Source organism: Mytilus galloprovincialis, chromosome 11 (assembly GCF_965363235.1).
Source record: "Mytilus galloprovincialis chromosome 11, xbMytGall1.hap1.1, whole genome shotgun sequence".
NCBI classification, from domain to species: domain Eukaryota; kingdom Metazoa; phylum Mollusca; class Bivalvia; order Mytilida; family Mytilidae; genus Mytilus; species Mytilus galloprovincialis.
Window position 1 is genome coordinate 77225544 of NC_134848.1, and position 62217 is coordinate 77287760.

General features: G+C 30.2%; 1 protein-coding gene and 1 long non-coding RNA gene across 2 annotated transcripts; both read left to right on the top strand.

Moving 5' to 3' along the window:
- Positions 1 to 15213: 15213 nt before the first annotated feature.
- LOC143050912 (transcription intermediary factor 1-beta-like) lies at positions 15214 to 54479 on the top strand. Its single transcript, XM_076224016.1, has 4 exons — positions 15214 to 16028; positions 52105 to 52161; positions 53841 to 53906; positions 54458 to 54479. Exons 1-4 carry the CDS (start codon positions 15262 to 15264, stop codon positions 54477 to 54479), a joined length of 912 nt encoding a protein of 303 aa, XP_076080131.1. The 5' UTR covers positions 15214 to 15261.
- On the top strand, positions 36943 to 39177 carry LOC143051403 (uncharacterized). Its single transcript, XR_012970750.1, has 2 exons — positions 36943 to 37465; positions 38838 to 39177. It is a non-coding gene; the product is annotated as an uncharacterized LOC143051403 (long non-coding RNA).
- Positions 54480 to 62217: the final 7738 nt, after the last annotated feature.

Genomic DNA, 62217 nt, shown 5'->3' on the forward strand with positions numbered 1-62217 from the left:
ATAAGAGGAAAACTACGACACACCAGAAACACAACACTTGATTGTAACACACACAGAAACGAACTATTATATAACAATGGGCATTTTCCTGACTTGGTACAGGACATTTCAAGAAAAAAATGGTGGGTTGAACCTGGTAACCAAACCTCGCACTTGTATGGCAATGTTAAATGAAATACTAAAATGACACCATTACATGACAGGACTACGGTACAAATAAATGCACGAACATTCAGGACAAAGAAAAACACAAATACACATTACAATAGGACATTTCGACATAATAATAGTTATCAATGGTACAAGGCTTATACTTTAAGACACCATACATGCGTTTCGTCTTCATACGCCTTACCAGTGACGCTCAGATCAATGAAATAAAGAAAGCCAAATAAGTGCAAGATTATCTGTGTCTGGGATAAAAAAAAATCCTTAGTATTCCGAATAATTCTTAGTGAAAATAGGACATCATAAAATTATCCCTATCACATTTGTATGGATAGAAAAATAAACGATACAAGTTATTACAGAATTAATGATTTATTAAACATTATACGTTTTGCTGTATACATATATATCCGAGCAAAAAAACAAATCAAACTAAATGTGTTTGAAAATTTGAAAAAGGAATTTCCTTAAAATCATGCGATATTGATAAATAAAGAAGGCAGATATGAAAACTTCCATAATCTGGTTGCAGCAAAAAATAAATTATTTCTTGAACTAGAAGTTATAATACATCATGTTGTCTGATTTTTATTCAGTTGCATATATCATGTACATGTCTTCAGCTAAAATATTATATATATATTGTGCACTAACAAGTACTCAATCTATCACTGCTGTGCTATATACTAACACAAACGAGGCCGGCATAAGGTACCGGTACTTTATGTGTCTCTAATAAATGTAAAATTCAAACAAAATAATGTACTATTTAAAAAAAAGGACTGCTTGTCCAACTGCTAATTGTTGTCGATAGTGTTTGAGGTTATCATGTTCGGCTACAACACGGAGATCAGATTTTGAGGAAACTGCAGCATCCAATATAAACCTTGTCAATACATTCAGACTATGCTTTTTCCTTATATTATGAAATATATGTGATCTTCACGAGAACTCAATAACGGTTAATTTTCAAGGTTATATCAAACCGTAAATCCATTGACATTGAAACATATTTTGAGTCGATACGGTTTAATCAGAATCTAGAACAGTTTCATTTAAATCTATATTTTGATTATGCATATTGTAATGAAAACAACAGGTTTAAAATAAAACCACTGCTATGAAAAGTATTTTTATGAAATAAATCTTTTTATGATTGGGTACACACCTGACTTACAGTATAATATTTCCCACAGTGTGATTAGTATATCTGTACATACTGATGTTATTATTAGTACAATATTATACTTGTTATTGTTTATTTAATTTTTGTTTAAATTAGTTGGTCGGAAATTCAGGTCAATGACCAATTTCATTATTAAAGCCGTACAATAGTCCATAATACAGTAGTCACACAATGAAGTCTTTATATAAAATATTCAAACGATATCTTAATTATAACTTACAAGGGTTATATTTAAATAAACGATATACATATATAACCGATATTGATTTAAATACAGAACATTGGTTATATACCTTACCTGTGTATTACACATTCAAGATGATAAGCGACAAAATGGCACAGGTTTTTTCTAAAAGCAGTTGTTGGCATGATATTTGTTTAATATGTTTTTCTCCTATGTTTTATGATGGTTTGATACTAAATCCCTAACGGGAGGTATTTGCATTAGATAGAGACATACTCTTTTAATTAGTTTAATTTAGGTCTGGAGCTGGCATGCTTGTCAGTAACTGCTATTAGTGTTTGCTGATTGATGCATCATTGCCATTTTGCTTAGGTTTGTTTAGTTACCTTTTCTGACATCAGACTTTTTTAAACTGAGTTAAACGCGAGGTTCAGCTAGATATTAAACTAGATTCAACCAACCAATTGTTCTCAAAATGTCCTGTATCAAGTCAGGAATATGGCAATGGTTATCAAATTGTTCGTTTCTATGTATGTTGCATTGCACTTTGTTTTTATTACACTTCAGTGTTTATGTTGTTCCATTGTTACACTCTTATAATTGGTGTGTTTCCCTTAGTTTAATTTTGTAACCCGGATTTGCTTTCTCTCAATCAATTTATGACTTTGAACTGCGATATACTAATGTTGTCGTTATTGGTACTGTGTGGATAACTGCGTGTTTGTTCCGTTGACATTGGTTAGCGGTTTGCACCAGTCCACATTCAGGAGCCTCTGACAGTTGTTCGTCTTTTTTGTCAGTTAATTTATGTGTTTTCGAGATTAATATGATGTCAATGGAACTGAGTTAGTACACATTTTTTGTTAAGAGGCCAGTTAACGCCTGGGCACAGAAATATCTCGCTGTGTTACGACCAATAGGTCTCCTTCGATCTTTCTCTGCTCTTTGGTCGAGTTGTTGTCTCTTTGACATATTCATATTTCCATTCTCAATTTTTACTTGGAAATCAATCTTTGACGGAAACATATATGGTGTCAGGACAATTGTCGAAAGGTCTTACAAAAGCCTACTCATTGGTACAATATTGCAGTTTAGTTGGGTTGAAAGGAGTAAGTCCGGTAAGACCTCTTTTTGGCCCCAAATTATAGCAGTTTTACAAAATTGTTAAAATGTAAACTTTCAGTTATTTATTGGAAAGAATACTTCTGCTACATAATATGGGCTGTTTTTGACAATACAATGTCCACATATCGGGTACTAGCATCATTATGGCATGCTTAATTAATGAAATCTTCACAATTTTGGCCTTTAAGCGAAATTTTAGACGGTTTCCGTCTTAAATAAAAGTGGTCGCATTGGTGTTCATCCAATTCTTAATATTGAAAGGTTAGTTGTATTTCATAATAATACATAAGATAGATAAAGGTTGAGGATGAACACTGATGCGGCCACATTCGTTTCTGACTAAAAACCATCTAAATGGGACAATTTTTGGCATATTTGATAGATTTTTCATATTTAAGCTTGAATCGGAGCGTTATTATCGAGTAAATCAGTTAAAATATTTCACCTAAACTAATAAAATCAACTGAAATAGACACTTAAGTGTTTAAAAAGTGTCCAAAGTCTTTCGTCAGATGAACCTGAAATTTGAGACCAAAATCGGCCCTTAACGGACCGGACCTACTCCTTTCCAGAAGAACAAGAACAGCTTAACCAAAATCCTCAATTATGAACGTCAAAGAATATTTGTACATTGAATGTATTTTAAACTTTTCGACGGTTATGTTTCAGATAATTTAAAAGCTAAAAAGGAATAATGTACTTGACGTAAAGCTCTAAATGTAGCAAATATTTATGGATTTAGACAATTTACGTTTGTATTAAATTTGAGATACTCATATTTGCTGAGTCAATCATCTTTTTTGAGACATTATTTGTTTGATGGATAAAAGTGTATGCCGCCAATGTTATCATAATAATGTTATATTCATACATAACGATTTTAAATAGTTATCTCACAATTCAATTCAACAATAGGTGATAAAATGAAGTAAACAAAACTAATTGTAACAATTTGTATTGCTTTGGAAATGTAATCTGGGTAAACGGCAGCACATCTATCACTATTTTTGTTTAGAATGTATAACTGACACCGTTGATCTATTTCAACTTTCAGAACGGAAAGCAGATCTGATTTGTAACTATTGTCTTTTGTAATTGACAAATATTCAAAACAGTCATCTACTACAGACACGGTTCACACATATACATGACATATGTCAGTCAATCGTTCGAGCAATATACACCTGGTATAAACAGATTACATATTTAAGACTCACCGTTATATTCTAATAATTCAATACAAAAACAAGAGCTTTATGATATCAGCTGGACATGGTTTGACATTGCCATGCTTACGATTTATTCGGGTCTTACAATTTAATGGTTGATGTTTTTTACTAGGTTTGTTAGTTTTCATATCCTTTGTTTTCTTATTTCAAGCAGGTAACTAATAACTTTTTTGCGAATTGCTGATAGAACAGAAAACATGGCAAACAGATGCATATTGTATGGCTTCCCCTTAAATGAGTTTTTGAACGTCATCAGTAACCGACCACGAGAGGGCTTTAAACACTTTCAGTAGTGGCCATTTGAAATATTTTAATTACTTTAAATTATGGATATGTTCTATTTGTCAGTACAACAATTGGTCTTATCTCACTACAGAATAAACGTACAGCACGCGTACGACGGAGGATGCTAGGTCTAAGTGTTCTATGTATTTTTATTAAAGTGTTGTTCGGCATTTTGTTTTATTTTCATTTTTTTGACTATGGTGTTGTATGTTTTTGTTGTGTTTCATGATTTACGAAATGCCCATTGTATTTTGTTTAAAATATTTTTTCAAGAAAATAAACATTTAAAACTCTATTATACTGGAATAGAAAAAAAGGTCACATTTTAACCTCTTGTATCTGCTTTTATGCTCACACGTGCATACTGTTGTCAATTTAATGGAATTATATGCCACTGTTAAACGGTTGAGAGGTTTAAGTAGTTATAACACAAAGTTTGATAAAAAAAAAATCAAATCAACATGTCCTTGTACCTACCAAATTTCACTGTTACCAGTTTCATCAAATATAGATTTTACATAATTAATCCACTTAAAAGAATTATTTCAGTTTTCACAGAAATTAAACATAAACTTGTAGAGTTTTCCAGACAGTTATCAACATTTTTAACAAGCTTATACCAGAAACAAATAATTTTCATCTTGATACTAATTTCGATAGGAAATCGGCCAAGTTCACCAATATTTAATATTTATCTTGTTTTCATATCCCCAGATTTCGGAGGAATAAGTCAAAATTGGGGTTACCAATGAATCAAATAGTTTTATCTGTAAATCTAAAGGGATACTTATATTATCAATTCTTTGGTACAGACTGTATAAAGCTTTTTGAGCTTGATCAACTAATTTGTTTCTGACTTTACAAAAATTACCATTTGAATTAAATAACAAGCCAAGATATGTATATGTAACTTGGATTTCAATTTCATCATTACATAGATTAAATTTGAATTTCTTGTTACAGTTACGTAAAGAAAAAAATACAATTTTTGTCTTTGAGACGTTGACAGTAAGTTTCCAAGTATTACAATATTGTTTAAAGATATTTAAAGAATTTTGTTAAGTCTGAAAATGTTCTACTGTTACTGCAATACTTATTCAATTAATTTCATTGTCGTTTTTATAATTCATAGCTGAACAGTTTGCTGTATTCTATGATTATTTATTTTGCTTTTTTTTCAGAATGTATGGGTAAGTCTCAAATAGCAAACAGATACGTATAGCTAACAGTTGTATATGTAGTCTATTATACTGATATTTATAACAAGGTGTAAAGTGAAACAATAAGCATGCCATGAATATGATGTAAGATAGACGTGTGTTATGTCTACAAAAGAGGCGAAAGATAACACCCGGATATTCAAACTCATAGGTCAAATGTTAACTGACAACGCCGTGGCAAAAACCCTATTAAAAAATAAAGACAAACGGTATACAAACTACCTTATGTGATTTCATGTGCTGTTTTGTTTTTAGATTTGCCTTTATTCGAAATGCCAAAAGCAGAAACTGTTTAAGTATATGTACATAGAGAAAATACATCAATATGATGTTAACGACCTAACATTACTTTATTGATGATGATAAAACCACATTTTTTTTACAAATTCTAAATGAATAAAGCGCCAAATCACACATATCACATTTAGATATTTGATATCATTTCTGGCTATACGTTTCAATACTCTGAAATAAAAAACACTAATCTTAAAATGTTTTACTATCACATAACTACTTATTCAATGAATTCCACATGTTCCATTGACGTTGTTTTAATTCATTGCTAAATGGTATGCTGTATTCTATGATTACTTGTGTGATTATTTCAGCTGGTAAGTGTCACGTGGCATACATATAAGTATCACGTACATTTACACAATATGCACATCATAATGTAATAATATGTATATAATGGTGTTAGTAGAGTTCCAAAGTTAAACAATAAACATACCATTTTAAGAGAGAAATATTTTAAGTAAAGGCAAAAGTAGTTTACTGCTGTTCGAAAGTCATCGATCAAATGAGAAAGAAAATAATCAACTCCAAGAGGAAAACAATCATACAACAAAAACACTGAAGTGCAACAAAAAACCAAACGACAATGCAACACACACACAAACGAACTATAATACCAACTGCTATTTTCCGGACTTGGTACAGGTACATTTTAAGAACAAATGGTTAGTTAAACATTGTTGTTTGGCCAGCCAAACCTCGCACTTTAATGGACATGTTAAAGATAACATTAACATGACAATAGCTTTGAACCTTTGTTGTTATAGGAAATATATGACAAACGGCAGTATTTGAATAAGAATATTACGATGTGGTGCATTTGCATTTTGCAATGTTGAAAATTTATTTCAAAATGTAGAACAATGTAACTGTTGATTACGTGGATATTTTAATCAGATTAATTACGCCTTAATTACTAATCCATAATCAAGAAAAACGAAAGTACAAAACATAAGATGTGACTAGAAATTGCTAATGAGACATATATCAAGAGGAAACATAATGGCATTAATGGTAGTAACAAAAGGCCATCGTACGACTTTCAATAATTATCATTATAAGTTGAAGGGATCCCTACACGACAGTTTTTGAAATAATTTAAACGTGAAAACTTTCACAGATAAGTTCGATGTGTATGTCCGAGAGACTTATTTTTTAAATAATTGATATCTTTTCATTTAAGCTGTTTGTGTGGAGGGTGAGTACTACAGATAAAACTTAAAAACCATATTTTTCTTCTATGTTTTAGCAGTACATTGATATAGGAAGATGTGGTGTGAGAGCCAATGAGACAACTTTCCTTCCAAATAACAATTTATAAAAGTAAACCATTATAGGTCAATGTACGGCCTTCAACACGGAGCCTTGGTTCACACCGAACAAAAAGCTTTAAAGGGCCCCAAAATTACTAGTGTAAAACCATTCAAATGGGAAGACTAACGGTCTTATGTATGAATAAGTCATACAAAAACGTAAATATTGTAATCTGAAAAGTATTAGTATCACAACTAAATAGGATACGACATGCTTATTTATGTATAGGTAAATTGTTATACCAGACACAAATTCATCAATGCAAAGTATTTTAAAACATACAGGGAATATATTAGATATATACAAAATAAGGAATTGTCATGTACTGATCAAATAGTGTCTTTAATACCAATTGAACTACGAAAATACATTTCTTGTTTAAAATGTTGCACATCGGCTTTGACTTGTACAGTGTCATATCACCGCTTGCCCGTGAAAATCGAAAGTCAACATCAACACCCAATATGTATCGAGTCATAGCATAGCCAAAGATAAGATCAGATAAATCAACAGACACTAGTCCCAATTGATTGCTCACACACAAACCACTAACGAACTATTACCGAACTCGGAATATATGAAAGATGAACCAATTGCATTCAAAAACATAGATTACACATACAAACAACTGTATATGTTAATTTTAAAATTAAAATATGCATGATAATGAAAGTTTTATGCATCACTAAATATTCATCTGATTCCCTTTTTTCTCAGTCGGTGAAATCTAATCAGTCAATAGTTAAGAAGCTGCCTGTACTAGTCGCTAGAAGCAGAAATAACCACGAATTCTGTTTTTTTTTTTCTGAACTGAATAATAGAACACAATTCGAAGCTGATGTATGCTTGCATGTTAATTTTGTTCATATGTATATACATGTTTATGATTTTGGTTACGTATAAAACGTTATTAAGCTTTATTGATGTATTAACTACATAGGAATGAAGAGTTACATGTAACATCACTTAAATTATTCAAACCTTATATTATTGTAACTCTGTCTACGCTTACTAGAAATTTGACTTCACCACCTCATACAACAGAGCTTTTTTTTTTATAAAACTGGGAATCTAGATATATATTTCTTGTTCTAGGTCGTTATTCTTCTTTTGTGATGAACCTCACCAATTCTATCAGAAAATACAGTAAAGATGATATTATCAAAATGCTGGACTGTTTTATATTTATTGCTTAGTCCCTATCTGTATATGTTGTGTCATGTGTACTATTATTTGTCTGTTTATCTTTTCTTCTTTTTTAACCATGTGCCTGTCAGTTAATTTTCGATCTATGAGTTTGAATGCCCCTCTGGTATATTGTGTTACTATATTTCATACTATGCTGACTTTGTAAACAGGAGTGTATTCTTTATGCAGAGACTGCCCCAGCAGAGTTATGAGGGTGAAAAGATTTAAAATGACATCCCGTAAGTTGTATGTACACCATCACAAAATGGTTGATCTACACAAAGTGTCTATGTCTAAACTAACTAATTACATTTTTACTACATCTTAGATTGTGATTTAACATGTTTGCCGTCTGTCTGCTTAGTACCGATAATGACCTTTTCCCAAATACGCCATATACCCACATAGTAAATCAGCCATATTTTTTATGGCAGGATTGAATGTATAATAAAATTGACAGCAATATTGCAATACAATAACAACAAATTTTTGTTCCTATAAATTGAAGGTGCCAGGATGTCCTCCTTTTATTCAAAATATTGATACGTAGCAAAATTTCTGTAGTTTTGATACCGCATGCTGACTTGTACAGCAAAATTATTTGACCGCATCAACCAAAGCTGACCATATGTGCACTTTAATTTGTTAATCTATATAACTGAATAGTAAATAAGCCATATTTTTTTATGTCAGGATTCAATGTATAATACAATGGACAGTAATATATTGCAATATATAATAACAACACATTTTTGTTCGCATTAATTTAGGATGCCAGCATATCCTCCTTTTATTCAAAATATTGATACGTAACAAAATTTCAGTAGTTTTGATACCTCATGCTGACTTGTACAACAAAATGATTTGACAACATAGACCAAAACTGACCATATGTGCACTTTTATTTGTAAATCTATATACCCACATAGTAAATCAGCCATATTTTTTAAGTCAGGATTCAATGTATAATAAAATGGACAGCGATATTGCAATACAATAACAACAAATTTTTGTTCCCATAAATTAAGGGTGCGAGGATGTCCTCCTTTTATTCAAAATATTGATACGTAGCAAAATTTCAGTAGTTTTGATACCTCATGCCGACTTGTACAGCAAAATTATTTGACCGCATCAATCAAAACTGACCATATGTGCACTTTAATTTGTAAATCTATATACCTGAATAGTAAATCAGCCATATTTTCAATGTCAGGATTGAATGTATAATACAATGGACAGCAATATTGCAATTGAATAACAACAAATTTTTGATTAGCATAAATTTAGGGTGCCAGCATGTCCTCCTTTTATTCAAAATATTGATGCGTTACAAAATTCAGTGGTTTTGATACCTCATGCTGACTTGTACAACAATACTATTTGACAGCATAGACCAAAACTGACTATATGTGAACTTTAATTTGTAAATCTTCATCCACATAGTAAATCAGCCATATTTTTTATGTCAGGATTCAATGTATAATACAATGAACAGCAATATTGCAATACAATAACAACAAATTTTTGTTCGCATTAATTTAGGGTGTCAGCAGGTCCTCCTTTTATTCAAAATATTGATATGTAACAAAATTGTCAATAGTTTTGATACCTCATACTGACTTGTAAAAAAAAATTATTTGACTGCATTGACCAAAACTGACCATATGTGCACTTTAATTTGTAAATCTATATACCTGTATAGTAAATAAGCCATATATTTTATGTCAGGATTCAATGTAAAATACAATGGACAGTAATATATTGCAATATGATAACAACAAATTGTTGTTCGCATTCATTTAGGTTGCAAGCATGTCCTCCTTTTATTCAAAATATTGATACGTAACAAAATTTAAGCAGATTTGATACCTCATGCTGACTTATACAACAAAATTATTTGACCGCATCGACCAAAAACTGACCTGCATATGTGCACTTTAATTAAAAAATCTATATATATCGGCATAGTAAATCAGCCATATTTTTGATGTCTGAATTCAAGGTATAAGATAAATGACTACTGTTGGGATGGCGCCTTTATGTCTTCTCCTTGGACTACTGTTAACATGTTAGTAGGACGGCAAATGTAAGCAATAAGGAAAACAATTAATGCACATTTTTTTCCGCATCAATTGAGAATGTCAGCGTTTCATCTCTGTATTCATAATATTGAACAGTCACTAGGGTGTGTTAAACAAAACTATTAGGCCACATCGTCCAAGTACATGTACCAACATTGACATGTCTGAATGAATTAATTTGTGCTTTTTAATAAAAACATGTATATGAGGTTCTCTTTTGGGAATAGTATACTGTTAACCTATTATGTCGGTTGATTGATTTTTTTTTGTAGTTAAATGTCAAGTTACAACTATTTCATTCAAGTGCACAAATCTCTCGACACATCTGACGGATTTGAAGAAATTGTTGTAGTTTTACCACATCGTACATATCCGGAAACTGTACAACTGTACAATTTTCGTTAGAATATTCTGCGGAAAAAGAATAGTAAATCCAATCCAAACAAGTAGAATAACAATGAAATATATATCCATGCATGTATAATGCATAAAGTAAAAATTAGGAAAAGGCAGGTAAAAAACGGGAAACGAAGTAACGTCGACAAAGATGTTGATATCCCATGATATAAGAATGTTGTTCCGATGCGTTGGATAACCTTTCTATCCGCCTTCTAATTAAAAACATATAATAGCTCTATGTATATGACTAATGTATATAAGAATATATAAAATAAAAAAAAGAATTGTGTTGTTATAAATAATGTCTAGTAGAGTATAGCGAGTAAAGAAATTTGCTATCAGAGGCCTTCTTGGGAAGAACAATACGAATGTTGTTTATACATATTTTAATAAAGCTCAAGTCTGATATGAAAAGTCGCAAAAACGATAACATTTCATAAGCAGACATGTCCCCAGGTCTGGTCAATAGCAGACCTGTCCACATGTCTGGTCTGGGGCAGACCACCTGTCCTCAGGACTGGTCAAAAACAGACTTGTCCACAGGTCTGGTCTGGAGCAGACCCGTCGGGAGGTCTGCAGCAGTCATAAAAAAAAGCGAACCGTAGGTCTGGTCCACCGTAGACAAAGTTAACTTGCTGGTCTGCTTAAAAATTCTCAAGTTAACTTAAAAAGCAGACAACAAGTTAACTCTAAGTTAACTTTTGTCAAGGTAAGGACCGCACCCATCTGTAAAGACGCGGGAAATATACGATGCGACTGTCATACAAGTGAGAGGTTTAGCTAGCTATAAAACCAGGTTCAATCCACCATTTTCTACATTAGAAAATGCCTGTACCAAGTCAGGAATATGACAGTTGTTATCCATTCGTTTGATGTGTTTGGACTTTTGATTTTGCCTTTTGATTTTTGATTTTCCTTTTTGAATTTTCCTCGGAGTTCAGTATTTTTGTGTTTTTACTTTATACTTTTGCTATCACTGGCTATCGCACGTTAGTACAGTTTCCATAGTTTTTAGGGATAAAACCTAAGATTATATTTCTATCTGGCTATACTTAAGATATTGTTTGCTTTGATCAGATCTTCAAATTTTATTTTTTATGGACGTCTCATTTTAATTCAATTTTGTGATTAAATGTGTTTCTTAAAAAAATCCAAAACGTGTTAACAGCAATATACGAATACATTGAGTTAAATTTAAAGTGGTGTTGTCCATTGAAAATTGCCATCTGACCGACAACGTGTATATTCTGTAGACCGATTATCCGGCTAACTGATCTAAAAAATAATATTTCATATTTTGAAAATTTCCTTCACGGGCCGTAATATTTCATATTTTTTTTGTATAAAATTGAGAATGGAAATGGGGAATGTGCCAAAGAGACAACAACCCGACCATAGAGCAGACAACAGCAGAAGGTCACCAACAGGTCTTAAATGCAACGAGAAATTCTTGCACCCGGAGGCGTCCTTCAGCTGGCCCCTAAACAAATATATACTCGTTCAGTGATGATGAACCCCATGCTAAACTCCAAATACTACACAAGAAACTAAAAGTTAAAATAATACAAGACTAACAAAGGCCAGAGGCTCCTGACTTGGTATGCTTGGGACAGGCACAAAAAATTACTATTTACCATAATTGTACAACTCAATTCAGAACAGCTGGTGAAAATTATGCTGAACAAATACTTTACCTGTGTTTTGTGTGTTTGAATGTTTGTCCTTGTTATTTTAGAAAGTCCCAAAATGCATTTTTTTTACCTGGACTAGTTTTGAGAAAACATGGAGGATATCCGTTTCATTTTGCTATTCTACGGGGACTGTTGAAGTTGATATGTGTTTATTTATTTTTCCCTCATTCATATGGAAAGAGAGGACATGCATATATCTTCAAATGTAGTCTGTAATGTGAGAGTCACATTTTCATATAGAGCAGGATCTGTTTACCCTTCCGAGGCACAAATTTTTGGGTTCGTGGTTTTTAGTCTTTAGTATTGTATGTTGTGTCTTCTGCATTATTTTTCTGTTTGTCTTCTTCTTTTTTAGCCATGGCGTGGTCAGTTTATTTTTTGTTCTATGAGTCTCTCGTTTGTAAAGTAGCAAAGGTATTTATATGTAACAAAAAAATACGTTGGACGTTGCTTAGTCTTTTTTTTTCTTTTTTTTTTGTGTGTCTTGTGTGCTGTTATTTGTCTGGTTGTCATTTTCTTTTTTAGCCATGGCGTTGTCAGTTTATTCTCAATTTATGATTTTGACTGTACGTTTGGTATCTTTCGTCCCTCTTTGTCGTAGATAGTTGAGTTTGTACTCCTGAGAAATTCAAAGTTGGTATTCGGAAAGTTGAAATCATAAAGTTTGTCATAGAGCAGTACTTTAATTTACTATCGAATTCAACTTCATAACAGATCCTTTAAATTTGGTTAATTTAGTCCACTACTTAAACATCAATCAAAAATGATATTGTAACGTTTTTAACGAAGTAAAACTATTAGGTTGCATGTCATTTCATTCTATTAAATATGGTCTACATTCAGAAAAGTTAACTGGTTCAATTGACAAAATACAACCGAGCCGACTCTATATCTTCTGCTGTGGTTAACATTTTGAATTTACCTATGGTTGCATGTTATATACATGTTACCACTGTAAAAAAAAAACCAGGACGTGCAACTTTTGAAACCTTGGATATTATATAGCGGTTTAGATTTTTTTTAATCTTTTAAATAATTTCAATAGCTGCTTCCGTCATCAGTGACATTCATTTGGTGCACATCATGTTTTTTTTTGTTATATCATGAATGACTGGATGGTCTATTATTAATTCATATCTTCAGTGAAAATATATTATTAATAAATAGTTGTAATATCATAACAATAACACCACTTTTTAAAATAATGGAATGGAATGAATCAATATCTTTAATTTTAAACATTAAAGGGATATACGCAACAAGTTATTTCTGATTATTGCAAGCATAATTGGTAAACATCAAATTGTGTATTTTTTTTAAATCAGTTGATTTAAAAATAAAACAATAATAATTTTTATTCAACAACAGTATTGCTCGCTGTTAACAATTACTTCACTGACACAGCTATCTCAGTGAAGGTCCCTGTTTTATTAGTACCAGAAGTTCAGGGATTCTTCAGGTAGATACACTGCATATTGTTATTTGTTTACAAAATATTATAAATATTACATCAATAGATAAATTATTAAATATATTAGTAATTTTGTAACTATATCTGTCATTTAAAGAATGCCAGGTATAACTACAGGTAGTAGTGACAATTACCCAATAATGTAAGCGTGATATTTCAATTTACTGTTGATGCTATCTCAGTGAAGGTCCCTGTTTCATTAGTACCAGAAGTTTAGGGATTCTAAATAATTAAATATATTAGTAATATATTAGTAATTTTGTAACTATATCTGTCATTTAAAGAATGCCAGGTATTACCACAGGTAGTAGTGACTATTACCGATAATGTGAGTATGGTATTTAAATTTACTGGTGTACTTGATAGAATTGATATGTGTATCAACACATGAATCATATTATGTGTAAAACCATTATTATGTCTCTGCTGATCCTGGTAATAAACAACGTAAGCCTCTTTGTATCCTCCTGTTTGATAGCATACACTGTTGAAAGGAAAGACGGATAAAAATTATATTTAATAGATTTTCAATACATAATGTGATATGATAATTTCATTTGCATGAATGGGACTTTACTTGTCTTTTTTATCTGTTTAAATATATTGATATATATTGACCTGGATGTATACAACATGTACAAAGAGGCTTGAAGACTTTTATAAATATTTGCGTTAGCTTGATATATACTATTTATCTAATTTTACACATGCATTAATATAACTTGTTTTTATGAACACTCCAATGCTTGATGACAATTAACATTGATAGCATCTAAAAATATCTATCTGGATATTTCGATTCCGTTGAATATAACTACAGACTATGCAATCTGATTTTTTAAGAAATATGTGTGACCCTCATTCATATCGTGAAGACGTATGGCTCATATCTATTTATATTTCCTGTTGACTAATATAACAGTATCACCAACCGTACATGTATTTCCATTGAAACGAATTTTAAGGAGATATGATTTATTTAAACTGAGTTTACAAGAACTAAACAAATATCAATGAAAATCACCGGGACTTTTGCATAAAATAAAATGTATGTTGAACTTCAAATATTTAATTTTAGTTTTAGTACACACCTTACCTACAATAAAATGATTTTCATAGGGTGATATGTCTATCTATACATACTGTAATTATTACGAAAATATTATACTTCTGTATGATGATTATAATTATGAATTAATATCAGCAATAAAACCGTTCATAACTAATAATACAGTACTCAATAAAACGTATATATTTAAAGTATGTATAGCATAGCTACATTATAACTTGAGAGTTATGCCTTCTAGTTTTACATTTAAATACACAACACACATATTGAAACTTCATTGATTTAAATGTAGAACGTTGTTATCATTGGATATCTACCTTACCTGTATATGATACAACGAAGACGATACATGACAAAATGGCACAGGCGGCCTCTAAAACTTGTGAGATCTGTGTAAGTGCTCCAGGATCACAATACTGTTTAGAGTGTGAACAGTACTTTTGTGAAAATTGTAAAACGTTTCATAATAGACAGAAGATATCAAAAACTCACCAGTTCCAGTCTTCAACAGGCGTGATTCCGGAAGGTAAATCGAAATGTAAAGACCACAATGAAGACGTAAGCTTTGTATGTAATACATGTAATACAGCAGTATGCAGCAGTTGTGTCACCGGAAGTCATAAAGGACATGAATTTTCAAAGCTTATCGACAACATATTACAGCTGAAGGAGAAAAATAAAAATAACCTACGAAGAAAGGTTAATGAGGCAACCCAAAACATTAAACAGATAGAAGAAGGTATACAGGCATTTGATGTGAAGGTGACAGAAGTAGTCAAAGCTATCACAGAAGAAGGTACAAGGATTAAGGCTATGGTAGATAAATGTATCACAGAGATGATTGCATCATTGAAAGAAAAATCAAGAATTGAAAGGGACAAATTAACAACTGTATTTGAAGATACTAAAGCTAATTTGAAGGCAGGAAGCGATTTAGACAAGAAAACAAATGAACTCAACAAGACCCGAAACGATGGAAAATTGTTACAGTCTCTACAGAAGCTTACAGACGACATTGCAAAGATGACGGTAAAGCCAATTCCCGAGTTTCCGAACATAAAGTATACTGCTAAGTCTGCAACAGATAACGACGTTAAACAGCTGTTTGGTAACTACATAATCAGGTAATTCTACTAAAAATGACTGAGCATTTTGTAGTCGTAATACATGCTTTAATATAACCATAGTATCTTAATGAGACGCGTATTTTGGCGACATCACAATTATGTTGTTTTTTAAAATATCAACTTATGTCTGGATATAATATAACAGAAGAGGGGAGATAATTCATGAAATACAAATATATGTTCATTACAAATGTATTGTTTAATATTATGGATTCAAAATGTGCTCCAGTAGAAAAATACGGGGTATATGGCAGTGTACATTTTAAGTTGTATTGATACATGTACAGTTGGGTGCAGACCAAGCATTACATGTAGACGGGCCGAAAAAGTTAACGCGGCGTTTACTCGCGTGCACTTCATGTAAACGCCGCGTTAACTGTGCGTTAACTCCGAAATTGCAGTAGACATTAAAAGTAAACGGGCGTTTACTTTCGCGTTTTCCTCCGCGTTAACGCAAAAACGGGGCGTCTTCTAATTTTTTAAAGAGTAAACGGGCGTTTACTTTAAATTCCCGTTTACCTCCGCGTTAACGTGGAAAAATGCGCGTCTTCTATTTTCGTAATAAGTAAACGCGCGTTTACTGTTTGTAGTAAACGCCCGTTAACGCAGATTGTCATCGTAACCTGGATACACTGACCTAAAATATGAAATGATAAGGAACATCAAAATTAATTGACCAACTAGTCATTTCCGCTTGACATATTGACGATATTACGGTTATTTAAAAATGTCACACATTTGTATTTAATTGAACAATAATTATAGTAAATTTCTTGTTCTTCGCAAATAATAGTTTAAATATGTTTATTCAAATACATGTAATTTAATCCTCACCAAATTTAATCCTCACCAAAATCAAACAGTTGTCTCATCTTAGACAGACTGACTCGTAAAACAAAATTATTTGATATCATTAACAAAAACGTAATTTAATCCTCACCAAAATCAAACAGTTTTCTCATCTTAGACAGACTGACTCGTAAAACAAAATTATTTGATATCATTAAAGGGAAACTTCGCAAAAAAATGAAAATTTTATATTATGTTTATTTGATATAAAAAGTCATATATTCATTAAAATTATTGTTCAATTCTTCTAGATGAGTGATTAAAATAAAAATTAAAATCCCACTATCACTGCTCGACTTATCGCCATTTTGACGGCATCTCCGATACAAATTGTCACGTGATGAGTATATTTGAATAAAATATCTGAAAACCACAAAGCCAAAAAACAAGCATGGCATATCGTATATTCAGTATCAAAATGACTTGTCAAGCGTACGGATGTTCAATCGAAGTTCACATGGCATAAGCTTACACTTTCCAAGATCCTGCAAAAAAAAAAAGAGTTGTACCAGACGTGGATGATTAACCTCAACATAACACAAACCAATTCACAACAAGTTCAAGAAAGTGTGTGCAGACCTTTTTGAAGCATCTTGTTTCGATGGAAATTTGATAGTAATTATGATTTTTTTCTCATGAATGTTTTTATTGCTATTTCGTTCCAAGCCTGGTTGAAAGGAAATTGTCAGATTAATATAGTTCAGTAGTTCTGCATTCATGCATTAGTAACAGATTTTGTTGTTTACAAGTAGAAGTTTAGTACACGGATAAAAAGTCACAGACAAAAAAAATGTTGAATTTATATAGGAAAAACATCTTCAAATATTATATTATTTATTACATTTATTACATTTTAAGTTTATATTTCTAGGGACAATGAAGCCATTTAAGGTACCTAGCCACTTTGGCATTTTGATTTTATAACAATTATTTGATGTCATTGATATTTATTTAATAAATTCTGTTTAAAACTTGGTTTAAAAATAATATTTCAAGAACAAACCAAAAAAGAATTAATTAATTTACGTTTTCTCGTTTAAAGAAAAATAAACTCGAAACTGAATTATGACGTTTTGTTCTGTGACTTTCTGTCGTAAATTCACAAGTTCAATGAAGTATATATATTTTTAGGTGCAAAAAAAACCTAGTATACATAACAAATTACGTAAAACATTTAAAGGGTCATTTGTTTGATATAATAATGGTTTAAAAATAAGACTTTGTTTATTTACATGTAGTATAATTACAGATGCTGTTTACCCCCCCCCCCCCCTCCTTTTCCATATTGTGCCATATAAAAGGTTGAAGAAGTGATAGGTAGATGGGAGCATATGTCTTCCCCGATTCGTGTGGAAACTTAATAGATCTTACCGCCCCCTTGTTATGCTTTATAGCTGTCTACTAGGCCAACGCAGTTGCGTAGTCCTACAAGTTAAGGCTGAGCAGTTTCGGGATATAAAATGTCGACAGCTAGGCTAGCGAAGTTTGTAATGATTTATGGTCAATCGTAGTAGGAGTATTTTTTCTTTCAGATCTAAATTCATGATAACAAGATAAAAGATAGGAATACATATAGTGGGGCGGACACTAATTTGGAAGTTGTAAAGGCATTAATATATTCTTATCTGTAGCGGCTTTAGACTTTTCGAAATGCTTGCCAAAAAAAAAATCTTTTTTATGTAATAGATTTTATTCATTTCGGGTACTTCTAATATGAAAACCGTCGATCTTTTGAATTATTGCCAGAGGTCATGTAATAGTGTCACATTCGGGAATTCTAGTGACTTCCTGCGGGCTAATAAACTGGTGACATTACGCAATTCAGGTACATGCATCGCTTCCCAGCTGTTTGACCCAGGTGTGCACAGGTAAAAGTACCATCGAAAATGCTGTCAGGTGTATTATACATCCTGTTAACAATGTATGTCCCTAACCTGATTGAAATACACAAAGCCGTCCAAACATGAAATTAAGAGTTTAAAATTTATATCTACAGGCTGATTAATTCTGACATGTGCAAAGACAGAAATAATAAAACCGTAAATTATTAATTTTGACTTCAGTTTCAAAATTCATGTGTAGAAGATAATCTGGTACTGTACCATGTAAAATGATTTTTTTTTCAAATTTCAATTTTACTTTTCGGGGGCGGATCCAGCCATATTAAAAAAGGGGGGTTCCAAATATATGTCCCACTTCAAATGCATTGATCGGCAAAAAAAACGGGGGTTCCAACACCCGGAACCACTCCCCCTGGATCCGCCAATGCTTTTGTACACAATAGCTTACATAATGTTTTGTCAGCTTGTTTTATTTGCTTAGCAAATGTTTAATTTACGTTATGCGGTCTAGAGTTGTGATGAATAATTTAAGAAAGAAAAAAACATACTGCATCATTTCACAACATTGTTTGGAGTAAATCCTAGAGAATTTAACCGAGAGAATACGGATGACTATCTTTCATACTTTCTTGTCCTATTTCAGATATGAGCGGGCACATTTACAAAATATTTTGCCTATTAGAAAATTTGCGTTTACTTGTATGTGAAGAGACAAGCATGCGCAATTATGACACGAAGATGATACTTAGTTCGTGGCATGTCTCTAGAACGTGCGGTAATCGTTTGTCTTCCTGTACATGTACATTCAATTATTTAAAGGAGTGTCATTTTTATCAATATAAGATTTTGAGAACACTAAAACACTCCCGCGAAATCGCTGGCATTTCAAGCTTTTAATCTGTTGTAGGATGATTTATTGTAAAATATTTTATGTCTGGAGAAAAGGTATCAAAAGCCCTCTACATTTTTGCCAAAGTCCGTTTTTTGTTTCCTTTTCTGTTAAATTCCATTTTTTTCGAGTATCTGACACTAGACCACAATTACTCTTCCCCTTTGCTACAATACATTTCTTGGTAAAAGTCAAATTAAATTTTAAAAAATGCACCGCTTCAAACATGAAATAAATATAACTGCTTATAGACCATTATTATTCTCATAAAATATGCTTCTAGGACAATCCATCAGTGCATTTTCTTTTGTAGTAGCATGATACATTTCCAATATTCAGTTTCATGGTCTTGTTTGTAAAAAGGCAGAAGGTACCAAAACGGATAGTCATATTCAGTATTAAAAAACACACTGACAACGTCATAGCAAAAAATAACCAATAAACGATCGAAAGACAAACAAAGAGATAAAAAACACATCATTGAAAACTGGTTAAGGTTGCACAACAAGAACCCCAACAACATCTCGGGAGGATCTCGGGTCAAATCATATCAACGCTCCGTGGTACTGTGGTAGACCAAACCTTCATGTTAATACAACATGCAATCTATAAAATTAGACCTCAAAGTGAAATAATTCATAAATAGGTTTATTAATACACAAATAATGAAATGAATCTGAAACATTCGGTGAAAAACTGTATTGGTAAACCGTTTAAATGATTTTAGAACTATTCAGTCTGAAGTGTCACTTTCACATTCTTTGAATCATTCGTATACCCCATCCAACGATGGAAACTCTTTTCTAATTATGTTTACTACACAAGCCGGTAGGATAATTCTGTGTTTCTTGCCAAGTGGTTGACCTTTCCTGACCCAACACACAAACTAACGATAAACCATAAGCCTGCTTTATCTGTTAATAAGTACGTCTGGAGCTCTCCCTCCCTTCCAGTAAGACAAAGTTGAAAATTTTCTGTTAACATTTTTGATATTTTCGTTCAAATAGCTGAAGAATTAGTACGTGGTGAGAATTAAATTATTTTGATAAGGACATTATTTCCTGAATATTTAAAAAAAAAGAATAAGATCGCTTTGAACGACCCACTTATATAACTGCAATTGGTAATTACTATCTATTTCAAAAATTCAAGGTCACCGATTCATATTTAGAATTTTTAATTCATTTACTCGTGTTTATAGGGACATCATTATTCATAAATTTATTCAATTAAATTAATTCAGTATTTCTTTTTTTTTAACAAAAAATATTCAGCGTCAATAATATATTTAATTGAACTGAGCTCATGGAAAATATAAAGATTCCCCCGTTTATCATTCATACGAAATGTTGTTCACACCTAGAAAAGTGAACCGTGACGGCTTAAATTCACGGAGTAAAGATCAAAAGATACAAAATGCTAATCTTTTAATTAACTTGAATTTAACCACGCATTCAACAGGTAGTCACTATGTGTCAAAGTACAATACACATTGTATTTGCGGGGCCGTATTTACACACTACAAATGTACTAGCAGCACATATTTACTAGCCTGACGTAAAAGGTAAAAAGTACAAACATGCATGTTTAAAACACTACCAGTTATACGTGTTAGTTCAAAATATCCGTCGGAAAAAAAAATCATAAAAAAATATTTTATATGATTTACTTGTATCACTATAATCATTTCAGAAAATATTAAAATATAAATCGTACATTCTACTTTCAAGCTGAGCGCTGTTCCATCTTAATTATTAGTTGGTTAATAGCTACACCAAACGTCGTCTATGCGCTTTAAATAGCGTTATAAGATGATTAACGATTAAGATTTAAAATGAGATTATTTCCACTCCCGGCATGCTTAAAGACTTAAACTACGTCACATAAGTCAGGAAGTTCGAAGAAATAAAATTATTAATTCTTAATTTTCTCCTTTATTGCTGTTCATATCCAGATAAAACTTGGTGAATATGTTTTTTATGGTATTATGGACATAATTAGCTGAAAAGTAAAAATTCGCGAATTATCCCTTTAACAAAAACTGACAATATTTACCCTTTAACAAGTTATCTTATTCTATATAGAAGTAATTCAGTTATATTTTTATGCCATAATTGACCATATAATACAATTGACAGCAATTTTTGTACCAGTCAGACGGCCATGACCTCTTTTTATTTAAAATATTGAATAGTAAACAAAATTCAGTAGTTTTCATACATCAGACTAACTCGTAATATATAATTATTTGTTCGCAACAACCAAAACTGACCATATAAGTAATTTATTATGTAAACCTATATAGCCGGCATAGTAAATGAGTTATATTTTGATATAACAATTGATCGTATAATAAAATAGATAGCAATATTTGAATATTATGACTAAAAAATTTTGTTCGCATCAATTAAGAGTGCCAGCATGTCCTTTTTGTATTCAAAATATTGAATCGTAAACAAAATTCAATAGTTTTCATATCTCAGACTCATATAATAAAATTATTTGTCCGCAACAACCAAAACTGACCATATAAGCATTTTATTATGTAAATCTATATAGCCACATAGTAAATGAGTTATATTTTCATGTAAGGATTGATTGTATAATAAAATAGGTAGCAATATTTGAATATTATGACTAAAAAATTGTGTTCGCATCAATTAAGAGTGCCAGCATGTCCTTTTTTTATTCAAAATATTGAATCGTAAACAAAATTCAATAGTTTTCACATCTCAGACTGACTCATATAATAAAATTATTTGTCCGCAACAACAAAAACTGACCATATAAGCATTGTATTATGTAAATCTATATAGCCGCATAGTAAATGAGTAATATTTTCATGTAAGGATTGATTGTATAATAAAATAGGTAGCAATATTTGAATATTATGACTAAAAATTTTTGTTCGCATCAATTTAGAGTGCCAGCATGTCCTTTTTTTATTTAAAATATTGAATCGTAAACAAAATTCAGTAGTTTTCACACCTCAGACTGACTCATATATATAAAATTATTTGTCAGCAACAACCCAAACTGACCATATAAACATTCTATTATTTAAATCTATATAGCAGCATTGTAAATGAGTTATATTGTCATGTAATGATTGATTGTATAATAAAATAGGTAGCAATATTTGAATATTATAACTAAAAAATTTTGTTCGCATCAATTAAGAGTGCCAGCATGTCCTTTTTTATTCAAAATATTGAATCGTGAACAAAATTCAGTAGTTTTCTCACCTCAGACTGACTCATATAATAAAATTATTTGTCCGCAACAACCAAAACTGACCATATAAGCATTTTATTATGTAAATCTATATAGCCGCATAGTAAATGAGTTATATTTTCATGTAAGGATTGATTGTATAATGAAAAAGGTAGCAATATTTAAATATTATGACTAAAAAATTTTGTTCGCATCAATTAAGATTGCCAGCATGTCCTTTTTTTATTCAAAATATTGAATCGTAAACAAAATTCAATAGTTTTCATATCTCAGACTGACTCATATAATAAAATTATTTGTCCGCAACAACAAAAACTGACCATATAAGCATTTTATTATGTAAATCTATATAGCCGCATAGTAAATGAGTTATATTTTCATGTAAGGATTGATTGTATAATAAAATAAGTAGCAATATTTGAATATTATAACTAAATAATTTTGTTCGCATCAATTTAGAGTGCCAGCATGACCTTTTTTTATTCAAAATATTGAATCGTAAACAAAATTCAGTAGTTTTCATACCTCAGACTGACTCATATAATAAAATTATTTGTCAGCAACAACCAAAACTGACCATATAAACATTCTATTAGGTAAATCTATATAGCAGCATAGTAAATGAGTTATATTTTCATGTAAGGATTGATTGTATAATAAAATAGGTAGCAATATTTGAATACTATGACTAACAAATTTTGTTCGCATCAATTAAGAGTGCCAGCATGTCCTTTTTTTATTCAAAATATTGAATCATAAACAAAATTCAATACTTTTCATATCTCAGACTGACTCATATAATAAAATTATTTGTCCGCAACAACCAAAACTGACCATATAAGCATTTTATTATGTAAATCTATATAGCCGCATAGTAAATGAGTTATATTTTCATGTAAGGATTGATTGTATAATGAAAAAGGTAGCAATATTTAAATATTATGACTAAAAAATTTTGTTCGCATCAATTAAGATTGCCAGCATGTCCTTTTTTTATTCAAAATATTGAATCGTAAACAAAATTCAATAGTTTTCATATCTCAGACTGACTCATATAATAAAATTATTTGTCCGCAACAACAAAAACTGACCATATAAGCATTTTATTATGTAAATCTATATAGCCGCATAGTAAATGAGTTATATTTTCATGTAAGGATTGATTGTATAATAAAATAAGTAGCAATATTTGAATATTATAACTAAATAATTTTGTTCGCATCAATTTAGAGTGCCAGCATGTCCTTTTTTTATTCAAAATATTGAATCGTAAACAAAATTCAGTAGTTTTCATACCTCAGACTGACTCATATAATAAAATTATTTGTCAGCAACAACCAAAACTGACCATATAAACATTCTATTAGGTAAATCTATATAGCAGCATAGTAAATGAGTTATATTTTCATGTAAGGATTGATTGTATAATAAAATAGGTAGCAATATTTGAATACTATGACTAACAAATTTTGTTCGCATCAATTAAGAGTGCCAGCATGTCCTTTTTTTATTCAAAATATTGAATCATAAACAAAATTCAATACTTTTCATATCTCATACTGACTCATATAATAAAATTATTTGTCCGCAACAACCAAAACTGACCATATAAGCATTTTATTATGTAAATCTATATAGCCGCATAGTAAATGAGTTATATTTTCATGTAAGGTTTGATTGTATAATGAAAAAGGTAGCAATATTTAAATATTATGACTAAAAAAATTTGTTCGCATCAATTAAGAGTGCCAGCATGTCCTTTTTTTATTCAAAATATTGAATCTTAAACAAAATTCAATAGTTTCCACATCTCAGACTGACTCATATAATAAAATTATTTGTCCGCAACAACAAAAACTGACCATATAAGCATTTTATTATGTAAATCTATATAGCCGCATAGTAAATGAGTTATATTTTCATGTAAGGATTGATTGTATAATAAAATAGGTAGCAATATTTGAATATTATGACTAAAAAATTTTGTTCGCATCAATTAAGAATGCCAGCATGTCCTTTTTTTATTCAAAATATTGAATCGTAAACAAAATTCAATAGTTTTCATATCTCAGACTGACTCATACAATAAAATTATTTGTCCGCAACAACCAAAACTGACCATATCAGCATTTTATTATGTAAATCTATATAGCCGCATAGTAAATGAGTTATATTTTCATGTAAGGATTGATTGTATAATAAAATAAGTAGCAATATTTGAATATTATAACTAAATAATTTTGTTCGCATCAATTTAGAGTGCCAGCATGTCCTTTTTTTATTCAAAATATTGAATCGTAAACAAAATTCAGTAGTTTTCATACCTCAGACTGACTCATATAATAAAATTATTTGTCAGCAACAACCAAAACTGACCATATAAACATTCTATTAGGTAAATCTATATAGCAGCATAGTAAATGAGTTATATTTTCATGTAAGGATTGATTGTATAATAAAATAGGTAGCAATATTTGAATACTATGACTAACAAATTTTGTTCGCATCAATTAAGAGTGCCAGCATGTCCTTTTTTTATTCAAAATATTGAATCATAAACAAAATTCAATACTTTTCATATCTCAGACTGACTCATATAATAAAATTATTTGTCCGCAACAACCAAAACTGACCATATAAGCATTTTATTATGTAAATCTATATAGCCGCATAGTAAATGAGTTATATTTTCATGTAAGGATTGATTGTATAATGAAAAAGGTAGCAATATTTAAATATTATGACTAAAAAATTTTGTTCGCATCAATTAAGATTGCCAGCATGTCCTTTTTTTATTCAAAATATTGAATCGTAAACAAAATTCAATAGTTTTCATATCTCAGACTGACTCATATAATAAAATTATTTGTCCGCAACAACAAAAACTGACCATATAAGCATTTTATTATGTAAATCTATATAGCCGCATAGTAAATGAGTTATATTTTCATGTAAGGATTGATTGTATAATAAAATAAGTAGCAATATTTGAATATTATAACTAAATAATTTTGTTCGCATCAATTTAGAGTGCCAGCATGTCCTTTTTTTATTCAAAATATTGAATCGTAAACAAAATTCAGTAGTTTTCATACCTCAGACTGACTCATATAATAAAATTATTTGTCAGCAACAACCAAAACTGACCATATAAACATTCTATTAGGTAAATCTATATAGCAGCATAGTAAATGAGTTATATTTTCATGTAAGGATTGATTGTATAATAAAATAGGTAGCAATATTTGAATACTATGACTAACAAATTTTGTTCGCATCAATTAAGAGTGCCAGCATGTCCTTTTTTTATTCAAAATATTGAATCATAAACAAAATTCAATACTTTTCATATCTCAGACTGACTCATATAATAAAATTATTTGTCCGCAACAACCAAAACTGACCATATAAGCATTTTATTATGTAAATCTATATAGCCGCATAGTAAATGAGTTATATTTTCATGTAAGGTTTGATTGTATAATGAAAAAGGTAGCAATATTTAAATATTATGACTAAAAAAATTTGTTCGCATCAATTAAGAGTGCCAGCATGTCCTTTTTTTATTCAAAATATTGAATCTTAAACAAAATTCAATAGTTTCCACATCTCAGACTGACTCATATAATAAAATTATTTGTCCGCAACAACAAAAACTGACCATATAAGCATTTTATTATGTAAATCTATATAGGCGCATAGTAAATGAGTTATATTTTCATGTAAGGATTGATTGTATAATAAAATAGGTAGCAATATTTGAATATTATGACTAAAAAATTTTGTTCGCATCAATTAAGAATGCCAGCATGTCCTTTTTTTATTCAAAATATTGAATCGTAAACAAAATTCAATAGTTTTCATATCTCAGACTGACTCATACAATAAAATTATTTGTCCGCAACAACCAAAACTGACCATATCAGCATTTTATTATGTAAATCTATATAGCCGCATAGTAAATGAGTTATATTTTCATGTAAGGATTGATTGTATAATAAAATAGGTAGCAATATTTGAATATTATGACTAAAAATTTTTGTTCGCATCAATTTAGAGTGCCAGCATGTCCTTTTTTTATTTAAAATATTGAATCGTAAACAAAATTCAGTAGTTTTCACACCTCAGACTGACTCATATATATAAAATTATTTGTCAGCAACAACCCAAACTGACCATATAAACATGCTATTATTTAAATCTATATAGCAGCATTGTAAATGAGTTATATTTTCATGTAATGATTGATTGTATAATAAAATAGGTAGCAATATTTGAATATTATGACTAAAAAATTTTGTTCGCATCAATTTAGAGTGCCAGCATGTCCTTTTTTATTCAAAATATTGAATCGTGAACAAAATTCAGTAGTTTTCACACCTCAGACTGACTCATATAATAAAATTATTTGTCCGCAACAACCAAAACTGACCATATAAGCATTTTATTATGTAAATCTATATAGCCGCATAGTAAATGAGTTATATTTTCATGTAAGGATTGATTGTATAATAAAATAGGTAGCAATATTTGAATATTATGACTAAAAAATTTTGTTCGCATCAATTAAGAATGCCAGCATGTCCTTTTTTATTCAAAATATTGAATCGTAAACAAAATTCAATAGTTTTCATATCTCAGACTGACTCATACAATAAAATTATTTGTCCGCAACAACCAAAACTGACCATATCAGCATTTTATTATGTAAATCTATATAGCCGCATAGTAAATGAGTTATATTTTCATGTAAGGGTTGATTGTATAATAAAATAGGTAGCAATATTTGAATATTATGACTAAAAAATTTTGTTCGCATCAATTAAGAATGCCAGCATGTCCTTTTTTAATTCAAAATATTGAATCGTAAACAAAATTCAATATTTTTCATATCTCAGACTGACTCATACAATAAAATTATTTGTCCGCAACAACCAAAACTGACCATATAAACATTCTATTATTTAAATCTATATAGCAGCATTGTAAATGAGTTATATTTTCATGTAATGATTGATTGTATAATAAAATAGGTAGCAATATTTGAATATTATGACTAAAAAATTTTGTTCGCATCAATTAAGAGTGCCAGCATGTCCTTTTTCATTCAAAATATTGAATCGTGAACAAAATTCAGTAGTTTTCACACCTCAGACTGACTCATATAATAAAATTATTTGTCTGCAACAATCAAAACTGACCATATAAGCATTTTATTATGTAAATCTATATAGCCGCATAGTAAATGAGTTATATTTTCATGTAAGGATTGATTGTATAATGAAAAAGGTAGCAATATTTAAATATTATGACTAAAAAATTTTGTTCGCATCAATTAAGATTGCCAGCATGTCCTTTTTTTATTCAAAATATTGAATCGTAAACAAAATTCAATAGTTTTCATATCTCAGACTGACTCATATAATAAAATTATTTGTCCGCAACAACAAAAACTGACCATATAAGCATTTTATTATGTAAATCTATATAGCCGCATAGTAAATGAGTTATATTTTCATGTAAGGATTGATTGTATAATAAAATAAGTAGCAATATTTGAATATTATTACTAAATAATTTTGTTCGCATCAATTTAGAGTGCCAGCATGTCCTTTTTTAGCTCACCTGGCCCGAAGGGCCAAGTGAGCTTTTCCCATCACTTGGCGTCCGTCGTCCGTCGTCGTCCGTCGTCCGTCGTCGTTAACTTTTACAAAAATCTTCTCCTCTGAAACTACTGGGCCAAATTAAACCAAACTTGGCCACAATCATCATTGGGGTATCTAGTTTAAAAAATGTGTGGCGTGACCCGGCCAACCAACCAAGATGGCCGCCATGGCTAAAAATAGAACATAGGGGTAAAATGCGGTTTTTGGCTTATAACTCAAAAACCAAAGCATTTAGAGCAAATCTGACATGGGGGTAAAATTGTTTATCAGGTCAACATCTATCTGCCCTCAAATTTTCAGATGAATCCGACAACCCGTTATTGGGTTGCTGCCCCTGAACTGGTAATTTTAGCTAATTTTTGCTGTTTTTGGCTATTATCTTGAATATTATTATAGATAGAGATAAACTATAAACAGCAATAATGTTCAGCAAAGTAAGATTTACAAATAAGTCAATATGACCAAAATGGTCAGTTGACCCCTTTAGGAGTTATTGACCTTTATAGTCAATTTTTAACCATTTTTCGTAAAAATTAGTAATCTTTTACAAAAATCTTCTCCTCTGAAACTACTGGGCCAAATTAATCCAAACTTGGCCACAATCATCTTTGGGATATCTAGTTTAAAAAATGTGTGGCGTGACCCGGCCAACCAACCAAGATGGCCGCCATGGCTAAAAATAGAACATAGGGGTAAAATGCAGTTTTTAACTTATAACTCAAAAACAAAAGCATTTAGAGCAAAACTGACAGTGATAAAAGTGTTTATCAGGTCAAGATCTATCTGTCCTGAAATTTTCAGATGAATCGGACAACCTGTTGTTGGGTTGCTGCCCCTGAATTGGTAATTTTAAGGAAATTTTGCTGCTTTTGGTTATTATCTTGAATATTATTATAGATAGAGATAAACTGTAAACAGCAATAATGTTCAGCAAAGTAAGATTTACAAATAAGTCAGAATGACCAAAATGGTCAGTTGACCCCTGAAGGAGTTATTGCCCTTTATAGTCAATTCTTAACCATTTTTTCGTAAATCTTAGTTATCTTTTACAAAAATCTTCTTCTCTGAAACTACTGGGCCAAATTAAACTAAACTTGGCCACAGTCATCATTGGGGAAACTTGTTGAAAAAATGTGTGGTGTGACCTGGCCAATCAACCAAAATGGCTGCCACGGCTAATAATAGAACATAGGGGTAAAATGCAGTTTTTGGCTTATAACTCAAAAAACCGAAGCATTAAGAGAAAATCTGACAGGGTTTAATTGTTTATCAGGTCAAGATCTATCTGCCCTGATGTTTTCACATGGAACGGACAACCCGTTGTTAGGTTACTGTCCTGAATTGGTAATTTTAAGGAAATTTTGCTGCTTTTTGTTATTATCTTGAATATTATTATAGATAGAGATAAACTGTATACAGCAATAACGTTCAGCAAAATAAGATCTACAAATAAGTTTACATGACCAAAATAGTCAATTGACCCCTTAAGGAGTTGTTGCTCTTTATAGTTAATTTTTAACATTTTTCATAAATTTTTGTTAATTTTTAGAAAATATTTTCCACTGTAATTACTGGGCCAAGTTCATTATAGATAGAGATAATTGTAGCAACAAGAATGTTCAGTAAAGTAAGATCTACAAACACATCTCTATCACCAAAACACAATTATGTCATGAATTTATCCGTGTCCATTGTTTAATATGCACAAGACCAAGGTGAGCGACACAGGCTCTTAAGAGCCTCTATTTTATTCAAAATATTGAATCGTAAACAAAATTCAGTAGTTTTCATACCTCAGACTGACTCATATAATAAAATTATTTGTCAGCAACAACCAAAACTGACCATATAAACATTCTATTAGGTAAATCTATATAGCAGCATAGTAAATGAGTTATATTTTCATGTAAGGATTGATTGTATAATAAAATAGGTAGCAATATTTGAATACTATGACTAACAAATTTTGTTCGCATCAATTAAGAGTGCCAGCATGTCCTTTTTTTATTCAAAATATTGAATCATAAACAAAATTCAATACTTTTCATATCTCAGACTGACTCATATAATAAAATTATTTGTCCGCAACAACCAAAACTGACCATATAAGCATTTTATTATGTAAATCTATATAGCCGCATAGTAAATGAGTTATATTTTCATGTAAGGATTGATTGTATAATAAAATAGGTAGCAATATTTGAATATTATGACTAAAAAATTTTGTTCGCATCAATTAAGAATGCCAGCATGTCCTTTTTTTATTCAAATTATTGAATCGTAAACAAAATTCAATAGTTTTCACATCTCAGACTGACTCATACAATAAAATTATTTGTCCGCAACAACCAAAACTGACCATATAAGCATTTTATTATGTAAATCTATATAGCCGCATAGTAAATGAGTGATATTTTCATGTAAGGATTGATTGTATAATAAAATAGGTAGCAATATTTGAATATTATGACTAAAAAATTTTGTTCGCATCAATTAAGAGTGCCAGCATGTCCTTTTTTAATTCAAAATATTGAATCGTAAACAAAATTCAATATTTTTCATATCTCAGACTGACTCATACAATAAAATTATTTGTCCGCAACAACCAAAACTGACCATATAAACATTCTATTAGGTAAATCTATATAGCAGCATAGTAAATGAGTTATATTTTCATGTAAGGATTGATTGTATAATAAAATAGGTAGCAATATTTAAATATTATGACTAAAAAATTTTGTTTGCATCAATTAAGAGTGCCAGCATGTCCTTTTTTATTCAAAATATTGAATCGTGAACAAAATTCAATAGTTTTCACACCTCAGACTGACTCATATAATAAAATTATTTGTCCGCAACAACCAAAACTGACCATATAAGCATTTTATTATGTAAATCTATATAGCCGCATAGTAAATGAGTTATATTTTCATGTAAGGATTGATTGTATAATGAAAAAGGTAGCAATATTTAAATATTATGACTAAAAAATTTTGTTCGCATCAATTAAGATTGCCAGCATGTCCTTTTTTTATTCAAAATATTGAATCGTAAACAAAATTCAATAGTTTTCATATCTCAGACTGACTCATATAATAAAATTATTTGTCCGCAACAACAAAAACTGACCATATAAGCATTTTATTATGTAAATCTATATAGCCGCATAGTAAATGAGTTATATTTTCATGTAAGGATTGATTGTATAATAAAATAGGAAGCAATATTTGAATATTATGACTAAAAAATTGTGTTCGCATCAATTAAGAGTGCCAGCATGTCCTTTTTTAATTCAAAATATTGAATCGTAAACAAAATTCAATATTTTTCATATCTCAGACTGACTCATACAATAAAATTATTTGTCCGCAACAACCAAAACTGACCATATAAACATTCTATTATTTAAATCTATATAGCAGCATTGTAAATGAGTTATATTTTCATGTAATGATTGATTGTATAATAAAATAGGTAGCAATATTTGAATATTATGACTAAAAAAATTTGTTCGCATCAATTAAGAGTGCCAGCATGTCCTTTTTCATTCAAAATATTGAATCGTGAACAAAATTCAGTAGTTTTCACACCTCAGACTGACTCATATAATAAAATTATTTGTCCGCAACAACCAAAACTGACCATATAAGCATTTTATTATGTAAATCTATATAGCCGCATAGTAAATGAGTTATATTTTCATGTAAGGATTGATTGTATAATGAAAAAGATAGCAATATTTAAATATTATGACTAAAAAATTTTGTTCGCATCAATTAAGAGTGCCAGCATGTCCTTTTTTTATTCAAAATATTGAATCGTAAACAAAATTCAATAGTTTTCATATCTCAGACTGACTCATATAATAAAATTATTTGTCCGCAACAACAAAAACTGACCATATAAGCATTTTATTATGTAAATCTATATAGCCGCATAGTAAATTAGTTATATTTTCATGTAAGGATTGATTGTATAATAAAATAGGTAGCAATATTTGAATATTATGACTAAAAAATTTTGTTCGCATCAATTAAGAATGCCAGCATGTCCTTTTTTTATTCAAAATATTGAATCGTAAACAAAATTCAATAGTTTTCATATCTCAGACTGACTCATACAATAAAATTATTTGTCCGCAACAACCAAAACTGACCATATCAGCATTGTATTATGTAAATCTATATAGCCGCATAGTAAATGAGTTATATTTTCATGTAAGGATTGATTGTATAATAAAATAGGTAGCAATATTTGAATATTATGACTAAAAAATTTTGTTCGCATCAATTAAGAGTGCCAGCATGTCCTTTTTTAATTCAAAATATTGAATCGTAAACAAAATTCAATATTTTTCATATCTCAGACTGACTCATACAATAAAATTATTTGTCCGCAACAACCAAAACTGACTATATAAACATTCTATTATTTAAATCTATATAGCAGCATTGTAAATGAGTTATATTTTCATGTAATGATTGATTGTATAATAATATAGGTAGCAATATTTGAATATTATGACTAAAAAATTTTGTTCGCATCAATTAAGAGTGCCAGCATGTCCTTTTTCATTCAAAATATTGAATCGTGAACAAAATTCAGTAGTTTTCACACCTCAGACTGACTCATATAATAAAATTATTTGTCCGCAACAATCAAAACTGACCATATAAGCATTTTATTATGTAAATCTATATAGCCGCATAGTAAATGAGTTATATTTTCATGTAAGGATTGATTGTATAATGAAAAAGGTAGCAATATTTAAATATTATGACTAAAAAATTTTGTTCGCATCAATTAAGATTGCCAGCATGTCCTTTTTTTATTCAAAATATTGAATCGTAAACAAAATTCAATAGTTTTCATATCTCAGACTGACTCATATAAGAAAATTATTTGTCCGCAACAACAAAAACTGACCATATAAGCATTTTATTATGTAAATCTATATAGCCGCATAGTAAATGAGTTATATTTTCATGTAAGGATTGATTGTATAATAAAATAAGTAGCAATATTTGAATATTATTACTAAAAAATTTTGTTCGCATCAATTAAGAGTGCCAGCATGTCCTTTTTTATTCAAAATATTGAATCGTTAACAAAATTCAGTAGTTTTCACACCTCAGACTGACTCATATAATAAAATTATTTGTCCGCAACAACCAAAACTGACCATATAAACATTCTATTATTTAAATCTATATAGCAGCATTGTAAATGAGTTATATTTTCATGTAATGATTGATTGTATAATAAAATAGGTAGCAATATTTGAATATTATGACTAAAAAATTTTGTTCGCATCAATTAAGAGTGCCAGCATGTCCTTTTTCATTCAAAATATTGAATCGTGAACAAAATTCAGTAGTTTTCACACCTCAGACTGACTCATATGTCATGGTGTGTTATTTGGCATATATTTGTGTTACTGTTATTTTGGATAAAAATATGTTTTATTTAGAGAAAGAAAATTTAATGTTTGTATTTTGTAAAATTTTATTAATCTGTTTTATTAATTTTACCTATGCTGTGGCATTAGTACTTGAAATGTCACAGTTTGCTCAAAGCACTTTATTTTGAAATACTAATTGTAATTAGCATATGTCACTTTGAAAGTTTAAGATTTTATCAAAACATTATAGGATTAGGCTTTGTTAATTAATGTCTATTTTTTGCTAATGAGAGTATTATTAACGTGTCAGGACAAGTTGAGTTATTTCGGATTTTAGTATAAATATCATTGTGAAATTTTGGAAAAGCAGTCACCTTTCGGAAACCTAACCTTTCACTACTAAAGTCTATTATACTGGATCTGTAAGACTGTCGATCAGTCTACTAGTTGACTTTGTAGTGTTTAGACAAAAATGTATTTTTGACTCACCTTTTATTTTTGATAATTTTTTAGATAGCAGTCAGTGTTTCGGAAGTGTAACCTCACACTACTCATGTCATTATACTGGCCCTATAAGACTGTCTACCAGTCTACCAGTTGACTGTGTAGTGTGAGACAAAATTTATCTCTGACTCATAATTTAACTTTGGAAATACTTTTGGAGAATCTTTTTATTAAAAGACTTTACATTTTGAATTTGAGATTAAGTTCTTTTTATTATTTAGTAATTTTGGCATTTATTTTATATTTTACATTTTAAGGAGAAATAGTTTTACTTTGGATTTGATATTTAGATTTGATACTTTATACTTTAATTAGACTATTATTATTATTATTTGGAATTGTTTACTAATTGATTTGTTATCATCATTTGTTTAAATTGTTACAGTAATTAAATTATGAAAACCTTCCTTGCGTTTTAGCTATGCCTATCAGAACATTAAGTCTAGCGATAGACTGACCCCCTGTCCCTTGGTTCCAGCACATACGAGTTAGCTCCCCCTTATCTAACAGTGCTCTGGAGTGGACCTTGGTGACACATATAATAAAATTATTTGTCCGCAACAATCAAAACTGACCATATAAGCATTTTATTATGTAAATCTATATAGCCGCATAGTAAATGAGTTATATTTTCATGTAAGGATTGATTGTATAATGAAAAAGGTAGCAATATTTAAATATTATGACTAAAAAATTTTGTTCGCATCAATTAAGATTGCCAGCATGTCCTTTTTTTATTCAAAATATTGAATCGTAAACAAAATTCAATAGTTTTCATATCTCAGACTGACTCATATAAGAAAATTATTTGTCCGCAACAACAAAAACTGACCATATAAGCATTTTATTATGTAAATCTATATAGCCGCATAGTAAATGAGTTATATTTTCATGTAAGGATTGATTGTATAATAAAATAAGTAGCAATATTTGAATATTATTACTAAATAATTTTGTTCGCATCAATTTAGAGTGCCAGCATGTCCTTTTTTAGCTCACCTGGGCCGAAGGGCCAAGTGAGCTTTTCCCATCACTTGGCGTCCGTCGTCCGTCGTCGTCCGTCGTCCGTCGTCCGTCGTCGTTAACTTTTACAAAAATCTTCTCCTCTGAAACTACTGGGCCAAATTAAACCAAACTTGGCCACAATCATCATTGGGGTATCTAGTTTAAAAAATGTGTGGCGTGACCCGGCCAACCAACCAAGATGGCCGCCATGGCTAAAAATAGAACATAGGGGTAAAATGCAGTTTTTGGCTTATAACTCAAAAACCAAAGCATTTAGAGCAAATCTGACATGGGGTAAAATTGTTTATCAGGTCAAGATCTATCTGCCCTCAAATTTTCAGATGAATCCGACAACCCGTTATTGGGTTGCTGCCCCTGAACTGGTAATTTTAGGTAATTTTTGCTGTTTTTGGCTATTATCTTGAATATTATTATAGATAGAGATAAACTATAAACAGCAATAATGTTCAGCAAAGTAAGATTTACAAATAAGTAAATATGACCAAAATGGTCAGTTGACCCCTTTAGGAGTTATTGACCTTTATAGTCAATTTTTAACCATTTTTCGTAAAAATTAGTAATCTTTTACAAAAATCTTCTCCTCTGAAACTACTGGGCCAAATTAATCCAAACTTGGCCACAATCATCTTTGGGATATCTAGTTTAAAAAATGTGTGGCGTGACCCGGCCAACCAACCAAAATGGCCGCCATGGCTAAAAATAGAACATAGGGGTAAAATGCAGTTTTTAACTTATAACTCAAAAACAAAAGCATTTAGAGCAAATCTGACAGGGATAAAATTGTTTATAAGGTCAAGATCTATCTGTCCTGAAATTTTCAGATGAATCGGACAACCTGTTGTTGGGTTGCTGCCCCTGAATTGGTAATTTTAAGGAAATTTTGCTGTTTTTGGTTATTATCTTGAATATTATTATAGATAGAGATAAACTGTAAACAGCAATAATGTTCAGCAAAGTAAGATTTACAAATAAGTCCGAATGACCAAAATGGTCAGTTGACCCCTGAAGGAGTTATTGCCCTTTATAGTCAATTCTTAACCATTTTTTCGTAAATCTTAGTTATCTTTTACAAAAATCTTCTTCTCTGAAACTACTGGGCCAAATTAAACTAAACTTGGCCACAGTCATCATTGGGGTAACTTGTTGAAAAAATGTGTGGCGTGACCCGGCCAACCAACCAGGATGGCCGCCATGGCTAAAAATAGAACATAGGGGTAAAATGCAGTTTTTAACTTATATAACTCAAAAACAAAAGCATTTAGAGCAAATCTGACAGGGATAAAAGTGTTTATCAGGTCAAGATCTATCTGTCCTGAATTTTCAGATGAATCGGACAACCTGTTGTTGGGTTGCTGCCCCTGAATTGGTAATTTGAAGGAAATTTTGCTGTTTTTGGTTATTATCTTGAATATTATTATAGATAGAGATAAACTGTAAACAGGAATAATGTTCAGCAAAGTAAGATTTACAAATAAATCAGAATGGCCAAAATGGTCAGTTGACCCCTTAAGGAGTTATTGCTCTTTATAGTTAATTTTTAACATTTTTCATAAATTTTTGTTAATTTTTAGAAAATATTTTCCACTGTAATTACTGGGCCAAGTTCATTATAGATAGATATAATTGTAGCAACAAGAATGTTCAGTAAAGTAAGATCTACAAACACATCTCTATCACCAAAACACAATTATGTCATGAATTTATCCGTGTCCATTGTTTAATATGCACAAGACCAAGGTGAGCGACACAGGCTCTTTAGAGCCTCTAGTTTATTCAAAATATTGAATCGTAAACAAAATTCAGTAGTTTTCATACCTCAGACCAGAGACATATAATACAAGAGATTGGCAACTCTAGTAGAGTCTATATAACGGCCAATGAAATCACTTGGCCACCGGAAGTGCTTGTGATGATGATGTGACCTGGGACGAAGATGAGCAAATTCCGCCATTGTTGTAAAGCGAGACGATACGCTTAAAGATTTTTTTAATCGTTTATGTCCATTGTTTTCACAGCTGAAGCATGTAAGTATATTCAAAAGATACATTTTATTAATTCTACCAATTTGTTTATACTATAATGTGCTGAGATGATGATAATAATCAAATGTAGACTAATTTAAAGTCGGTCCATTCAGCTTCCCCTCTTTATTGCTTTAGAACCGGTCTGGTCCACCATTTTTTTTTCGTAAAACGTAGAAATTTAAAAATGTATATACATTTTTGTAGTGATTTCCTACTCCCGATTGTTATCCCGTTAAAATGAGACTATTTTCGTATAGTTTGGTCAAATAGTGTTTTCATAAAATACCATCAAAGGTTTTTTTTTCGAATTGATACCCAAATCCAGCTATGAACTACCATTTTTTTTCTCATAAAACTTAAAAATTAACGAATAAATATGCAATTTAATAATCTTATATTACTTCCAAATGTTATCTTGTTAAAATAAGACCAGTTTCGTAAAGATCGATCCTATAGTGGTTTCTAAAAATTTCAGCAAAGGTGACTAATATTTTCATATTGATACCAAAAAACCTAGTCCAAATAAAATTACCAAAAACATATCAAAGATGATCAAATAGTTGTTAAAAAAAACAAAATGTCAAACTGGTTTGGCACTTAAATGGCTTCATGGTGCCAAGAAATCTTTCTTTTGCATGATTAAAATTAAATAAATCTTCATTTTTCTAATATATTGACACATTTCTTAAACTTTAATATGAATATATGTATTAAAAAGTAAATATTCAAAGATATTTCTCTTGTCATATGCTTATATATACAAACAATTGTCAACAGATTATTTGTGACAATTTGTCCTACCAAATTTGTGACTTTATGTCCTGTGGCTTTCTGTTCGTTTACCTTTTGTAAACACCTTCCCATTGGCGGATCCAGGGGGGTGGGGTGTTCCAGGGGTTGGAACCCCCTTTTCTTGGACGACCAATGCATTTGAATGGGTACATGTGGTTGGAACCCCCTTTATCTTGAGTGGGGAACCCCCTTTTTAAAATGGGTGGATCCGCCCCTGCTTCCAGACCCTCATTGTAAACCCCTTCAATACCCTCATGAGATCTACAAAATATATAGAAGCAGAGAGTCTCTGCCAGAGACTAAATAAAGTTTATGTCAGCAACTTACATTGTATGTTCACTGTATAACGTTCAACAATTGATAAACATATAAACATATCAAATATTTGTACCTAATAGCAAGCTTGAAAGGTCTATACATGACAAAAGAAATTTAAAATAGATTTAGCATAATAAAAACCTGCAGAATGTCATATGACATACATGTAGGAAGTAACGTTTAAAAGTAAGACAAATAGATGTTGTATAATAGGCTTCAAATTTCTTTTCAACTCTAAAATATTATTTTTTTTTAAATTTAGAAAATGCCAAACAGGAAAAGATGTAGTAATTTAACAAAAGGAGTTAAAAAGAAAAGTAATCCTCAGCCATGGACAGCTGTTGGTACCATTATGGAGGAGATATATGTTGCCGTTCAATCCACACTGAAGATGAAAAGGTTCATCATATGTACGCTTGAATTTGATTGTCATGCTGATTGTTTTCTAGCACCAGTGGGAGGCACAGAGCAACTGATTACACAAAAAATTGAGATATTTGCAGTAAATGAGACACACAATGAACATGAAGAACCTTGCCTTTCTCCCTTTCAGACTTTATGCAATTTATTACAAGTTAGCATCACTGATACATATATCCTTAGCTGTACAGATACCGAAATTTGCATAGTTGAACTGTACTATTTCAGTTGCAAGGAAATGAGCATAAAACTCTCTGTTATCATTGACAGTAACATTATAAATGAATGTTTGATAATAAGAATATTATTAATACCTGGAATGAGTTTTGTTTTCTTATGTCTTGGTTTAATTATTGAAAAAGGATGGAATCATATGTAGTGATAGTCTAGATATATTGTTCTGATCACCAGTCTGACTGGTCCTTTTCATTTCAGAATACTGGGATGTATGTCGTGTTTTTTTTTACAGTTGTTATTTGGTTGATTGGGAAAAAAACATAACAAAAAAAAACAAATAGGAACAAAAAATTGTACAGCTTGTGAAATCTATAATATGCCTTTATTATGTTTGTGCCTTTCCAAGGTAAAGAGCATCATGCCTTTATTATGTTTTTGCCTTTCCAAAGTAAAGAGCCTGTAATTCACTTGTGGTTTGTTGCTGTATACAATATTTGGATTTTTTTGTTATTATATTGTACATAAATCGGGCCATCAGTTTTCTTGATTGAATTGTTAAACCTTTTTCATAAATAGACCTTGTATAGTTGACAGTGCAGTATGAATTTTTCTCATTGCTAAGAGCCTTATGGTTACCTAAAGTTATTAATGTCTGTGTATTTTGGTTTCTTGTGGAGAGATAAATATCATATTGCATATACTGTACAGAAAAGAAATTTCATACACTCGCAAATCAATATGTAAAAAATATGAAATATTTGCCACTGGACGTTAGGCAACCATCAATTAAATCAGCCTGATCAACAATAAAGGTAGACACATTTTCGTGCAGTTTGTATAAAGTAAAAGAAAAAGGTATTAACTATCAAGTCAAGTAGTTGTTTAAACTATTTACACATGTGCATGTCTGTTTCAAAACTAAAAGGAGATTTTAACTAGTCAAAAAGTATATTAAAAAGAAGGGAAACATGTACATTTCAAAACATTTAAATATCAATATGGCATTTCAACTGGTGTATGCTTTGAAGTCAACTTGCCATGTTAACAGAAGTATAGCATAGTAGAATGTTTATTCTTACAAAAATTGTTACATGAAAAGGCAGCAATACCTGCTGCTGTGAGTTTTTATCGTATATTTAGCAGTTCCTTACACTTAAACTATGGTTTAATCTCCTTACATTCGAGGTGAAAAGTGAGACTTATATTGCCATTTTCTATTAAATGATCATTAAATGTAAGTCCTAAATACACAATCCGTGAAAAGGAGAAACCATAAATTAACCGACAATCATAAAAAAAAAAATCAATGCAAGCTCATAATGTAAATTTCGAAAAACACACTTAGAAAATTATTTACCGACAATCCCCAAAAAACAACTCGATACATGCCCAATTAATAATGAACACAAAAAGTAATAATTTTTTAATGATCTATAAAAATTATGAATATAAGACAAAGTTGATCATGATTAACGGTAAATAAACAAACAAATTAAGTTTTTTTTCTACTCATTAATTAATTTTATATTTTGTATTTTTGGAAAGATTGTGGACACCTGTGGTGTAACAACTTCTTGTGTACCAGGTGTCAATTAAAACTCTTTTAAACAGGTTGTGATTTACCTGACCATCGAATAATTCAAGCCTAATATACATGTCACACTGTGAAATTATGTCTCCGACACAGGTGTATATTAAATAAAAACCCATTATGAAACTATCAAATAAAATGAACTCTGATACAATTTATTAAGTGTCAACTATTTAATATCGTTATTTTTTTTAATTCAATATCAAATTATGTTTCTTTTTTAATAATACAAATAATACAAATCAAAATTAAAATGACATTGAAATAAATATTTATGCATGAACTCAAGTTATTTAATTAATTATGTTAAATTTAACACTGAAACAGTTAATTTATGCTTAAACATTCACCCTTACTTCGAGTACTTTTAATACTTTGATAAAGACTCTACTACCCAAAGAGATCTCGCGAGGTTTAAATGTGGCCGTGTGATATTACGGGATTTCGCCGAGTTGCCAATCTCTTGTATTATATGTCTCTGCTCAGACTGACTCATATAATAAAATTATTTGTCAGCAACAACCAAAACTGACCATATAAACATTCTATTAGGTAAATCTATATAGCAGCATAGTAAATGAGTTATATTTTCATGTAAGGATTGATTGTATAATAAAATAGGTAGCAATATTTGAATACTATGACTAACAAATTTTGTTCGCATCAATTAAGAGTGCCATCATGTCCTTTTTTTATTCAAAATATTGAATCATAAACAAAATTCAATAGTTTTCATATCTCAGACTGACTCATATAATAAAATTATTTGTCCGCAACAACCAAAACTGACCATATAAGCATTTTATTATGTAAATCTATATAGCCGCATAGTAAATGAGTTATATTTTCATGTAAGGTTTGATTGTATAATGAAAAAGGTAGCAATATTTAAATATTATGACTAAAAAAAATTGTTCGCATCAATTAAGAGTGCCAGCATGTCCTTTTTTTATTCAAAATATTGAATCGTAAACAAAATTCAATAGTTTCCACATCTCAGACTGACTCATATAATAAAATTATTTGTCCGCAACAACAAAAACTGACCATATAAGCATTTTATTATGTAAATCTATATAGCCGCATAGTAAATGAGTTATATTTTTTTATGTAAGGATTGATTGTATAATAAAATAGGTAGCAATATTTGAATATTATGACTAAAAAAATTTGTTCGCATCAATTAAACTATAATTACAATTATATAAGCCTTGGATTTTACATATTTTGGACACGAGCATCACTAAAGAGACATTATTTGTCGAAATGCGCATCTGGTGCAGAAAAATTGGTACCGTTAATGTTATTACTACCACTGGGTCGATGCCTCTGCTGGTGGACTGTTAGTCCCCGAGGGTATCACCAGCCCAGTAGCCTGTACTCCGGTACTGGCATGAAAATACGGATTTTTTTTGTGTTATTAAATTTGCTGTTACAAAATGTAAAAAAATATTATAAATTAAGGAATGTATCTCCCTCGTGCAAAGGTCTGATTCCTTTCAAGGATTTGGCTATACTTTTTTGGAACTTTTGGATTATAGCTCTACATCTTTTATATAAGCTTTGGATTTTACATATTTTGGACACGAGCAACACTGAAGAGACATTATTTGTCGAAATGCGCATCTGGTGCAGAAAAATTGGTACCGTTAATGTTATTACTACCACTGGGTCGATGCCTCTGCTGGTGGACTGTTAGTCTCCGAGGGTATCACCAGCCCAGTAGCCTGTACTCCGGTACTGGCATGAAAATACGGATTTTTTTGTGTTATTAAATTTGCTGTTACAAAATGTTAAAAAATATTATAAATTAAGGAATGTATCTCCCTCGTGCAAAGCTCTGATTCCTTTCAAGGATTTGGCTATACTTTTTTGGAACTTTTGGATTATAGCTCTACATCTTTTATATAAGCTTTGGATTTTACATATTTTGGACACGAGCATCACTGAAGAGACATTATTTGTCGAAATGCGCATCTGGTGCAGAAAAATTGGTACCGTTAATGTTATTACTACCACTGGGTCGATGCCTCTGCTGGTGGACTGTTAGTCCCCAAAGGGTATCACCAGCCCAGTAGCCTGTACTCCGGTACTGGCATGAAAATACGGATTTTTTTGTGTTATTAAATTTGCTGTTACAAAATGTTAAAAAATATTATAAATTAAGGAATGTATCTCCCTCGTGCAAAGCTCTGATTCCTTTCAAGGATTTGGCTATACTTTTTTGGAACTTTTGGATTATAGCTCTACATCTTTTATATAAGCTTTGGATTTTACATATTTTGGACACGAGCATCACTGGAGAGACATTATTTGTCGAAATGCGCATCTGGTGCAGAAAAATTGGTACCGTTAATGTTATTAAGATTGCCAGCATGTCCTTTTTTTATTCAAAATATTGAATCGTAAACAAAATTCAATAGTTTTCATATCTCAGACTGACTCATACAATAAAATTATTTGTCCGCAACAACCAAAACTGACCATATCAGCATTTTATTATGTAAATCTATATAGCCGCATAGTAAATGAGTTATATTTTCATGTAAGGATTGATTGTATAATAAAATAGGTAGCAATATTTGAATATTATGACTAAAAAATTTTGTTCGCATCAATTGAGAGTGCCAGCATGTCCTTTTTTAATTCAAAATATTGAATCGTAAACAAAATTCAATATTTTTCATATCTCAGACTGACTCATACAATAAAATTATTTGTCCGCAACAACCAAAACTGACCATATAAGCATTTTATTATGTAAATCTATATAGCCGCATAGTAAATGAGTTATATTTTCATGTAAGGATTGATTGTATAATAAAATAGGTAGCAATATTTGAATATTATGACTAAAAAATTTTGTTCGCATCAATTAAGAGTGCCAGCATGTCCTTTTTTAATTCAAAATATTGAATCGTACACAAAATTCAATAGTTTTCATATCTCAGACTGACTCATATAATAAAATTATTTGTCCGCAACAACCAAAACTGACCATATAAGCATTTTATTATGTAAATCTATATAGCCGCATAGTAAATGAGTTATATTTTCATGTAAGGATTGATTGTATAATAAAATAGGTAGCCGTATTTGAATATTATTACTAAAAAATTTTGTTCGCATCAATTGAGAGTGCCAGCATGTCCTTTTTTAATTCAAAATATTGAATCGTAAACAAAATTCAATAGTTTTCATATCTCAGACTGACTCATTTAATAAAATTATTTGTCTGCAACAACCAAAACTGACCATATAAGCATTTAATTATATAAATCTATATAGCCCCATAGTAAATGAGTTATATTTTCATGTAAGGATTGATTGTATAATTAAATAGGTAGCAATATTTGAATATTATGACTAAAAAATTTTGTTCGCATCAATTTAGAGTACGTGCTAGCATGTCGTTTTTTTATTCAAAATATTGAATCGTAAACAAAATTCAGTAGTTTTCATACCTCAGACTGACTCATATAATAAAATTATTTGTCCGCAACAACCAAAACTGACCATATAAGCATTTTATTATGTAAATCTATATAGCCGCATAGTAAATGAGTTATATTTTCATGTAAGAATTAATTGTATAATGAAAAAGGTAGCAATATTTAAATATTATGACTAAACAATTTTGTTTGCATCAATTTAGGGTGCCAGCATGTCCTTTTTTTGTTCAAAATATTGAATTTTGAAACAAATTTCAGTAGTTTTCTAACCTCAGACTGACTCGAATTATAACCAAAACAGACCATATTAGCACTATATATAGCTGCATAGTAAATTAGTTATATATCCATGTAAAGATAGCAATATTTGAACATTTAAATTGACGAGATGGTACAAATGTACATACTTATATTACACTTTATTGATATCCCTTTCAATACACTGTACAATTTACGTTTTTTTATCATTTGTCAAAACAGAATCTTATCATGTTAATCCAAGGCAAACAAGGTGAATTTCGATTGAAAATAATGTATTAAATGCACCGAGTTATAGTTAGGAATTCGAAGAGACAATTATAAATGGGGAACGAAACACAGTAAACCATGATGTTTATATTCCATCATATAAAAATATTCTGCTGATGTCTCGGACAACCTTTCTTTCCGTTTCGATATTTGCACACGTAACTTTTGAAATCTGTAATCTGTAATCTGTAATATACATTCTGCCAATGTAGGCACACCTCTTCCGAGTATTGGTTTTTCACATCATGAATAAAAATATCTTCCACCAATATCACTATACACTATATACATTGTACATCATATTCTTGACGATAAAATTGGGCTTAATGTCAATATCATCAAATCATTAAATATTTTAAAATCTAAAATATTTATCTAAAGATATCACTGTTTGAGAGTAGACAACCAATCGACACTTAGGATTCATAAAATGTTATTATCTACTTTCTTTTCTTTTTCTTTATATCATCTAATTGCAACAGTCTATATCTTTCACAATGGAGATTGTAACATAATCGCCTACATTTTGGATCTATAATGTTCTGTATCACTTTAAAAACTTTTTCATTTCTTAACATTGTCGTGTAATTAAAGGGATCTATGATCAGTTGTAAAATGTCAAAATGTTCACCTTTCATATTAAAAGCAGCTAACTCTTCACTACAGGAACTAATTAAATCTTCCAAAATTGGGTTTCTGATATCTTCTAAACTTTTACACGTTAATAAGAAATGTGGTAAAGTTTCTTCTGTTTCATTACACAGTTTGCATATAGACAGTTCTGTATTACTTTTAAACTTGGCTCTAAATGTTTGCAGAATGTAACTCCCAGTAGCTATTTTCAATTTTGTAGGAATTCTAATAATTTCCCTTGAATTCATAGTATTTGTATTTGCAATAGGATGACATTGTCCTGGTTTATATATCAACGATAAGTTTCTTAAACTTGTATAAAGTTTTGCTTGATTCAGTATCTTCTCAATCCAGAATTTTTGAACTTTGGAAGTTATTTCCCTTTTCCATTGGTATTTACTAATTGGATTAACTAAGTATTGTGCAGGATCATTAAGTTCATATTTCAAAAATATTTTCCTCAGTAAACTAAACCAACTATTACTATTAATAGATTTAACATTTAATTGCCTTTCCGCTAGTTGCCATTCAATAGAATTTTTTCCTTGTCTAGTAATATTTCCATAAAAAGTTAAAATTTTTACATCTATTTGAGCTTCTACAGGTAACATCCCAGAAATCATATATATAGCAGGATCTGCTACTGTTTTTGGTAAAGATAACAGTTGTTTCAAGAACTTCTTAAATTGGATATTTAAAGTTTCTAAACATCTTCCTCTAGGGATTACTATTTCCATTCCATAAAACATTATTGGTATAATATAAGTATTCATAATTGACATTGAAGTTTGTGGATCTAGTCCATTTTCGCCATAGAGTCCAACCCCCATTAAACTATAAAGTGTCCTTCTTGCTTTCTTTAAATTCTCATCTATTGTAGCTTTACATGAATCATCGTCTGTACGACATATTCCTATATGTGTTGCTTTATTAGAAGTTGGAAGAACAGAATTGCCTAAATTCCAAATATTTTCATTTACTTTCTCATGGTGACGTGATTTAGACTGTATAACACAACTTTTTGCTGGTTGTAGTAAGTATGCCTCACGTTTACTAAAATCAAAGGCCATATCAATTAAAATTTGCGTTTCATACGGACAGTTACTTAGAATGGCTAAATCATCTGCGCAACAACAAGAAATCGATCCAATTTTGCCTCCATATCCTGAATCAGCTAAAATGTCTAAAAGTGTATTTATATAGATTTTGTACAAGTCTGCACTAAGAGTCCCTCCTTGTCTTACGCCTTGTTCTATTCTAAAAGTGTCCGATATTTGATTATTCCATTTAACACAAGAAACAGCATTTTTATATAGATTATCAATAATTAAAATAGATTGTTCTGGAATTTTCATTTGATATAATCTTCTGATAAGCCCAGCATGTTTAACAGCATCGAATGCAGATTTTGCATCAAGCATAGTTATTATTATTTGATCATTTAACTCGGTACATTCCTTGTGATATTCTTCTATAATAAAAGAGCAGTTTAATGGTGCTGTTCTTTTAGTAAAGCCACGTTGTAATGGATTTTGATATTTTATAATATCAGGATTAATTCTGATCTTTAAAACAGCCTCAATGAGTTTGGATAATGTTGGAGTAATTGTTATTCCACGATAATTTTTACTGTCTTTACAACTTCCTTTATTCTTAAAGAGCGGAATTACTATTCCTAATTTCTGTTCGTCTGGTATATAACAAAGTCTAAAAGTACTATCCAAGAGTTCTTTAAGGTGATAAATAAGAGATTGTCCTCCATATAATAAATTTTCAGTTGAAACTCCAAATATATCTGGTGATTTATTTAAATTTAATAACTTCAAAGCTTCTACTATTTCATTTTCAGTAATACTTTGGTGTTGAAACATAGCTCTACAAATGTCAATTATATAAATATATTCTTGTTCGATCTTTTGTTGATATTTGTTATCAAAATGTTCATGAATAGAATTTTTTGTTAAATTTTCAAAATGATGTTTTCATCCACTTAGAATGTTGTTTTCTGTACTATACACTGTGTCTCCTACAGATAGTTCATCTATATGATTACTTAATCTTCCCCTCTGTTTTTTAATAAGTCTATAAAATGAATTTTTGTTTTTGATATTTGCTTCCATTATTTTTTCTCTTTCATCGATTCTATTCATCGCAACTGCCTTGCGACAGTGTTTACGTAAATTATAAGTTGTCTCTTTTTTCTGAATATAAAGTTCATTCCTTGGATCTTCCGACCGCCCATTAATCTTCCATTGATAAAAAGCCTTTTTTTTCATTGCAATTGCGCTAGAAATATCTTCATTCATTACTTTTAATTTTGGTTTTCTATATCTTTTTCGAGGAGTTGGACAACAACTTTTTGCTGAATTGAAGAGTAAACTGTTCATATTTTGAAAAGCAATATCCACTTCATATTTATTTTCTAAAGATGATGAAAAATTATCTAATCCATTTTCAACTAAAGTTTTATATGCGTCTTTATCTATTTTTTTCCATGGAGTTTTTCCAGAGGGTAAAATATTTGAATTTGAACATTTCAGTTTTTCTTTAGCATTGATGATATATTTCACTTTTGCTTTAACAGGAAAATGATCAGACACGTTGTCCATTGTTTCCATACTGATCACATTCTCTTTAAAATCTTGTTTAAAAAGTAAAAAGTCAATAGTTGAAGTTCCTTTACCACTACAATTTACAAAAGTAATACCATTTTCTTCAGTATATAAACTATTTTCATTCAAAAAGTCTACTAAATATTTGTTTCTACTCGTATCAATTTTACTTAAAATATTTTCGTTAAAATCGCCACCAATTATAATAGAGTGAGAGTCGCTATAACTTTGAACGATTTCATGTAGTTGATCTATACAGTTATAAAATTCTAATGAGTCAGATGGTGTTCCTTTACATGGTAAATAAACAGATACTAGGAGTAGCTTTGAAGATCCTAAAAGTTCAACACAGCAAATTCTATCATTTCCAATATCTAACGGATTAATAAAATTGTCAAGGTCTTTTCTCCATAAAATTCCTGTTCCCCCATAACCACGAGGTAAATTGGTTGGATTTATTGGATCTTTATCATCGACCGCTTTTCCAATTCCACAAATATTTTAATGAAGTTCATTAAGTAAATTCAGTTGAAAATTAAACAGCCAATGTTCTTGAATTAAAAATATATCTGTTGATTTAAAAAGTTCATCAAAAAACATACCGCATGTTTGTATATTTTTACAATTAAAAGTTAAAATATTAAGTTCTTTCTTTTTATCATCCTCTCTACTTTCATGATTTAATTGTTCCATTATGTCGGTTGGACACTGAGGCTTGTTTTCCATAAAAAATTATTTCCATGTAAAGTTTTGGCAATGTTATTACTTTGGAAATATAAATTTTGTCCCAAATAGTTCCTAGGTTGATTACTTTGTGAATCACAATTTGTCCTTACTTGGTTGTTTGACGCTAATACATCAATAAGATTCGAATGAGTAACAGTTTGAGTATTGTCCGGAGACGTATCTTGAAACCATTGATTTTCATAATCACATCTACTTTCTGAATCACTATGACTCTCATTTACAGTTCCATAATTATTTATATAATATGAGTTGTGATGATCATAATAATATGGATATTGATGATAATAATTTTGGTAATCCCAATTATGTTGAGAATATTGATTTTCTGAGTTATCTTTCACATTTTGTTGATAAACATGATTTTGTGTATCCTTTGATTTATCATTGCTTTCAGTAATATTGTCAGATAATTTATCCAATTCATTTTCAATCTTGTCCACAATAAATTTTGTGACTTTATTCCTTACTTGTACCAGTAAATCTTCACTATTATCCCTATGACTATTTAAATTTTCAGATTCTGATTTTTCATTACGCAGAGAGGAGTTATTTTGATTTTCTTCCAATATAATAATTTTCCTATTCATTGTTTTTATGGTTTGTTCTAAATCTAAATTTCGGGCTTCAATTTGGTGAAGATAATCAAGAAGCTTGGTTTTCTCTTTAAGTTTTTCATTCACTGACAACTCTTTTAATTTCAGACTTTCTTCTTTTTTCTTTAATTTTAGTTCTAATTGACGCAATTCTTTCTGTTTCAACACACTATTTTCCTTATCCTTATCTTGAATTTCTTTAGATTTATCAGTAATGTTTTTGTCTACACAGACTAAAGTTGGACGAGGTGAATTAACCTTCTTTACTGAAGTTTCAATATTCAAATGCAAATTTTCAGAATTTTGACTATGTGTTGCTTCACATCCGAGACATATTTTATTTTCTTTTCCCATACATTTTAAGTGATAAGATTGATCACAGACTTCACAAATTTGTTCATCAGTATTTAACAACTCTAAACATAAGGCACAAGACCTTGGAAATTCCTCACATAAGAGAGATTGAGCAAAAGTTACTTTGGGTATTACTTGATCTTTATCTATATGTTTTACTGAAGTATCGGATTCTATTTCATTTCCTTCTAAAAAAGATTCTTCATTAATCATGTTGACCAAAGGTAAGTTGATACTATCACATACTTGAGTGACAATGGGAGAATTAACAGATAATACTTGCTTATCATCTATGGAGTCTATATCACAAATTGAACATATATAATGGTTTGTATCTAAATTATTCTCTAAAATGTTAATCATTTCACTTTTTAGTTTTTCGCATTTATAGTGTATCCAATGTTCACCCCTTTTACACCAGACACTTCTAGATAAGCAATTTCTAGTACATTTGGGGCATACTTCAGGGTTCTTAATGTCATTACTACCAGCGGCAGCATTTGTAACAGCTTTAGATTGACTAATCTTTGTATTATCCACTACAACTGACGAATTATGACCGTTGTTATTTGATGATAATAAAAAATCACATTGCTCTTTAATTTTGGTATTGAGATGTTTATAGTCTACATCATTACTCATCTGCGATGCAATTTTAGAAAGTTCATCTATGAATGACATAAATTGTTTCCCATTCACTTCAATACGACATGTTGTATTAAAAATGTTCACCCTATACAACTGCTTTGACGGATTACTAACGTCGGCAAATGAAATTGACCTCTCTGATAATTTCTTTGATAAATCGAACCTTTCATGTACTGTTAGTTTTAAACTTTGGTTTGAACTAAAATACTGGTCGAAGCATGTATTGAATTGCAAAAATGCAGCCGATGAAAACTGTATAATTAAATTCCCCCTTTTCAAAGTTGCTTGAATATCAATGTCTCTATTTGCAGCTTCCTTAATTTTATTCAAAGTTCTTTTCTCATTTAATACATAATTCTTAGTAGTTTGAATACTCTTGCTGGGTGTATATATTTTAGTTGGAACTAATTCTCTACTTGACCTTCTCGACATTTTGAATTTACTGTTGGTTGTATCTATTCAGAAACAGTGATTTGGAAAAAATGTTTAAGTAAAACAATTGGCTTTCATAAAACTGTTCACTATATATTAAAAGTGTTCTATGTTTAAAAGGTAAAAGGACTGTTAATTAAAAACTTCTTTAAAATTTCTTCATAAAACCAAGATGGCGACTATGAATCGGCTATTTCTTTGTCTCGTGTATTTCATTTTCTTTCGAAAAAATGGCAGTAAATGTATTTTCACTTTGCTAAAACATCATTCAGGGTTCTCATTGGCAATACAGGAAATAAAAGTTCACATTAAAACACTATCAAGTCTGTAAAAATCTGTAAAATCTGTAAAACTGTCTCTCAATAAATTACACAACCACCACCTTCAACCACCACACACCACACACCACACACCGAATGAAAGGAAAATATAGAAAATCTGCCAATCAGTAAAGTTAATGGACTTAATGAAAGTGATTTTGTGTAATTTAATATTTCGAATTAAAAGAGTTTTTGAAATGTTCTGGTTTGAAACACATATACGTAAAATATTAAGACTAATGGTCGTTTTTATAAAATAAATGTGCAAATGAACTTGAAGTTTATTTCTAAATGTATCCAATCAGTTAACGCGAAAAGTAAACGTGCGTTTACTTTCAAGTGCACGTAAAAATACACTTGTAAAATCTGTACTAAACGCCCGTTTACTTTTAAGTGCACGTAAAAATAATTTGAAGAATTCTGAAGTAAACGCCCGTTTACTACTGACTAAACGGACACATAGTAAACGCCCGTTTACTAGGGTAGACATTAGAAATTTCCATTTTGACCACGTTAACGTAATTATAGTAAACGTGCGTTTACTAGTAAACGGGAGATTTGAAGTTAACTAACGAAATATGTGCACGCGGCGTTAACTTGCGTTTACTTTATGTAATGCTTGGTCTGCACCCAACTGTACATGTACCAAGCATGACAATACGTACAAAATGCAAAAATACTTGCTTTAAAACTAGTACAGATATATCTGTTTTTCCGTTATTTAGAAATTTTCTTCTAATTCATGCATTTTATGCAATATTATAATATAAATAAAAACAATAGAAGTATACCGCTTTACAATAGTCATAACTCGATTAAACTGAAAAAAATTCGAACAAAACTTCGCGAAACACATTAACTACAAGTGGAAAGCAACGGAACAACATTAACACTGTACTGCTACAAATACAAACGCCAACATACAAATAAAATGACTATGTGTTAACAACTGTCATAATCCTGACACTTGACAGAACATTTTGAAAAAAAAAATGTAAAAATTTCAGTTTTTCTTTTATCAGTGAAATGCGTACACAACAAAGCATGAACAGAGAAAGAGAATTGCCTTCACCAAAAAGGTAGGGAAATATATTTGTATATTATATAGTTTTGAAAGTTACGTATTTTACATTGTAAACGTGTTATCAAATGTTTTAGTGAATTAAACATTATCTTCTTGCATACCTCACCATTTGACGTTGCAAGGGTTCTGATTAAGCTTGTACTAGTATTATATATTGTGTAAACCAGTTTACCGTTTAATTTTATTTTCGATAAATTAATCAGAATGTCTCTCTGGTTTATGACTCTCCTCTTTTTTCCACTACGTACGTTAGAACACAATGGCTCGAGCACGATTGTATTTGAGTAAATAAATCTTCTTATGATATGCAAACGCATACTAGAAGCATAATTATTTTCAATAGTGTTCAGATTTTGATGCATTTAATTTTCGTAAATATACTGCTCGTTAAAATGTGCCTACTTGTCTAGTTGAAATATTTAAAACCTCTTTATACTTATAGAATATCTTTAGGGTTTATGTATCTCCTTTTTTCCACTACGTACGTTAGAACACACTGGCTGGATCACGATTGCATTTGAATAAATAAATCTTCTTATGATATGCAAATGCATACTAGTATCATAAATTATTTTCGATAGTGTTTAGATTTTGTTGCAATTAATTTTCGTTTATCTTCGTTGCTTGTCTAGTTGAAATATTAAGAATCTCTTTAAACTTATACGATATAAGCAACATATAAAAGTCATTAATCACTATTATCTGGACTATTGAGGCACGTATTATCAAAAGACGCCATACTGTTTTACAACAGCATAACAAAGTCATACTGTTTTGTTAAGTGTAGTTTGTCCTTTTGTCAATAGTCTTTGTATGTCATATCTTTCCTCATATGGAATTGCCCTCTTTGTGATATTTTCACCTCTTTTTAACATATTATCGAATGACAAAGTTATTCGCAATCGACTATCAATGAAGAGTTCTACCATTTCAGAAGTCACTTTCACAATCGACTTTTCGTGATGGGTTGAATAATTTTATCAGTCACATTTCCGAAATGCATATGAAGTTAGTACAAGGGGTTTCGATTGTATAATATGAGAACTATCAGTCATTACAAAATGATTGGAATAATCGTATAAAGTTGTTCAATAAATTGAAACGAGATTACAAATATGCTGTTTTATGAATGGTTAAATTAGAATAGTTCGTCTTACATTCACTTTTTTATTGTCTGTAAGAAAGACAGCTAAAAAGGAGGGAAAAGGATATACAAAACAGGAATAATTCTATAAGGATTTTGAATTAAAAAGAATGACGTTAATGTATTGTTTCCTTGCTGGTGTAAACTCTTATATTGTTTTGATGATGTCATCCGATTTGGTTTAAAGGAACAACATACACCAATAAGACTAAAAACAAAGTCGAAATTAAATATAATGTCTTAAAAAAATTAAAACCACTATGTAACGACAACCCCCACTTACAACAAATGGTGAATTGTGATACTCTTGGTGGGTCAACAGCTTCTCTTCTACACTGAACCATACGAAACCTCTCTGAATTTAAATAATATATGTCTGGGTGTGCGCGGATTTTTTTCTTTCTTCCTCAATTAATTCGAGATTCATTAACTGGGTATATGACTCTTGTATATATTTCAAATGCTGTTAGCTATTTTTGCACTGATTATGTGTCTACCAGTTAGTATTAGCTTAATGTTGCTCATTATAGTGATTACAAACAGGAAGTGAACCCAACAGAGCGACGGGGATACCTGTACAGGTGCAATAAGTGTGGGTAAGTTCCTTGTTTCTATGGACATGACACAATAATGTATATATGTATCATATGGCAATGTATGACGTATCCAAAGTATGAAGACAAAACGTTTTTAATTCCTTAATTTCAAAGAAGTGCAGAATATGTTTGGTCTTCGAAAATGCAACTTCTTTCATTTGTTCTTATTTAAAACCACATACATTGTAGATGTTTGCAATGTTTCAGAAATGTCTTAAACCCATTGCTGATAACACAGAAAGAGTGTTTAAGAGCAGAATTCTACCTCTCAACTTGCAAAATACTTTGATATTAAGCAAATGTGAACATGTATGTTGCGAGGATAATTTAGGAAAGGTCGTACAATTCTATTCTCAGTTCTTGATAAACCATTTAAGTTCTGTTTGATTGAAAATTCCAGAACAACATTGAACAGCGTAAACACAATACTCAATAATGAACAACACATCACATTTTCACATTGAACAGAAACAAATATACTGGTCTGTTTGATTAGACATCTTTCACTTATACATATATAACTAACACCATTGATCTGTTTCATCTTTCAGAAGGGAAAAGAGATATGATTAGTAAGTATTATCTACGTCTTTTGTAAATGACAAATATTTAAAACGGTCATCTATTACAGACAAGTTTTACAAATACAATTAGTGTATCTCAATCACTTGATCGTTCCGATACTACACATGTTATAAAAGATTAAATATTAAACACTAACCATAAGATACATACTTCAATATTAAAACAAGATCACCATGATATACATGATATATACTGTTTATTTTATTGTATTTGATATTTTCATCTCATCTTGTCATGTGTGTTTGTGTTATGTTATATGACTTTTGATGAACTTCTTTGTACCATTGTATCTTTATGGTGTTTGAGAAATAAAGAATCTTGAATCTTGCTGGATATGGTTGAATATTACCACGTTTACGATATTTTCTTGTCATTCGATTTAGTTTTTTAAGTGTTTGATTAGGTTTGTTAGTTTTATTTTCTAATTTCAACCAGGTAACTAATGACTTTTTATGATAACTTGATTGCGGAATACTAATAGCACATAAGACATTTTACTCCCCAAACAGCAAGATGTTTACGTGAGTAACACGACGAATGCTACATCTGAGTTTTCTATGTATTGTTTTAAAATTGTTGTTTGGCTTGTTGTCTTTTTATGTCCAGGTGTTTTATTTTTTTTTATTGGTTTTTATGATTTTCGAATGCCCGTTGTATCTTGTTGAACATGTCTTTTGAGAAAATAAACAATTTATATCTATCATACTGTAATTGAAAAAGTGTCCTCCTATAACATATACCATTTGTTTCGCCCACACATTGTTGTCAATTTAAGGGAATTATATGCAACTGTCATACAGATTACAGGTTAAGTTAGTTATAAAACCAAATTTACTCCCTCATTTCCGTATGAGGAAATGAGTGTATCAAGTCAGGAAAATGACAAATGTTTTTATTCGTTTGATGTGTTTAAGGTTTTGATTTGCCATTTGGTAAAGGACTTTCCCTTTTGAATTATCTGTTGTCTTGTATGTTGGTTTAAAGTAATAATATATGTTTGAATCCTAAAAGAAAAAGGACTACTGAAGTGACAATTATTGCAGTAGTGGAGTCCTGAGTGGAACTTAACATTGTTTTATTTAGTTTATTCGGGACTGATGATGATTTCGAAGTTATGTTGTCCTTTGTTGTTTGTTTTTTAAATAATTTTAAAATGTGTTTACAAGTATTTTACATTGGCATTAAGGATGTACTTAGGTGAGGTTAGGTAAAAATTAAGAAATTAAGAAATTAAAATTGATACTTAAAGCTGGTAGAGCATCAATTAAGGACAAAAATAAGCTGAAAATATTGATAGGTCATGGACCTCCTTTTCAAGATATTTGAGATTTAAAATATGGCGGGAAAAGGCTGACTCGGACTTTTACCTTATATTTGCATTAATATTATTATGGTCTCAAAACAAAAGAAAGAAAATCAAGAATCTTCTTAAATTTTGGTAAATGACCTTTCATGAGCTAATAAGTCTTATATGAAAAAATAAATGGGTATTATGGGGCAAAATATTTTACATTGTATTGTATGGAAGAACACCAAGGAGTCCGAACTTTTGACACAAATTCCAAAACCTCACCTGAGTACATCCTTAAGTGTTTAAAATCGTGTTTTATTTATTTCCTCGACGTGTATTAACTTACAACAAACCAATGCTTGCTTATTTTATAAAAATTCAATGAAGCAATCATAAAATGCATTTATTAAAATTAAATTGGTTTATAAAGCCCTTACAGAGATATTATTATAAGCAAATGTATTACATCTCCCTAGTTATGTAACAAAGGTGAAACAACATCAAACTGCGACAGATTATAGAAGTGTCATTTCGCTGTTCATGTCACATTTCTAAGTATAAAACAGTTGAACATTGTAGGATCTACACCTTCTGCTATATATGTATGATCTAACTAGAAAACCAAATAATCATAACTTTGAATTTAATATTATCTCAAAGGCATTGATAAGAAAATGTAATGTTCTTTTACCTAACAATTCAGTATATCGATAATGTCTTGTAAATCAATAAACCACATGTAAATATGTGCTTATATCTCATATATCACAGTGAAGTTAAATACTTTACTCCATTGACGTACATCCATTGGGTTCCCATAAGAGACCATACAATTCTTCAAGTTTGTTGTTGATTTGTCTCTCTTATCGAACTGATGAGATTTGATCACCAGTTAAACGTGTTTCCATCAAGATATTGTTAGCATAGTTGATAAAGAAACTTAATAAAGAGAAGTCTACTCTTTTCTGTCAAAATATTCAACAAATATCAAAAACTACTAAACACATGGACTTATTTAATTATTGAATGAACTGAACTCTGTAAAAATGTTTGCCATTGTAAAGAAACTCCACACGGTCTCTATGAACCTGTATTTGTATATCTAGCTACAAGAAGCATATCAAATAAAATTTGATGATTGTATAAATAATTTAATTTTCTCTTACAACTGTTAATACTGAAATTTGTAGAAACCTCGTAGTATTGCTTTGCACATACTATCCTTAATTGGGACTGTATTGATACAAATAAAATACTATGATGAGTTTATTTATAACAACTGGGTCGATGCCACTGCTGATGGAGATTTATTACCCCGAGGATATCACAAACCCAGTAGTCAGCACTTTTTGTGCTAATAGGAATTGTCATTGATATGGTTATATTTATAAATTTACTATTTACAAATTTTTGATTTTTTTTAAATACTTAGGCTTTTCTACCTCATGCATAGATTACCTTAACATTATTTGGCGAAACTTTTAGGAATTTTTGTCCTCAATGCTCTTCAACTTCGTACTTTATTTGGCATTTTTAACGTTTCGGGATTCGATCGTCACTTAAGAGTCTTTTGTAAACGAAACGCGCGTCTGGCGTATATACTAAATTTAGTCCTGATGTCTATGATTGGAAAAAAATGTTTTCAGTAGACAAAGACGCAATTGCACAGAAGTAAAAATCATAGAAATATTTTGACATGTTAAGTGTTTAGGATATACACCTCTGAGGAGCTTAAAATTTCAAGAATAAAACTTTTTTTTCTTTCAAAATCTGATTTTTGGGTATATGACTGAATAAAATTATTGGTGAAGAAAAAATCATATGGTGCTTCACTTATTGCTTTGCTACGCTCTTTAGAATTAACCAATTTTGTTGATTTTCCCTTTTTTCTAAATTTTTTACCCATTTTGGTGTTATTTTCCTGAAAATAATCACTGTTCGACAAATAAACCTTTTTCCATTATTTCAATAAAGATGATGTGGAACAATCTGAATAAATGTGACTTAAAAAAAAAACTAAAGGTGTGAATATAAGAAAGTTTTATCATTTTTAATGCTTTTTCGTGTCAAATTTACCACGCTGTCAATTTGGTAAATTTGTGGTTTTCTCTGTTTTACGAACAAAATGCATAATATTTCAACTTCTCTGTTATTAATGATTGAAAAGAAATATATATCAAAGAAATTTGAAAAGAAAAAAGTGAAATGAGATGTACATATCCTGGTAAAATCATTTCTCGTATCCCTCACCATACTGAACCATACTCGACTTAGTTTGATCAATACTCCACCTAGTCTGAACAATACTCGACCTAATCTTAACCAACATAGACCTATTTCTTGTATATATCTATTGTATTTCATCAATTAAGGAACTGTTTTAACAACAGTTACTTTCCCTGACTAGTAAGTTGAATAACAATTTGAAATAACAATTGCATATTAAATATAGTATTAAACCGAAAATGTCACGATAAACATAGCATTACTTGAACGCCTCATTATCAACATTTACATATATATAAATCACAATAAAATTAAAATAAAACAAGCTGATAAAAACATGAATTGTGACTAATATTTAATTATTTTATTCAAGATTTGATGAATGTTTTAGATATATTTAATGGATACTGTTTTCACTATTAATTTAAGCTAGTGTATACTTATGGTGTCAGGTGGTTTTAGTTAATAATACAGGGAACATCTTTTATTCTTAAATATATACATGTATATATATATATATATATATATATGAAATAGTATATAAAGCAACTTCATAACTTTAAAAAATGACAACTTTTTTTAGATTCTATATATAACACTATAGTAATCATCTATTACCTTTGAGAAAAGGACATGCGTTCTAATTTTGTAGTACACATTTCTTTCAATTGAATTTAAATATTTTATTGTTTAAATTAAGGACATGACATACAAGAAGCACTTACATCAGGTGTAATTACCTCAGTATATTTGTAATTTACAGGTAAAAAGAAATCCCATTTTTTATAAACTTGTGTTTTACTTATCTAGTGGAGTCAAAAGGCCTTGTGACTTAAGTTAAATAGGATGTTGCAATTTGTAATGTATGTTATTCTGAATTAAATACTCTCAGATTGGGTGTGATATTTTAAATGAATATTTGAGTATGATACAAACTGGCGTGGCGTCGAGTAATGTCGAGTAAACTTAAGACCAATTAAGACTAGTCGTGCAAAAACCAGTACAATCGAGTACAGATCTAGGCTACTTCAGAACTGTTTGTAGTGTATACTTTTAAATAATTGGACACAACAAGTTGTAAGTTGTAATTCCAAATGTTCCGGTCATGCAAGTGAGAGATTTTACTAGCCAGGTTTAATCCGCTATTTTTCCATTCAGAAAATGTCTTTTCCACATCAAGAATATGACAGTTGTTATCCATTCGTTTGATGTGTTTGAGCTTCTGATTTTGCAAGTTGGTTAAGGACTTTCCGTTTTGAATTCAGTAATTTTGTGAGTTTAGTAAACTAGTAAATTGGTTATGTCACAGATTGTGGTAAAATTTTGCATTTAAATATATTTTTATTGTCTAAAATAATATTAATTGTATTCTTAAAAAATTCGCTGTTTTCTAGATTAACCTTCAAAGGAAATACCCAAAGCAGAAATGTATAAAACCTATGACGTATAATAACACAAACTGTTGAAATTTATGTCCATAGAGCACATACAAAAATATGATTATATCGTCTTTACGTCAACTTTCTTGAGAATGATGAACCAAATTTGATTCACACATTCCTTATCTTAAGGCGCCAAAATCATACAAATATCCCATATCAACATTGACATAAATACTTTTTAATCATCTGACATAACAAACTCTCATCTTAAAATGTTCTTCTTTCACATAACTACTTATTCAACTTATTCCATTGACGTTTTTTTAATTTATTTCTGAATTGTATGCTTTATTTTATAATTATTTGTTTGATTTTTTTTCAGCTGGTAAGTGTCAAATACAAAACAGATAAGTATAGCGTACAAATGCATATGCAATTCATTTTATACAATGGTGGTAGTAGAATACTTAAGTAAATCAATAAATATACCTTTTAAATGATTATCTCAGACACGTGTTCCGTCTACAAAAGAGGCTAAAGATGCCAAAGAGATATTCAAACTCATCAGTCAAACTGGCAACGACATGGCAAAAGCATAAAGAGACAAACAACAATATACACAACAATAAAATAACGAAAAACCAACGGGACAATTTCGTGCACTATTTCCTAGATTTCACTGCATGGGAACGCTGAAAGCTGAGATGATGAAACCCACGGACGAATAATAACTATCATATTTAAGGGGGTTCGCGGGTCTAAATAATTTATATAGGATTTCTCTATATTTTTCTATAAATGAACTTTATCTTATAGTTAATAGAAAAAAAGAATAAAAAAGTGGGGTCACCGTTCATTTGCGCTCACAATCTGCCTTCGAAAGAAGCATACATTTTTGTAAAGGTGTTTTTTCTTCTGTTGAAGTAATAGGAGAAATAAAGGTAATATCTTAATAAAAAAAAGAAATTTATTACAGAAATCGCCAAAATTTTACAATAATTTAGTTTAAGTACAGCTTATATGGAAATTATATTAAAAAAGATAGGTCACCGATGAGTTGAAAAAGATCTTTCAATTTTAGAGCCAAAAAATGGCATTTTTTCACCAAAGGGAGATAATTTGGAACTTTTTCAATGATGTATACATTTTGAAAGTCATTTGGGGCCAACACGAAGTGATTGTTTTGAATGATTTTTGTACCATATGATAAAGTAACAACTACAAAAGGAAATAAATAAAATTTGTAATGAAAAACAAATGTTTGATTTTTTCTGAAATTTTTATACCCTCGAGACTCCTTAAAGAACTATAAGACCATAGAGAACATATATAAAACTTGTCAAATCAACCTAAATTTCTTTATAATTTATGAATTTATAAATCGACTCTTTGAAATTATACCTTTTCACATTCCAATAATTGATAAAGGACTATAATACTCTTTAATCTGAAAGAACAAGTTAACATCTCAACATGCTCTACAATTGCTTTACTGCTTATTCAATTAATTGTAATGCTATTTTTATACTTTATTGCTAAATAGTATACCATGTATACTGTATTCTGTTATTAATTATTTCCCTTTCTGGCCGGTAAATGTTAAGTTACAAAAAAATAAATATAGCATACACTTATAAATACAATTTATGATATAACGATGTTTATAAAATGGTGATAACAGACTAGCAAAGATTAGCTATCAACATGCAATTTAAGAGAGAAATATTATAAAATTGTTTAAACATTGATTGGTTAATTATCATTATCTGTGTTTTTAAAATGACTCTGAGGAAAAATTATGAGGAAAATAATAAAAAGGCATATGTGATTCCAGTTACCCTACCTTCCATACTTTTTAGTCTGAATAACAGCTTACCATAAAGAACGTTTTTGTTGTTTTTCATAAAGCACTTTTTTTAAGTCAAAATGTTACTTAACATAATAAAATGTAAATAATGTAAAACCAAATACATAAAAGAAAAGAAAAACAATTATCTACCTTAGATAACTATTATTTTAGGTGTAAATGGAATCACACATATTATTTTTTCGGCCAAAAACTCACAGCATTTGTGCCAGCTTTTGAAATAATCTGACATGATTATGATATTCGAGACATAGTTTGCAAAGCTATATGCGTGTGCTTATTTATGAAGGTTGGTGTAAACCTGAATGTGGTAGTTACGTCCCAAATATTCAATTTTGTTCCCTATGTCACACTCTTGCGTGTCCTTATTTTGACTATGCAGTCAGTACCTAAACATCAATAGATGGTCAGCAAAAGCGACTTATATTATAAATACAATAGGATGTTGATAATATGTATGTTTCGTAGTACCCAATCAATTAAAAGCAAATGTTGTATGTCTAACGACACACTTATAATTTCTCACTTCTCAATTTTCAATAACAAAGCAATGTTTTAAATCCTGCAATTTTAGGTTGTTATTTATCTTAACACTGATATACCTCTATTAAGAAATTTTAAAATATAACACATATCCGCGTTTAACGCTACATTGCATACTACCAGTGTGTTGTATACATATGTTGAGAAGGATTTCCGCATTTGTATACATTATGAATCCATTATCATTCTGTCTTTCAAAAATATTTAAACAACTTTAAAAATTGATCTCCAAAAGACACAATGATAAGGTTTGAACAGCTATATACATTTTTTAAAGGAGATATTCATGTTCACCACTTTAATTGATATTTTATTTAAGCTTCGTGTTAATAGCAAAACAATATGCTGAACGTATTAGTAAAATTCATAAACTGCTTTTGGTGTATCATGATTGTCTTATGTTACTCCTCATACTTC

Excerpts from the sequence above, each read along its gene's own strand:
- LOC143050912 (XM_076224016.1), top strand. The coding sequence starts at position 15,262 with ATGGCACAGGCGGCCTCTAAAACTTGTGAGATCTGTGTAAGTGCTCCA. Across the intron at positions 16,029-52,104 it reads TTTGGTAACTACATAATCAG|TGAAATGCGTACACAACAAA; the intron begins GTAATTCTACTA and ends TTCTTTTATCAG. Across the intron at positions 53,907-54,457 it reads TACAGGTGCAATAAGTGTGG|AAGGGAAAAGAGATATGATT; the intron begins GTAAGTTCCTTG and ends TTCATCTTTCAG.